The 71,545-nt window shown below is 53.6% G+C and overlaps 2 protein-coding genes across 2 annotated transcripts; both read left to right on the top strand.

Annotated features, from left to right (window-relative positions):
* The first annotated feature begins 1,778 nt into the window (after positions 1-1,778).
* LOC144950200 (keratin, type II cytoskeletal cochleal-like) lies at positions 1,779-10,117 on the top strand. Its single transcript, XM_078880276.1, has 8 exons — positions 1,779-2,390; positions 3,336-3,541; positions 4,126-4,186; positions 4,804-4,899; positions 5,654-5,818; positions 6,419-6,544; positions 8,824-9,044; positions 10,023-10,117. Exons 1-8 carry the CDS (start codon positions 1,779-1,781, stop codon positions 10,099-10,101), a joined length of 1,566 nt encoding a protein of 521 aa, XP_078736402.1. The 3' UTR covers positions 10,102-10,117.
* Positions 10,118-19,687: 9,570 nt separating this feature from the next.
* On the top strand, positions 19,688-69,990 carry LOC144950151 (uncharacterized). Its single transcript, XM_078880213.1, has 15 exons — positions 19,688-19,848; positions 25,569-25,660; positions 32,292-32,384; positions 33,055-33,254; positions 34,361-35,010; positions 38,990-47,496; positions 49,048-49,512; positions 51,591-51,695; positions 52,712-52,791; positions 54,210-54,270; positions 55,075-55,273; positions 55,663-56,053; positions 61,020-61,291; positions 62,918-63,145; positions 64,875-69,990. Exons 1-15 carry the CDS (start codon positions 19,719-19,721, stop codon positions 65,282-65,284), a joined length of 11,883 nt encoding a protein of 3,960 aa, XP_078736339.1. The 5' UTR covers positions 19,688-19,718; the 3' UTR covers positions 65,285-69,990.
* Positions 69,991-71,545: the final 1,555 nt, after the last annotated feature.

Below are 71,545 nucleotides of genomic sequence, written 5' to 3'. Positions count from 1 at the left end.
TGATGTCCACGCCGCGTCCCGTAGCGTTCCAAATGTCCCATTGCAATGGGATGTGGAACCGAAGGGGCGGTTATCGAAGGCGGTTCTGGATCGAAGCAATCGATCAGGGAGGGTTGGCGGAGATCGGAGGGTTTTTTCTTGAAATCGAAAACGTGACGAAGTAAAGACCAAGGTCCCCCGTGTAGCGCGCACGGCACGACGGGGCAAGTGGCTGATCTTCACTAAATCGTGTCCCTGTGGCACGGTGGGGGGAGCAGAGGTCGCAAACGGGTTTTGATTCCTTACCCGTACCCGTACCCGGCCGCACCAGAGTCGCAAACGGGTACCCGTACCCGGCCGTAAACGTACTCTATCCGTAGGCCGGGTACGGGTAGGGTACGGGTATCGGGTACCTGATTGCGACCTCTGGGATGAAGCCATGTTGCAGGCGCGGGTGGGTTGATTCTAGGAACTTGAATTGTGAGAAGAGACAAGACGTTGGGAAATGAGTGACAAACGGTGACTCACCAGTGACTCACGGCCTACCCGTAACCGGCCACACCAGGGTCGCAAACGGGTACCCGTACCCGGGTATCGGGTAGGGTACGGGTATCGGGTACCCGGTTGCGACCTCTGGTGAGGAGTGGGGTGGGGGTGGTTGCCAATCCTCCGTGACCTCTGGAGCGGCATGTGGTGGTTCTTCATGGACTGCGGTGGCGCGGCTCTGGGAATTATAGGCGGGATTTGAGGGGGGGGGTGGGGGTGGAAATTGTTCGATTTTGTTGTGTTAGTTGACGACCCCAGTTTACCATGAGAGTCCAGTTCACCATGGGAGTCCAGTTAATCATGGAAGTCTAATTTATCGTGGAGGTCCAGTTTACCATGGAAATCCAGTTTACCATGGAAGTCCAGTTTATCATGGAAGTCCAGTTCACCATAGAAGTCCAGTTTACTATGGAAGTCCAGTTCACCATGGGAGTCCAGTTCACCATGGGAGTCCAGTTTATCATGGAAATCCAGTTTACCATGGGAGTCCAGTTCACTATGGAAGTCCAGTTTATCATGGAAGTCCAGTTTACATGGTAGTCCAGTTTACCATGGTAGTCCAGTTTACCATGGGAGTCCAGTTTATCATGGAAGTCCAGTTTACCATGGAAGTCCAGTTTATCATGGAAGTCCAATTTATCATAGAAGTCCAGTTTACCATGGGAATCCAGTTCACCATGGCAGCCCAGTTTACCATGGGAGTCCAGTCCACCAAACATTGCCGCTGTATGGTGACGTGTCACCAAGGTCCCACCGTCTCCGTACTCACCGCGTCGGATCGTGGAAAATCATAAACGCAAAAAACAAAACTCGCCGACAAACCATTTCGCGTGTTTTTTTTCCCCCTTCTCGTTATTTTCGTAATTTTTTTTTATTGCCGACCACCGCGGGTGGTACAGCGCCGGCGTGCGTACGTGCCGTGGCGCTAGGCTAACCGATGCGCCACCGCTCCCGGTCCGAGGGCACGCGAAATTATCGCACGGGGCGCCCAAACAACACAGCAGTTGTCGGGTTACCGGGGGGGGGCAAATTGGGCCCCGCTAAATGTGCCGACGCGACCCCATTACTCGGCGTAATCGTCCATAATCCTCGGGCCTCCTCCCTCCCGCGTTCCGTATAAATAGTGTCGGAGCACCGTTCATTCGGCACATCAGCACCCGTCTCCTTCTCCTCCAGCTCTCCATCCGCTCTCCATCCGCCCGTCGCCAGCCACCCCGAATCTCTCACCTCAACCCGACTCAACGGACCCAGCCATGTCTTACAGCAAGCCCTGCGAGCCGTGCGTGCCCAACAAGTACGTCAGCAACTTCGCTCCCACGCCGAAACTGAACAAGCCGTGCGCGCCGTGCCACGCGCCTTGCCCCGCGCCCGCCCTCTGCCCGCGTCCGTGCCCGCCTCGCACCACCGTGCGTTGCTGCACCCCGGGACCCGAGCCGTGCCACGACTCTGGCCACGGATTTTCATCCCTGGCGCCCTTCATCCACGGCGGGGGCTTCTACACGGCGGGCGCCGCGCACGGCTCGAAGCCGTCGTGCTCCTCCTACGTGCCGTTCACGAGCGCGCCCTGCGGCCCCGCGCCCTGCGGCCCCGTCCACCACACGGACTTCCACGCGCCGTGCGGGCCGGCTCCCTGCGCGCCCAAGCCCAAGTGCACCAAGGCCGTGCCCGTGTGCCCGCGGCCCTGCCCGCCCCCCGTGTGCCCCACGCCATGCCCGCGCCCGTCCGCGTGCATCCCGCGCATCAGCATGGAGCCGCTGTGCCCCGCGCCCTGCGTGCAGATCGACCGCAGCGGGCAGAACGTGCGCTGCCAGGAGAAGAACGCCATCAGCCACCTGAACGACCGCTTCGCCAGCTTTATCGATAAGGTGTGGTGGCTGGGGTGGGTGGGTGCGTGGGTGGGTGGGTGGGGTGGGTGGGTGAGTTGGTGAGTAGGTGGGTGGGTGGTTGGGTGGGTGGGTGCGTGGGTGGGTTGTTGAGCGGGTGGGTGAATGGATTGGTGGGTACGTGGGTGGGTGGGTTGGTTGTTGAGCGGGTGGGTGGGTGGTGTGGGTGAGTTGGTGAGTAGGTGGGTGAGTTGTGTAGCGAGTGGGTGAAAACATTGGTGGGTGGGTAGTTTGGTGGGTGAGTGGGTTTGTAATAAATTCATAGTTTAGTTGGTGGGTGAGTGAGTTGGTGAATAGGTGGTTGAGTTGTATAGCGAGTGGATGAATGGGTTGGTGGGTGGGTAGTTTGGTGGGTGAGTGGGTTTGTAATAAATTCATAGTTTAGTTGGTGGGTGAGTGAGTTGGTGAGTAGGTGGGTGAGTTGTATAGCGAGTGGGTGAAAACATTGGTGGGTGGGTAGTTTGGTGGGTGAGTGGGTGTGTAATAAATTCATAGTTTAGTTGGTGGGTGAGTGAGTTGGTGAGTAGGTGGGTGAGTTGTATAGCGAGTGGATGAATGGGTTGGTGGGTGGGTAGATGCAAGGGCACGTTGGTAGTTTGGTTGGTGAGTGGGTGGGTAACAAATTAATAGTTTAATTGGTGGGTGGGTGAGCGAGTGGGCGGGTGAGCGAGCGAGCGGGTGGATGGATGGGTGATTAAATGGGTTGGTAACTAATCCGGTGTGCTTGTGAGAAAATGGATGTGTGGTTAGGTGGGTTGGCCGATAGATGGACGGACGCTTGCGTTGGTGAGCGAGCGAGCAGGCGGGTGCTGTAGGCTGCGAGTGGTTGCTAGTTGGATGGGACGCGTGGATTAGCGTCTGGAGCGAACGGAGCGAGCGATCTCCAACGCATTTCACCCCAACCACCACGGGGGGCATTTCTCACAGGTTCGCTACCTGGAGCAGGAGAACAAGGTCCTAGAGGCGCAGTGGGGCTGCCTGCAGGCGCGCGTCTGCACCTCCGACCTCGACTCGATGTTCGAGACGTACGCCCAAGCCATCAAGAGGCAGCTCGACTGCGTGCTGGCCGATCGCCCAAGGCTCGAGACGGAGCTCCACCAGACGCGAGCACTCGCCGACGAGCACAAGCTCAAGTGAGGCTCCCTTGCTGGTGGTGGTGATGGTGGTGGTGGGCCACGTGGGTGATGGTGGTGGTGGCCACGTGGGTGTGGTGGTGGTGGTGGGGGCCACGTGGGTGTGGTGGTGGGTGCCACGTGGGTGTGGTGGTGGTGGTGGGGGCCACGTGGGTGTGGTGGTGGTGGTGATGGGCCACGTGTGGTGTGGTGGTGGTGGGGGCCACGTGGGTGTGGTGGTGGTGGTGGTGATGGGCCACGTGTGTGTGGTGGTGGTGGTGGGGGCCACGTGGGTGTGGTGGTGGTGGTGGGGGCCACGTGGGTGTGGTGGTGGTGGTGGGGGCCACGTGGGTGTGGTGGTGGTGGTGATGGGCCACGTGTGGTGTGGTGGTGGTGGTGCGCACCTAGTGCTGTGTGTATGAAACGTCAGCAGCGGGAAGAGGAGGAGGGGGAATACAAAGGCGGCCGGGCGTGGTGGTCGTTTGGGCACAGGGGCTGCTCGCTGCTGCCCGCTCGCAGCCCCTTGCCCCGACGGCGCGTGCGGGCTATGCTGGTGGTGAACCTTTGCCTCTGTCTGTGTGTCACCTGCGCGATGTCGAATGCAGGTACGAGGCGGAGGTGACGGGGCGCGAGGCGGCGGAGGCGAACTTCGTGGCCATTAAGCGGGTGAGAGGGGGTGGGTGGTTGAGTGGGTGGGTGGGTGGGTTGAGTGGGTGGGTGGGTGGGTGGGTGAGCGGGTGGGTGGGTGAGCTGGTGGGTGAGTGGGTGGGTGGGTGAGTGGGTGGGTGAGCGGGTGGGTGAGTGGGTGGGTGAGTGAGTGGGTGGGTGGGTCGGTGGGTGAGTTGGTGGGTGGGTGAGGAGTTGGGTCGGTGGGTGGGTGCAGGGGGTGGGTGAGTGAGTGGGTGGGTGAGTGAGTGGGTCGGTGGATGAGTGGGTCGGTGGGTGAAGGGGTGGGTGCGTAAACGGCTGGGTGAGTAAGCAGGTGGGTGAGTGAGTGGGTGGGTGAGTGGTTGGGTGGGTGGTCGAGTGGGTGGGTTGGTGGGTGGGTGAGGCGTTAGGTGAGTGGGTGGGTGGGTGAGTGAGTGGGTGAGGGGTTGGGTGAGTGAGTGAGTGAGTGGGTGAGTGAGTGGGTGAGAGGGTGGGTGAGTGAGTAGGTGTGTGGGTGAGTTGATGAGTGGGATTGACACTCAGTGGCTAGGCGAAGTGCGCTGGTGACTGGGTGCTCCGATCCGTGGACCTTCGGGACTCGAACCCTCGCGCCTCCCCCTCCTCGTGTACCCCAGGAGGCTGACGACAACTACATGGGCAAGGTGCAGATGGAGACACGCGTGGGGCAGCTCAGCGATGAGCTCCACTTCATCAAGGAGCTCTTCGCCTGCGTGAGCATCCCTCCTGCGTCACCACACACACACACACAGAGAGTGTGTCACTTAAGACCCACAAGTTGTGGCGGTTGTGGTGGTTGTGGCAGTCAGCGTCCAAACCGCCCCCCCCCCCTCTCCCCCACCCCTCCCCCAACCCCACCGGTGACGATTATCTGGACCGGTCCTGGGCCGCCCCTAGGTCGACTCAGCCTCAAATGAGTACCTGGTGGTTGGTGTGTAGCAAACGTCGCCATTGGGGAGACAAAGGCGACCTGGCGTGGTGCTGGCCACCCCACCCCCTCGAGTGCCGTGCCGGCCTTCTGCTGCTCGCTAACAGCACTTGCCCCTGCAGTCTGTTACAGGCTACACGGGGGAGCTTTGTCTGCTGCTAGTGGTGATGGTGTCTGTGGTGTTTAAGATGGTGATGGTGGTGGTGGTGATGGGGGTCTTTGTGGTTGTGATGGTGGTGGTGGTAATGGGGGTCTTTGTGGTTGTGATGGTGGTGGTGGTAATGGGGGTCTTTGTGGTTGTGATGGTGGTGGTGGTGGTGGTGATGGGGTTCTTAGTGGTTGTGATGGTATCGTTGGTGGTGAAGATGGTGGTGGTGATGGGGGTCTTTGTGGTTGTGATGGTGGTGTTGGTGATGGTGTTGAAGCGGGTGATGGTGCCGGTTGATGATGATGACGACGATGGTGGCATTGTTGGTGATCACGGTGACCTACCGAGCCTGACCCACGTGACCCCCGTGACCCCCCCGTGACCCCCGCAGGAGATGCAGGAGATGGAGGAGAGGATCCGCGACATGAACGTGACCATCGACCTGGACACGGGCTGCAACTTCGACCTGAGCTCCCTCATCGCCGAGGTCCGCGCCAACTACGAGATGGTGGCCGCACGCAGCCGCGAGGAGGTCGAGTGTTGGTACAAGAGCAAGGTGACCTCCTCCTCCACCTCCTCCTCCTCCTCATCAAACACCTCCTCAGCAACAAACACCTCATCAACCATCATCATCAACCATCATCATCATCAATCACCTCATCATCATCATCAATCATCATCATAAACCATCTCATCAACATCATCATCATCAATCACCTCATCGATCGTCATCAATCACCTCATCAACATTATCATTATCATCATCAATCACCTCATCGACATCATCATCAACCTCATCAACATCCTCATAGTCATCAATCACCTCATGAACATAATCAACCACCTCATCAACCATCATCACCACACCCTCACCTCTCCTCACCACTTCACCTCTCACCCCCACACCCTCGCCTCTCCCCATCACACCTGCTCGCCTCCACCACCTCACCTGGCCCCCTCACCTAACCCCCTCACCTGACCCCCTCACGTGACCCCGCTCACCTAACCCCCTCACCTAACCCCCTCACCTGACCCCTTCACGTGACCGCCTCACCTGACCACTTCACCTGACCCCCTCACACAACCCCCTCACCTGACCCCCTCACCTGACCGCCCCACCTGACCACCCCACGTGACCGCCCCACGTGACCCCCAGATGGACGACATGGCCGAGGCGTCCGAGAGGCACTGCATTGAGCTGCGCTGCACCAAGAACGAGATCCTGGAGCTCTCCTCCATGGTGCAGAGGCTCGCGTGCGAGATCGACGGCCTCAAGACCCAGGTGAGCTGGGCAGCCAGGGACCACCTCCTCCTCGCCTGCTAACGCAGGAGGTCGTGGGTTCGATCCCGACCCCTGACGATGCCTGCTGCTGCTGTATAGTTGGAGTCTGTGTGTCTCCCTCTCTCACCATCATCACGGTGGCGAAGAGATGTTAACTACCTCGCCTGGTATACAGGAGGTCGTGGGGTCGATCCTGACCCTGACGCCCGCTCTATATTTCGAGTCTGTGTGTCTCTCTCTCATCATAATCGTCATCACGGTGGCTAGGAGATGTTAACTACCTCGCCTGGTGTACAGGAGGTCGTGGGTTCGACCCCGACCCTGGCGCCTGCTGCTGTATATTTGGAGTTTGTGTGTCTCTCTCTCATCATCATCATCAACATCACGGTGGCTAGGAGATGTTGACTACCTCGCCTGGTATACAGGAGGTCGTGGGTTCGATCCCGACCCTGACGATGCCTGCTGCTGTATATTTGGAGTTTGTGTGTCTCTCTCTCTCATCATCATCATCAAGGTGGCTAGGAGATGTTGACTACCTCGCCTGGTGTGCAGGAGATCGTGGGTTCTATCCCGACCCCTGACGATGCCTGCTGCTGTATATTCCGAGTCTGCGTCTCTCTCTCTCTGTCTCTGTCTCCGTGGTCGCGTGGATTTGTCTCCGGGTTCTCCGGGTTGTCCCCATCCACATTTAGAACCGACGTCACCACGGCGTTCAGAGTGTTTGGCGATTGCTATGAATGTTCACACGATGACGACGACGATGACGACGACGATGATGACGATAACGACGATGAGGCACACTTCGTTGAGTTGTCATTTGTGACCAGGTCGCTTAACAGCAGCTCAGCGGGCCTGACCTGATGAGATTAAAATAAAAAAAAAGAAGTTTAGTTTTTTTGGGGGATATTTCTTAAAGCGATTTGTTTACCTTTCACATTCTTTGCCCAGCTGCCGTGTTTTTGTGTTTTTGTTGTTGTTATTGTAAAGTTCTTATGCCGGGCCACTCACTGGACATCTGAGAAACTCAAGAGCTTCATAGCTCATCGGATTCTGACGAGAGCGCAACCCTCCCCTCCCTCCTCCCCTCCCTCCTCCCCTCCCTCCTCCCCGTGTATCTGCCCCCACCCACACCTCACCCCCCCCCCAACCCACAACTCACCCCCCCAACCCACACCTCACCACCCACACCTCAACCCGCACTCACCCCCCCCACCCACACCACCCCCACCTCACCCCCCCTACCTCAACCCCCACCCACACCTCACCCCCACCCCACCTCACCACCCCCACCACCACCACCCCTACCTCACCCCCACTCCCACCTCAACCCCCACCCACACCTCACCCCCACCCACACCTCACCCCCACCCCACCTCACCACCCCCACCACCACCACCCCTACCTCACCCCCACTCCCACCTCAACCCCCACCCCCACCTCACCCCCCCCCTACCTCAACCCACACCTCACACCCACCCCACCTCACCACCCCCACCACCACCACCACCACCCCTACCTCACCCCCACTCCCACCTCAACCCCCACCCTCACCTCACCCCCCCACCCCTACCTCAACCCACACCTCACACCCACCCCACCTCACCACCCCCACCACCACCACCCCTACCTCACCCCCACCTCAACCCCCACCCCCACCTCACCCCCCCCCTACCTCAACCCACACCTCACACCCACCTCACCTCACCACCCCCACCACCACCACCACCACCCCTACCTCACCCCCACTCCCACCTCAACCCCCACCCCCACCTCACCCCCCCCCCCCTACCTCAACCCACACCTCACACCCACCCCACCTCACCACCCCCACCACCACCACCCCTACCTCACCCCCACTCCCACCTCAACCCCCACCCCCACCTCACCCCCCCCCCCCTACCTCAACCCCCACCTCACCACCCCCACCACCACCACCACCCCTACCTCACTCCACCCCCACTCCCACCTCAACCCCCCCACCTCAACCCCCACCCCTACCTCAACCCCCACCCCTACCTCAACCCCCACCTCACCACCCCCACCACCACCACCACCCCTACCTCACTCCACCCCCACTCCCACCTCAACCCCCCCACCTCAACCCCCACCCCTACCTCAACCCCCACCCCTACCTCAACCCCCACCTCACCACCCCCACCACCACCCCTACCTCACTCCACCCCCACTCCCACCTCAACCCCCCCACCTCAACCCCCACCCCTACCTCAACCCCCACCCCTACCTCAACCCCCACCTCACCACCCCCACCACCACCACAGCGTTGCCAGCTGGAGAGCTCCATCCAGGAGGCGGAGTCCCACGGGGAGATGAACGCTCACGAGGCCCGGGACGCGACCGCGCGCGTCGAGACGGAACTGTCGCAGGCGAAGGCCGACATGGCGAGGCACGTGCGCGACTACCAGGAGCTCATGAACGTGAAGCTCGCCCTCGACATCGAGATCGCCACCTACCGCAAGCTGCTGGAGGGCGAGGAGAGCAGGTGGGGGAGGAGACAGGCTCGCACCTGTACACTCACCTGTTTGTACACTCGCCTGCCTGTACACTCACATGTACACTCATCTGTACACTCACCTGTACACTCACCTATACACTCACCTATACACTCACCTGCCTGTACACTAACCTGTACGCTCGCCTGTCTATTCATTCACTCACCTGAACACTCACTCACCTGTACACTCACTCACCTGTACACTCACCTGTACACTCACCTGTACACTCACCTATACACTCACTCGCCTGTCTGTACACTCACCTGTACACTCACCTGTACACTCACTCGCCTGTCTGTACACTCACCTGTACACTCATCTATACACTCACCTGCCTGTCTGTACACTCACCTGTACACTCATCTATACACTCACTCGCCTGTCTGTACACTCACCTGTACACTCACCTATACACTCACTCGCCTGTCTGTACACTCACCTGTACACTCACCTGTACACTCACTCGCCTGTATGTACACTCACCTGTACACTCACCTATACACTCACCTGCCTGTACACTCACCTGTACACTCACCTATACACTCACCTGTACACTCACCTATACACTCACTCGCCTGTCTGTACACTCACCTGTACACTCACCTGTACACTCACTCGCCTGTCTGTACACTCACCTGTACACTCACCTATACACTCACCTGCCTGTACACTCACCTGTACGCTCGCCTGTCTGTTCATTCACTCACCTGAACATTCACTTGTACACTCACCTGCCGTCCACTCACCTGCCCACGAACTCGCCTGTCCCACCTGTCCGCACGTGTCGGCGGCCTCTTCACCAATGCACTCACCTGTCTGACACCCCTCAACCAATCCACCCACCTGCTTGACCTCTCCACCTGTACACTCACCTGTCCACTCACCTGCCCGCTTGTCACACCTCTCGCCTCTCTCTCACACACCACCACGACTAACGCCCGCCCTCTCTGCCCCCCCCCTCCCAGACTGCACTGCGTGCCAGACCGCTGTGGGCAGCCCTGCATGCCCTGTGACCCATGCGGCCCCTCCCGCCGCTGCCTGTGAAGGGTGACCTCTCAACCCCCCGCCGTGTGGGATGGGGGTGCCAAGTGCCCCCACCTCCCCCACCCCCCGCTCACTCATCCCCCCGCCCCGCCCCTCCCCGCCTAGCCCCCGCCCTCGAGCGAAGAGTCAATCGGAAGAATGAGACCGAGAGGATGATGATCCTGGGTTCAGTCACAGGCCGTAGACGCTACCACCAACTACCACCAACTACTACCAACTACCACCAACCACAACCAACCACCACCAACCACCACCACCAATGCAAACGCCGCCGAACAATACAACAGCCACTAATACTACCACCACCAACAACACCACAACCACCAACACCACCACCGATACAACCGCCACGAACACAACCAAAGCAACAAACCAGCACCACCAATGCAACCACCACCGCCATCACTCGCACCACCACTAACACGACCACCAAGTCCTGACAACACTGGGGAGACAAAGGCGGCTGGTCACCCACCCTCATCTCGCGTGCCATGCCGGCCTTCATAGGCACTGCTGCAACTCCTCGTCAAACAGCACTTGCCCCGACAGTCTATTGAGGCTATACGGGAGGGATGGGGGGGTGTAGAGGCTTTGTCTTTGTACAAGGGAGAACATCGCTGCTGGTGCTGGTGGTGGTGGTCGTGGCTTCGGGCGCTTGAGGTCGATTGCAACCGAGAGAGACAATGTTGGCTGACTGTCGTTCGTCGGAGCTGCGGGCTTTGTGTGTAGAGTTTTAGAGAATTGAAAATAAACTTTGACCTCGTCAGCACATCCCCTTCTCTCTCCGTGATGTTGTTCACCCCCGAGTGGGTGAGCGAGTGGGTGAGTGGGTGGGTGGGTGGGTGAGGTGAGTGGGTGGGTGAGTGGGTGAGTGGGTGAGTGAATGAGTGGGTGAGTGAGTGAGTGGGTGAGTGAGTGGGTGATTGGGTGAGTGAGTAGGTTAGTGAATGAGTGGGTGAGTGAGCGGGTGAGTGAGTGGGCAGCTGAGTGAGTGAATGGGCAAGTGAGTGGGTGGGTGAGTGGGTGGGTGAGTTGGTGAGTGAGTGAGTGAGTGGGCAAGTGAGTGGGTGGGTGAGTGGGTGGGTGAGCGGGTGAGTGAGCGAGTGAGTGGGTGAGTGGGCGGGTGAGTGGGTGAGTGGGTGAGTGAGTGAGTGGGCAAGTGAGTGGGTGGGTGAGTGAGTGAGTGAGTGGGTGAGTGGGTGAGTGAGTGGGTGAGTGAGCGAGTGAGTGGGCGGGTGAGTGGTTGAGTGCTGTTGTGACCTGGAGTGTGATGATTGAACACAGTGTGGTGGTTGTTTGTAGCGCTGACTTTTATAGTGTAGTGTATAGTCGTGTAGTGTATAGTAGTGTAGTGTATAGTAGTGTAGTGTATAGTAGTGTAGTGTATAGTAGTGTAGTGTATGGTAGTGTAGTGTATGGTAGTGTAGTGTATAGTCGTGTAGTGTATAGTAGTGTAGTGTATAGTAGTGTAGTGTATAGTAGTGTAGTGTATAGTAGTGTAGTGTATGGTAGTGTAGTGTATGGTAGTGTAGTGTATAGTCGTGTAGTGTATAGTAGTGTAGTGTATAGTAGTGTAGTGTATAGTAGTGTAGTGTATGGTAGTGTAGTGTATAGTAGTGTAGTGTATGGTAGTGTAGTGTATAGTCGTGTAGTGTATAGTAGTGTAGTGTATAGTAGTGTAGTGTATAGTAGTGTAGTGTATAGTAGTGTAGTGTATAGTAGTGTAGTGTATAGTAGTGTAGTGTATGGTAGTGTAGTGTATGGTAGTGTAGTGTATAGTAGTGTAGTGTATAGTAGTGTAGTGTATAGTAGTGTAGTGTATGGTAGTGTAGTGTATAGTAGTGTAGTGTATAGTAGTGTAGTGTATAGTAGTGTAGTGTATAGTAGTGTAGTGTATGGTAGTGTAGTGTATAGTAGTGTAGTGTATGGTAGTGTAGTGTATAGTAGTGTAGTGTATAGTAGTGTAGTGTATGGTAGTGTAGTGTATGGTAGTGTAGTGTATGGTAGTGTAGTGTATGGTAGTGTAGTGTATAGTAGTGTAGTGTATAGTAGTGTAGTGTATAGTAGTGTAGTGTATGGTAGTGTAGTGTATAGTAGTGTAGTGTATAGTAGTGTAGTGTATAGTAGTGTAGTGTATGGTAGTGTAGTGTATAGTAGTGTATAGTGTATGGTAGTGTAGTGTATAGTAGTGTAGTGTATAGTAGTGTAGTGTATAGTGTAGTGTATAGTAGTGTAGTGTATAGTAGTGTAGAGTATAGTAGTGTAGTGTATAGTGTAGTGTATAGTAGTGTAGTGTATAGTAGTGTAGTGTATAGTAGTGTAGTGTATAGTAGTGTAGTGTTGTATAGTAGTGTAGTGTATAGTATTGTAGTGTATAGTATTGTAGTGTATTGTAGTGTAGTGTATAGTAGTGTAGTGTATAGTAGTGTAGTGGTATAGTGTAGTGTATAGTAGTGTAATGTATAGTAGTGTATAGTAGTGCATAGTGTAGTATACTAGTACAGCACACCGGTGTGTTGGAGAGCCAAGCCACAACATTTACAATCTGAGTACGACGTTTCGCCAGTAATTACAACCAGCTTCATCAGGCGACAGCCAGATTTGTGGAGAAGTCATCACCTGTTTCGTTCCTCATCTAGAGGCGTAGATGTGGTGACCACGCTTCTGCGCTCTTGCGCAAAGTGGGGGTGGGGGGGGATTCATGAGTCAACGTACATGATGCATGTGCATGATGCGAGCCCATTGATCTTGTCCTTCATGTCCATTGTGTGTATTAAAATAGCTGTACCAACGGTAATCCCTATTGAAGTATGGAGGCCTGTATACGCATGCATTTAAACAATGTGTTGTGTGTATAACTTCGCGGAGACAACGCGTATATTACAGTAACAACACTAACAGTCCCCGTAAGGGAGATACAGCCTCCCTTCTAGTGTGTCCTACACACCCCGAGCTACGCTACACACGGGTCCTCCGCTACGGGAGGCTACACTGACCCGACCTAGCCAGTCTCACCAACGGTCCGCTACAACCTGGCTCTGACAAGAGCCTCGGTTGAGGGTACAGGGTGCTGGCCTGGTCTTCAGGTCTTCCGACGTCTTCGGGTCTTGAGTTGGCGAAAACTGCCGGTCCCGTTGAGAGGGCCGGCTTTTATCCCCAGGTCGGGGCTTACCCCGCCCCTAACCACACCCTCTCCAGAACCTTCCAGAAGTGTCTGGAAGGGTCTGGAATCAGCCGTTGGCCCCTGTCCCCCAGCCCCCACCCGGTCACGGGGTCCCCAGGAGGTGGGGGGTTACCTTAGGCAAGTGGTTCTTAACCTTGTTGGAGGTACTGAACCCCACCAGTTTCATATGCGCATTCACCGAACCCTTCTTAATTGAAAAAATATAATATTATTTTTTCAAATTCAAAACGTAGGTATATGTTTTACTGGTGCACAAAATGAACCGTGCATCAACATCACTGTGTTCAAAGAACAAAACCAGCAAAACATGATTTTCACACAAAAACAAAAACATAATAATGAATACTTACTGCAAATCAGTGTGACTTCTGCAGCTGCCTTTCAGAGACCAGTTCAGAAATGCGCGGCTTCACCTTGGCAAGTGCCACTCTCATGTCATTTTCGCAACAAAGTCTGTTCCTTTTCTTCGTTTTTATGTCCAGCATCCTCGAAAAGGATTGCTCGCAAAGATATGTTGTAACAAACGGAATGAAAATCTCCAGGGCTTTCTTAGCAATAACAGGGTATGTTACCTTTCGATTTAAAGCTTTCGTGACTGCAGGGATTCATCTTCTTGGTTCTTTCGGTAAAGTCACGTAGAAGGGAAGTAATAAAATAATAAAAATAAAACATAATAAAATTTCGATTTAAAGCTTTCGTGACTGCAGGGATTCATCTTCTTGGTTCTTTCGGTAAAGTCACGTAGAAGGGAAATAATAAAATAATAAAAATAAAACATAATACAATTTCGATTTAAAGCTTTCGTGACTGCAGAGATTCATCTTCTTGGTTCTTTCGGTAAAATCACGTAGAAGGGAAGTAATAAAATAATAAAAATAAAACAAAATATTATTTTATTATGTTTTATATTATTGTATTGTTTTCTTTTAATTATTGTATTACTTCCCTTCTACGTGACTTTACCGAAAGAACCAAGAAGAGGGTACGTTACCATTTGTTGACACCAAAACGTCGAGAGCGTTGTTGTTCTGAAGAGTTGCTGTTGAGCCTGGCTCTGCTGAATTTCAATGATTTCGTCGAGGTATATTCATCATTGACATCTGCTGTCTCAACACTAAACGCGAACGGCTGTCTCACCCATGCTGGATATGACTCTCTTGTAGGGAAGTATCCGTCGAGAGACTTTGCAAGCTCATCTAAGTGCGTGCCAATTGCTTGCTTCAGTTCCGCGGGTACAGAAATGTCTCCGATTCCAGATACATCTTCGATCTTACTTACATAGTCGTCCAGCAGGGGAAAGTTTGCGAAGTTATCGTTCTCTGTTCATCGTTTCCATAACGGTAGCTTTTTTTGAAAAGCCTTCAGGTTTTCTTCCGCTTCAATGATGTTGACTCCACCGCCCTGCATCTGCTGATTGAGATGATTGAGAGCTGCGAAGACGTCAGCCATGTACGCTAAAATGAGAATGCATGTCAATGTCGGTGCTCTTGCAAAAACAGGGCTAATTCCACACGCATGGCTAAAACACGATTCAGCACCTGTCCCCGGGATAACCACCGAACGTTAGAATGGTACAGAAGTACCTCGAATTCAGAGCCCATTTCTTTACACAGCTCACTGAAGATGCGGTGCCTCAGAGCACTATTTCGCACATAGTTCACGCATTCCACTACAATTTTGAATACTTCTGTCAGTTTTGGAGGCAAGATTTTTGTTGCAAACGCATGCCTGTGCAAGAATACAATGCGTAACAATGATGTGTGGTGCATCGGCTTTCACTAGCACACCAAAACCAGACTTTCTTCCCAGCATGACTGGAGCTCCGTCCGAACAAACTGCAGAAACCATATCCCACGAAAGATTGTTGCCTTTGAAGAAGTCATCCACAAGTTTCTTCACATCGGCTGCCTTAGTTGTTGTTGTAAGAGGCTTACAAAATAAAACATCTTCCTTTATCACGTCGTCTTTCACATAGCGCACGAATACAGCAAGCTGGCTTAAATTGGAAACGTCTGTGGTCTCGTCGAGTTGGAGGCTGAATTTTGCCGGGCTTGAAATCAGATCTGCAACTACTTGAGCCAAGATGTCTTTGCTCATGCCCTCTATTCTGTCGCTGATGGTGTCATTTGAAAGAGGAATTTGGGATAACTTAACTTCAGCCGCTTTTCCCAGCATGATATTCGCCATCTTCAGCACAGCTGGTTTTATGAGTGTTTCACCAATGGTGTGTGGTTTGCCCTGCTTTGCGATCAGGTAAGCAACTTCGTACGATGCTGTGAGGATCGGTTTGTTGATGGGTACAAAGCCGAGAACAGGCAGAGTAGCCTTTTCATCGAATCTGGCTCTCTTCACCTTGAATTCAGCGAGCGTTATGTTCTTGTATTCCCCATCTCCATGCAGCTTAAGGAAGTGTTCTCTTAGTTTTGCCGGTGCTAAACAACTTGGCATTGCAAATCATGCAGTTAGGACGCTGACTCCCATCACGTTCCGTTATACATGTGAATCCATATTGTACATATTCGTCCGACCACTTTCTTGCTCGACATAGTTAGTATGAAGGAATTAAAATATTAAGAAAAAAATCACACGACGTACCATCACGACAGTCACAAGTCGACTACCGAGCGCACCAAATTCCCTGCAGCACAGATAGGCCAAGCGATGTAGCGTGATCACTTGCAGCCAATGATGGCCAAGCCGGACGTGTCATCACGAATCATATGAGTCGGGTGTGTGTCTTAACCTCCGCCGAACCCCTGAGACTGACTCACCGAACCCCTGGGGTTCGATCGAACCCAGGTTAAGAACCACTGCCTTAGGCTAACCCCTACACCCCCCCCCCCCCCCCCGTTCACTCTCTCGGCTGCCCCCTGTCGGCCTGTGAGCGTGGCGACAGGTAATGCCGCATACAGCGCCTTAGTATGGCACAACAAATGTGTTATTTGATGATTCGCTTGCACGCAGAACTAAGTCGGTAGCTATCTCGAACGGTTTAAATGATTTTTATCTATTTCAGTTTCAGTAGATTTTTAATTAGTCGTGGCCAGTAGTAGCTAGTTTTGCACAGAACTTCAACATTATCCAAATCAATTGAGTGTCCTTATTGGCACGCGTGTTATGCTGCTGCTGACAGTTGTATTTGGGAGTATTTAATATTTATTTGGTGTTCTTTTAGTCTCGTGCTGATCATTCGTCTTGTTTGCCCAACATAGCATTTGCCACAAGCGCAGTTAATCCTGTACAGACCGTCTGTTGTAGTATACTAGTACAGGACACAGGTTGTGTGTTGGAGAGTGAACCCATAACAACATTTACAATTCGAGTAGCGTGAAGTTTCGCCAGTAATTACAACAACAACAAGCAGCATCATTCTATCGACAGCCAGAGTTGTGAATAAATCCTCCTCCTGTTTCGGTCTTAAAAAGACAAACCTCACTGATTGGCTGTGTTGGGTGGTGTTGGGTTTAACGACACATTTATATTTACGCGATCCAACCCAAAAAACGTTTATTATGGATAATATTGGTCGAGAAAGCATGATGCTACATGTTAAACTAACTAAATTACAGATTTAAAATATAAAAAACAGGTCCCTGCGGGGTGGGCTGGTAGGAACGAACAAATGAATGGCTATAATAAAATGAAATGGCGGGGGTACGATACGAAGGGAGAATTTGAGGCCTAGTTCTAGGCTTTAGGCCTAGCTGTAGGCTTTAGGCCGCTGTGAGTTAATTTAGAATTTAAATGTTTTAATTAAAAACTATCTCAGGGAATTATAAGGGAATGTTACACTTGTTTAGCCAGGAAAGCCTCACTGAGTCTAAAGGTTTTTGTAGGGTCCTGCCAAGTGTTTGCAGTAGGGGGCAATGTTGCTACACCTAATCGGACATCGGACGGACGGACGATATAATCTATTGTAGGCTGGTTCACTTCGTTCCTACCAGTATAAATAAACCTTAACAGCAAGTACGTTGTAAAATTACAATGACACTTGAGTGATTTTAATACGAGTCACTTCCGATGAGGACTAAGACGGCAGAATGGACGTGCCCAGAGACGAAACGAGGTGCTTCCAATAACGAAACATTCTCATCGATTCCCGCTGAGACTCAGGAGACCCACAGACACCCACAGAGATGAATATGACAACTCGTGGTTAACGGCATCAACAAACCTTCATCTCGACATGCTTTCAGATTATTCAATTATATTGCTGCTATGAATTTCCAAATGAAAAGCCACTTCTTTTGAGCTATCGTCCGTGGCCAGGGCGTTTAAAAAAATATAATTGAATTTAATACGTCAGTGGGCTTCGCCTGCTAGGATGGGGATGGGTTAGTGTTGAATTTGTTTGTTGTTTGGGTGATTTGTTTACCTTTCTTGCACTACTGTCGTGTTTTTGTGACCGTTTCTTGTTGTAAAATTCTTACCCTGTGCCCTGACTGGACATCTGTGAGAAAAGAGATGTATAGCTCATCAGGTTCCTCCTGCAGGATAAATACAGATTCGGAGTGAAAAGGGGCACCCCCATGGGCAGCTGTCCGTGCGCATCAGTCGACCAGTAGAGGGGGGCGATGTTGCTGCTGCTGCTGTGTCGTCTAGCCTAGAGGCACTTGTGTTGCGCCCGAAACGTCGTGATTTAGTTTATTTTATACTCTACGTGACTTTACGGAAATAACCAAAGGGTATGGATTCCTGCAGTCACGAAAGCTTCAAATCAAGACTGCCCATAGACTCACCAATGCCCAATAGACTCAACACCGCCCAAAGACTCAACACTGCACCACAGACTCAACATTGCCCATAGACTCAACACTGCCCATAGAATCAACACTGCCCATAGACTAAACACTGCCCATAGATTCAACACTGCCCATAGACTCAACACTGCCCATAGAATCAACACTGCCCATAGACTCAACACTGCACCATAGACTAAACACTGCACCATTGACTCAACACTGCACCATAGACTCAACACTGCCCATAGACTCAACACTGCACCATAGACTCAACACTGCCCATAGACTCAACATTGCACCATAGACTCAACACTGCCCATAAACTCAACACTGCCCATAGACTCAACACTGCCCATAGACTAAACACTGCCCATAGATTCAACACTGCCCATAGACTCAACATTGCCCATAGCCTCAACACTGCCCATAGACTCAACACTGCCCATAGACTCAACACTGCCCATAGAATCAACACTGCCCATAGACTCAACACTGCACCATTGACTCAACACTACCCATAGACTCAACACTGCCCATAAACTCAACACTGCCCATAGACTCAACATTGCCCATAGCCTCAACACTGCCCATAGACTCAACACTGCCCATAGAATCAACACTGCCCATAGAATCAACACTGCCCATAGACTCAACACTGCCCATAGACTCAACACTGCCCATAGAATCAACACTGCCCATAGACTCAACACTGCACCATTGACTCAACACTGCACCATTGACTCAACACTGCCAATAAGAACAATATACCGTAACTTTATTTGTATATTTCTTCAAAGTGATTTGTTTACTTTTCCTCTACTTCGCACCTCCTTTCGTGGGTTTATTTTGTTGTTGTTGTTGCTGTTGCATCATCGTTTTGTTTGCTTCGATCCGTCGTAACGTCCTGCCCACGTGCGCCCCTTCCTGGAAGAATCCGTCAACGTAAAGAGCTTCTCAGCTCATCGGATTCCTTCGAGTTCCCCCCCACCACCCCCCCACCTCCCCCCCCACCACCTCCCCCCCCCACCTCCTCCCCCCCACATCCCCCCACCTTCTCCTCCCCACCTCATCACCCCAACCTCCCCCCCACCTCCTCCCCCCACCTCCCCCCCCACACCCCCCCCACCTCCTCCTCCCCACCACCTTCCCCCCACCACCTCCCCCCCACCTTCTCCCCCACCACCTCCCCCCCACCTCCTCCTCCCCACCTCATCACCCCACCTCCTCTCCCCAACCTCCCCCCAACAACCTCCCCCCCACCACCTCCCCCCCCCACCACCTCCCCCCACCACCTCCCCCCCCCCCACCACCTCCCCCCCCACCTCCCCCCACCACCTCCCCCCCACCTCCCCCCACCACCTCCCCCCACCACCTCCCCCCCCCCACCATCTCCCCCCCCCACCTCCCCCCACCACCTCCCCCCCCCCCACCTCCCCCCACCACCTCCCCCTTCCCACCTCCTCCCCCCCTCCACATCCCCTCCCCCCATACACAAACAACCGCGATCGATTCCACAGCAACAACAACATCACCACCACCAAAGCGGAATCGATTCCACCCTCACCCCCTACCCCTCCACAGCCGGAATCGAATCCCTCTCCGCGCGTACACGCATCGCAAACCGAATCGGAATCGAGTCGGGAGCTGTTGGGGGGGGGGGTCGTTGGAGAAAGGGGGGGGGGGAGAGAAAGATGGCGGCCGTGGCCGACGTTCCGGCCTTTGCCGTCGTCTGCTCCTTCCTGCGCCGCTACTCGTCGGCCCTCGACCTCCCCGCGCTCTCCTTCCCGCAGCTCGAGGAGGCGCTGCTCGAACGCGGCGCCGGTGAGTGGCGAGCGAGCGAGCGAGAGGCGCGGCGCCATCGAGAGCGAGCGAGCGAGCGCCTGGGCAGACAGCCCCGACGTCAGCTACTCGCGCCCGCCATTGATTAGTGAGGCGGTTTGAGGTGTTGGTGGTTGTGGTTGTGGTTGGTGGTGGGTTTAGTGGGTGGTTGTTGCTGCTGTTGTTGTTGGTGGTGGTGTATGGTGCTGGTCACCCAACCCTTGTACCACGACGGCCTTCGGAGGCGATCTCTGCCATTGATTAGTGAGGCGGTTTGAGGTGGTGGTGGTGGTTGTGGTTGGTGGTGGTGGGTTTAGTGGGTGGTTGTTGTTGTTGGTGGTGTTTGATGCTGGTCAACCACCCACCCCTTATACCGCGACGGCCTTCGGAGGCGCTCTCTGTCATTGATTAGTGAGGCGGTTTGAGATGTTGGTGGTGGTGGTTGGTGGTGGTTTTAGTGGTTGGTTGTTGTTGCTGTTGTTGTTGTTTTGTTGTTGTTTTGTTGGTGGTGGTGGCGGCGGCGTGGATCTTTCTCTTTGTTTACGGAACGGGGAGCGGTGGCGCAGCGGTTAGCGCGCTGCGCTCAGGATCCGGCTGCTGCCATCGCCACCACCACCACCGCAGTGGCGATGATCCGAGTCGGCCCTGGGCCTCCCCTAGGTCGACTCAGCCTCACAAAATGAGTACCTCGGTGCGGTGTGTAATGCACATCGCCACTGGGGAGACAGAGGCGGCCGGTCGTGGTGTTGTTCCACCCTCCCGCCCTCGTGTGCCACAGTGCCGGCCTTCGTAGGTGCTACTCGCTAACAGCACTTGCCCCCAACAGTCTTGTCACAGGCTATACGGGGGATCTTTGTCTTTGGAGTTTATGGAGGAGGCCCCTGAGGGACGCTGCTGCTGCTGCTGCTGGGCATTTGGAGGCAGTCGCCCTCCAGCAACAACGGAGGGCAGAGGAGCGACGCTCACAACAACGAGAGCCGGGCGAATAAAATGCAGCGAGTTGGCACAGCGGGAGGGACAGCTGGTGCATCTGCCGGTCGTCCCGTCAACCCCATGGCACCACCTGGGTCTGCCCCGTGACCTGCACCTAGCCTGGCACAGCAGTCAACCCGTGGCACCACCTGCGTCTGTCCCGTGACCTGCACCTAGCCTGGCACAGTCAGCTCATGGCACCACCTGGGTCTGTCCCGTGACCTCCTCCTGCACCTAGCCTGGCACAGCAGTCAACCCATGGCACCACCTGGGTCTGTCCCGTGACCTCCTCCTGCACCTAGCCTGGCACAGCAGTCAACCCATGGCACCACCTGGGTCTGTCCCGTGACCTCCTCCTGCACCTAGCCTGGCACAGCAGTCAACCCATGGCACTACCACCTGGGTCTGTCCCGTGACCTCCTCCTGCACCTAGCCTGGCACAGCAGTCAACCCATGGCACCACCTGGGTCTGTCCCGTGACCCTCCTGCACCTAACCTGGCACAAGCACCGTGGTGACGTAATCTCCACTTAGTAGCGAATGGCGTCTGTTGTTGTTGGTAGTGGGGTAGGTTTGGGGGACAGGGAGGGGGGTGCCATGGGGAACGAGGATGGAGCGGCGGGGGGCGAGCCCATGTACAAAGATTAAGATCCCCCCTATAGCCTTGACAGACTGTTGGGGCAAGTGCTGTTAGCGAGCAGCACCTGTGAAGGCCGGCACGGCACACGAGGCGGCTGGGTGGCCAGCACCACGCGCGGCCGCTTTTGTCTCCCCCGTGGCGATGTTTACTACACACTGCACCAGGTACTCATTTGAGGCTGGGTCGACCTCGGGGAGGCCCAGGACCGGTTCGGATGATTGTCACTAGTGTTGGCCGTGAGCGGGAATCGAACTTGGGTCGTCGGGTTTGAAAAGCAGCGTCGTGCTATACGCTACACCACCACTCCCCTACAGCTCTAGGGAAAGCCCTCGTTGTGGCCAGGAGATGTTGACTACCTCGCGAGGTATACAGGAGATCATGGGTTGGATCCCGACCCTGACGCCTACTGTATATTTGGAGTTTGCGTGTCTCTCTCTCATAATCACCACGGTAGCTAGGAGATGTTAACTACCTCGCCCGGTATACAGGAGGTCGTGGGTTCGATCCGACCCTGACGCCTGCTGCTGTATATTTGAAGTTTGCGTGTCTCTGTCTCATCATCACCACGGTAGCTCGGAGATGTTAACTACCTCGCCTGGTATACAGGAGGTTGTGGGTTCGATCCCGACCCTGACGCCTGCTGCTGTATATTTGGAGTTTGCGTGTCTCTCTCATCATCACCACGGTAGCTCGGAGATGTTAACTACCTCGCCTGGTATACAGGAGGTTGTGGGTTCGATCCCGACCCTGACGCCTGCTGCTGTATATTTGGAGTTTGTGTGTCTCTCTCATCACCACGGTAGCTCGGAGATGTTGACTACCTCGCCTGGTGTACAGGAGGCCGTGGATTCAATCCCGAACCTGACGCCTGCTGGAAATTTGGAGTTTGCGTGTCTCTCTCTCCCACCGTGGTCGCGTGGATTTTTATCCAGGTCCTCCGGTTTTTTCCCTCCACGTTTAGTATCAAACGTGCGTTCAAGTGTATTCGGCCGCTATACATTTCCACGTGATGAAAGGCCACTTTGTTGAGCCATCGTGCGTGATAGCCAGTGTCGCTTCTGATGAAAAAGATCTACGTAACTCAGTGGGCCTTACCTGGTAAAATAAAAAAAATTGTAAAAAAAAAATAAGTCTTAAACTCCCGAGGGGTATTACATTTTACTTTTCCGCTCTGGTCCACAACCATGATGTCGCGTGAGATGTGCTGCCTTCCCACACTTTGCCCCACCCGCACGCAGGCCCACTACGCGATAACAATAGCAGGCACCTTCTTGGTTCTTTCGGTAAAGTCACGTAGAAGGGAAGTAATAAAATCATAAAAATAAAACATAATAAATTATTATGTTTTATTTTTATGATTTTATTTTATTATTAAATAAAACATAATAAATTATTATGTTTTATTTTTATGATTTTATTACTTCCCTTCTACGTGACTTTACCGAAAGAACCAAGAAGATGGATCCCTGCAGTCACGAAAGCTTTAAATCGGAATAGTAGGCACGTCGACGTAGGACATGGAGCAATGAAATACGTTACATATGCAGCCGCCTGGGTTGATTTGTTACATGTGCTTGTGCCAGGCTAGGTGCACTGTGACGCTGCCGCATGAAGGGCTGGCGAGAGGAGGTCACGGGACAGACCCAGGTGCCATGGGGTTGACCAACTGAGATGGCTGGCAGATGCACCATCTGTGTTCCCCACTGTGCCACCTCGCTCCATTTTAGCCGCCCGGCGCTCCGCTCATTGTTGTGAGCTTCGCTCCACCTCCCTTGGTTGTTGCTGGAGGACGACCGCCTCCAACTCTCCAGTAGTCTCTAAGTGCACCTAGCCTGGCACTGCCTGGCCGCGTCCATCACGAGTCCGATCTGAATACCCAGGCAGGTGCTTCGTTTTGGTGAGGCTGATGATGAGGCCCCATCTTAGTGCCATGCTCAAGGTTCAGCAACAGAGTCTCCAACTCTTCGGATTGAGAAGCAATGAGCAGATCATCATCGTAATAGGTTTTTACCCTTTCAACTGGTACAAAAACTGACACCTTTATACAAGGCATCATGTTTGCAATAACTACTACACAAGCAGTCAAAATGCAAACAAAAAGAAACAACTCTGATGATGATAATGATATGCACTGTCCTTGAAGTTAATTGGTCCACACCCCAGACAGCTTTTCTTAGAGCCTAGTCTCCATTGGTGTTGGACCAGATGACGCCAAAAGGCGTACAACTCAAAGACAGCGCACTATCAGAGTATTGAGAGCTCGGGGTAGGCATTTACACTATGAGACCTCCTTTACCAGTGGCAAAATATAGTAATAGTATAAATGTGTCCGTTTTTGGACCAGTTGAAAGGGTAAAAACCTATTACTATATTTTGCCACTGGTAAAGGAGGTCTCATTGTGTAAATAAACAGATCATCATACGTAAGCGGGTTAACCTACATGGCTGTCTTCCCCGTCTTGCTGTCTGCCTCATCTCCCTGTCTCCCTCGCTGTCTGTGTATTCCTCCCTTGATGTCTCCCTGTCTCCCTCGCTGTCTGTGTATTCCTCCCTTGATGTCTCCCTGTCTCCCTCGCTGTCTGTGTATTCCTCCCTTGATGTCTCTCTATCTCCCTCGCTGTCTGTGTATTCCTCCCTTGATGTCTCCCTGTCTCCCTCGCTGTCTGTGTATTCCTCCCTTGATGTCTCCCTGTCTCCCTCGCTGTCTGTGTATTCCTCCCTTGATGTCTCCCTGTCTCCCTCGCTGTCTGTGTATTCCTCCCTTGATGTCTCCCTGTCTCCCTCGCTGTCTGTGTATTCCTCCCTTGATGTCTCCCTGTCTCCCTCACTGTCTGTGTATTCCTCCCTTGATGTCTCCCTGTCTCCCTCGCTGTCTGTGTATTCCTCCCTTGATGTCTTTCTGTCTCCCTCGCTGTCTGTGTATTCCTCCATTGATGTCTCCCTGTCTCCCTCGCTGTCTGTGTATTCCTCCTTTGATGTCTCCCTGTCTCCCTCGCTGTCTGTGTATTCCTCCCTTGATGTCTCCCTGTCTCCCTCGCTGTCTGTGTATTCCTCCCTTGATGTCTCCCTGTCTCCCTCGCTGTCTGTGTATTCCTCCCTTGATGTCTCCCTGTCTCCCTCGCTGTCTGTGTATTCCTCCTTTGATGTCTCCCTGTCTCCCTCGCTGTCTGTGTATTTCTCCCTTGATGTCTCCCTGTCTCTCTCGCTGTCTGTGTATTCCTCCCTTGATGTCTCCCTGTCTCCCTCGCTGTCTGTGTATTCCTCCCTTGATGTCTCCCTGTCTCCCTCGCTGTCTGTGTATTCCTCCTTTGATGTCTCCCTCGCTGTCTGTGTATTCCTCCCTTAATGTCTCCCTGTCTCCCTCACTGTCTGTGTATTCCTCCCTTAATGTCTCCCTGTCTCCCTCACTGTCTGTGTATTCCTCCCTTAATGTCTCCCTGTCTCCCTCGCTGTCTGTGTATTCCTCCCTTGATGTCTCCCTGTCTCCCTCGCTGTCTGTGTATTCCTCCCTTAATGTCTCCCTGTCTCCCTCGCTGTCTGTGTATTCCTCCCTTGATGTCTCCCTGTCTCCCTCGCTGTCTGTGTATTCCTCCCTTAATGTCTCCCTGTCTCCCTCACTGTCTGTGTATTCCTCCCTTAATGTCTCCCTGTCTCCCTCGCTGTCTGTGTATTCCTCCCTTAATGTCTCCCTGTCTCCCTCGCTGTCTGTGTATTCCTCCCTTGATGTCTCCCTGTCTCCCTCGCTGTCTGTGTATTCCTCCCTTAATGTCTCCCTGTCTCCCTCACTGTCTGTGTATTCCTCCCTTGATGTCTCCCTGTCTCCCTCGCTGTCTGTGTATTCCTCCCTTAATGTCTCCCTGTCTCCCTCGCTGTCTGTGTATTCCTCCCTTGATGTCTCCCTGTCTCCCTCGCTGTCTGTGTATTCCTCCCTTGATGTCTCCCTGTCTCGCTGTCTGTGTATTCCTCCCTTGATGTCTCCCTGTCTCCCTCGCTGTCTGTGTATTCCTCCCTTAATGTCTCCCTGTCTCCCTCGCTGTCTGTGTATTCCTCCCTTGATGTCTCCCTGTCTCCCTGTCTCCCTCGCTGTCTCTCCCCCTCCGCCCGCCGCACAGTCCCCCAGGTGCTGGTGGAGCTGCATGTGAAGCTGCTGCGGAAGTTGGGCCGCACCGTGAGCTACGAACGATGGGAGAAGCACCTCGTCCGCGTGAGTGAACCCACAGACACCGTCCATCCCCTATAGATGAGTCCCATATACAACAGCGACACTCCCCATCCCCTATAGAGGAGTCCCATATACAACAGCGACCCCCCCCATCCCCTATAGATGAGTCCCATATACAACAGCGACACTCCCCATCCCCTATAGATGAGTCCCATATACAACAGCGACCCCCCCCATCCCCTATAGATGAGTCCCATATACAACAGCGACACCCCCCATCCCCTATAGATGAGTCCCATATACAACAGCGACACTCCCCACCCCCTATAGATGAGTCCCATATACAACAGTGACACTCCCCATCCCCTATAGATGAGTCCCATATACAACAGCGACACCCCCCATCCCCTATAGATGAGTCCCATATACAACAGTGACACTCCCCGTCCCCTATAGATGAGTCCCATATACAACAGCGACACCCCCCATCCCCTATAGATGAGTCCCATATACAACAGCGACACTCCCCATCCCCTATAGATGAGTCCCATATACAACAGCGACACCCCCCATCCCCTATAGATGAGTCCCATATACAACAGCGACACCCCCCATCCCCTATAGATGAGTCTCATATACAACAGCGACACTCCCCATCCCCTATAGATGAGTCCCATATACAACAGCGACACCCCCCATCCCCTATAGATGAGTCCTATATACAACAGCGACACTCCCCATCCCCTATAGATGAGTCCCATATTCAACAGCGACACTCCCCATCCCCTATAGATGAGTCCCATATACAACAGCGACACTCCCCACCCCCTATAGATGAGTCCCATATACAACAGCGACACTCCCCATCCCCTATAGATGAGTCCCATATACAACAGCGACACTCCCCACCCCCTATAGATGAGTCCCATATACAACAGCGACACTCCACACCCCCTATAGATGAGTCCCATATACAACAGTGACACTCCCCACCCCCTATAGATGAGTCCCATATACAACAGTGACACTCCCCATCCCCTATAGATGAGTCCCATATACAACAGCGACACTTCCCACCCCCTATAGATGAGTCCCATATACAACAGCGACACTCCCCATCCCCTATAGATGACTCCCATATACAACAGCGACACTCCCCATCCCCTATAGATGACTCCCATATACAACAGCGACACTCCCCATCCCCTATAGATGAGTCCCATATACAACAGCGACACCCCCCATCCCCTATAGATGAGTCCCATATACAACAGCGACACTCCCCATCCCCCATAGATGAGTCCCATATACAACAGCGACACCCCCCATCCCCTATAGATGAGTCCCATATACAACAGGACACTCCCCATCCCCTATAGATGAGTCCCATATACAACAGCGACCCCCCCCATCCCCTATAGATGAGTCCCATATACAACAGCGACACCCCCCATCCCCTATAGATGAGTCCCATATACAACAGCGACACTCCCCACCCCCTATAGATGAGTCCCATATACAACAGTGACACTCCCCATCCCCTATAGATGAGTCCCATATACAACAGCGACACCCCCCATCCCCTATAGATGAGTCCCATATACAACAGTGACACTCCCCGTCCCCTATAGATGAGTCCCATATACAACAGCGACACCCCCCATCCCCTATAGATGAGTCCCATATACAACAGCGACACTCCCCATCCCCTATAGATGAGTCCCATATACAACAGCGACACCCCCCATCCCCTATAGATGAGTCCCATATACAACAGCGACACCCCCCATCCCCTATAGATGAGTCTCATATACAACAGCGACACTCCCCATCCCCTATAGATGAGTCCCATATACAACAGCGACACCCCCCATCCCCTATAGATGAGTCCTATATACAACAGCGACACTCCCCATCCCCTATAGATGAGTCCCATATTCAACAGCGACACTCCCCATCCCCTATAGATGAGTCCCATATACAACAGCGACACTCCCCACCCCCTATAGATGAGTCCCATATACAACAGCGACACTCCCCATCCCCTATAGATGAGTCCCATATACAACAGCGACACTCCCCACCCCCTATAGATGAGTCCCATATACAACAGCGACACTCCACACCCCCTATAGATGAGTCCCATATACAACAGTGACACTCCCCACCCCCTATAGATGAGTCCCATATACAACAGTGACACTCCCCATCCCCTATAGATGAGTCCCATATACAACAGCGACACTTCCCACCCCCTATAGATGAGTCCCATATACAACAGCGACACTCCCCATCCCCTATAGATGACTCCCATATACAACAGCGACACTCCCCATCCCCTATAGATGACTCCCATATACAACAGCGACACTCCCCATCCCCTATAGATGAGTCCCATATACAACAGCGACACCCCCCATCCCCTATAGATGAGTCCCATATACAACAGCGACACTCCCCATCCCCCATAGATGAGTCCCATATACAACAGCGACACCCCCCATCCCCTATAGATGAGTCCCATATACAACAGGACACTCCCCATTCCCTATAGATGAGTCCCATATACAACAGTGACACTCCCCATCCCCTATAGATGAGTCCCATATACAACAGTGACACTCCCCATCCCCTATAGATGACTCCCATATACAACAGCGACACTCCCCACCCCCTATAGATGACTCCCATATACAACAGTGACACTCCCCATCCCCTATAGATGACTCCCATATACAACAGTGACACTCCCCATCCCCTATAGATGACTCCCATATACAACAGTGACACTCCCCATCCCCTCTAGATGAGTCCCATATACAACAGCGACACTCCCCATCCCCTATAGATGAGTCCCATATACAACAGCGACACTCCCCACCCCCTATAGATGAGTCCCATATACAACAGCGACACTCCCCATCCCCTATAGATGAGTCCCATATACAACAGCGACACTCCCCACCCCCTATAGATGAGTCCCATATACAACAGCGACACTCCCCACCCCCTATAGATGAGTCCCATATACAACAGCGACACTCCCCACCCCCTATAGATGACTCCCATATACAACAGCGACACTCCCCACCCCCTATAGATGAGTCCCATATACAACAGCGACACTCCCCATCCCCTATAGATGAGTCCCATATACAACAGCGACACTCCCCATCCCCTATAGATGAGTCCCATATACAACAGCGACACTCCCCACCCCCTATAGATGAGTCCCATATACAACAGCGACACTCCCCATCCCCTATAGATGAGTCCCATATACAACAGTGACACTCCCCATCCCCTATAGATGACTCCCATATACAACAGCGACACTCCCCACCCCCTATAGATGACTCCCATATACAACAGCGACACTCCCCATCCCCTATAGATGACTCCCATATACAACAGTGACACTCCCCATCCCCTATAGATGACTCCCATATACAACAGTGACACTCCCCATCCGCTATAGATGACTCCCATATACAACAGTGACACTCCCCATCCCCTCTAGATGAGTCCCATATACAACAGCGACACTCCCCATCCCCTATAGATGACTCCCATATACAACAGTGACACTCCCCATCCCCTCTAGATGAGTCCCATATACAACAGCGACACTCCCCATCCCCTATAGATGAGTCCCATATACAACAGCGACACTCCCCACCCCCTATAGATGAGTCCCATATACAACAGCGACACTCCCCACCCCCTATAGATGAGTCCCATATACAACAGCGACACTCCCCACCCCCTATAGATGACTCCCATATACAACAGCGACACTCCCCATCCCCTATAGATGAGTCCCATATACAACAGCGACACTCCCCACCCCCTATAGATGACTCCCATATACAACAGCGACACTCCCCACCCCCTATAGATGACTCCCATATACAACAGTGACACTCCCCATCCCCTATAGATGACTCCCATATACAACAGTGACACTCCCCATCCGCTATAGATGACTCCCATATACAACAGTGACACTCCCCATCCCCTCTAGATGAGTCCCATATACAACAGCGACACTCCCCATCCCCTATAGATGACTCCCATATACAACAGTGACACTCCCCATCCCCTCTAGATGAGTCCCATATACAACAGCGACACTCCCCATCCCCTATAGATGAGTCCCATATACAACAGCGACACTCCCCACCCCCTATAGATGAGTCCCATATACAACAGCGACACTCCCCACCCCCTATAGATGAGTCCCATATACAACAGCGACACTCCCCACCCCCTATAGATGACTCCCATATACAACAGCGACACTCCCCATCCCCTATAGATGAGTCCCATATACAACAGCGACACTCCCCACCCCCTATAGATGACTCCCATATACAACAGCGACACTCCCCACCCCCTATAGATGACTCCCATATACAACAGTGACACTCCCCATCCCCTATAGATGACTCCCATATACAACAGTGACACTCCCCATCCGCTATAGATGACTCCCATATACAACAGTGACACTCCCCATCCCCTCTAGATGAGTCCCATATACAACAGCGACACTCCCCATCCCCTATAGATGAGTCCCATATACAACAGCGACACTCCCCACCTTCTATAGATGAGTCCCATATACAACAGCGACACTCCCCATCCCCTATAGATGAGTCCCATATACAACAGCGACACTCCCCACCCCCTATAGATGACTCCCATATACAACAGCGACACTCCCCATCCCCTATAGATGAGTCCCATATACAACAGTGACACTCCCCATCCCCTATAGATGACTCCCATATACAACAGCGACACTCCCCACCCCCTATAGATGACTCCCATATACAACAGCGACACTCCCCACCCCCTATAGATGACTCCCATATACAACAGTGACACTCCCCATCCCCTATAGATGACTCCCATATACAACAGTGACACTCCCCATCCCCTATAGATGACTCCCATATACAACAGTGACACTCCCCATCCCCTCTAGATGAGTCCCATATACAACAGCGACACTCCCCATCCCCTATAGATGAGTCCCATATACAACAGCGACACTCCCCACCCCCTATAGATGAGTCCCATATACAACAGCGACACTCCCCATCCCCTATAGATGAGTCCCATATACAACAGCGACACTCCCCACCCCCTATAGATGAGTCCCATATACAACAGCGACACTCCCCATCCCCTATAGATGAGTCCCATATACAACAGCGACACTCCCCATCCCCTATAGATGAGTCCCATATACAACAGCGACACTCCCCACCCCCTATAGATGAGTCCCATATACAACAGCGACACTCCCCATCCCCTATAGATGACTCCCATATACAACAGCGACACTCCCCATCCCCTATAGATGACTCCCATATACAACAGCGACACTCCCCACCCCCTATAGATGAGTCCCATATACAACAGCGACACTCCCCATCCCCTATAGATGAGTCCCATATACAACAGTGACACTCCCCATCCCCTATAGATGACTCCCATATACAACAGCGACACTCCCCACCCCCTATAGATGACTCCCATATACAACAGCGACACTCCCCACCCCCTATAGATGACTCCCATATACAACAGTGACACTCCCCATCCCCTATAGATGAGTCCCATATACAACAGTGACACCCCCCATCCCCTATAGATGAGCCCCATATACAACAGTGACACTCCCCACCCCCTATAGATGAGTCCCATATACAACAGTGACACTCCCCATCCCCTATAGATGAGTCCCATATACAACAGTGACACTCCCCACCCCCTATAGATGAGTCCCATATACAACAGCGACACTCCCCATCCCCTATAGATGAGTCCCATATACAACAGTGACACTCCCCATCCCCTATAGATGAGTCCCATGTACAACAGTGACACTCCCCGTCCCCTATAGATGAGTCTCATATACAATGGTGATACTCCCCATCCCCTATAGATGAGTCCCATATACAACAGCAACACTCCCCATCCCCTATAGATGAGTCCCATATACAACAGTGACACTCCCCACCCCTTTAGATGAGTCCCATATACAACAGGGACACTCCCCACCCCCTATAGATGAGTCCCATATACAACAGCGACACTCCCCACCCCTATAGATGAGTCCCATATACAACAGTGACACTCCCCATCCCGTATAGATGAGTCCCATATACAACAGCGACACCCCCCATCCCCTATAGATGAGTCCCATATACAACAACGACACTCCCCACCCCCTATAGATGAGTCCCATATACAACAGTGACACTCCCCATCCCCTATAGATGAGTCCCATATACAACAGCGACACTCTCATCCCCTATAGATGAGTCCCATATACAACAGCGGCACTCCCCATCCCCTATAGATGAGTCCCATATACAACAGCGACACCCCCCATCCCCTATAGATGAGTCCCATATACAACAGCGAGACTCCCCATCCCCTATAGATGAGTCCCATATACAACAGCGACACCCCCCATCCCCTATAGATGAGTCCCATATACAACAGCGAGACTCCCCATCCCCTATAGATGAGTCCCATATACAACAGTGACACTCCCCATCCCCTATAGATGAGTCTCATATACAACAGCGAGACTCCCCGCCTCACTATAGAGGACCAAACAAATCTCCACAGACGCTTCTTTTTTTGATCGTTACAGATTTGCCAAGATCACAACCTGACGTGGGCCTGGGAGCTGGAAACTCTGGGCTACCCCAAGCTCAACCCCAGCTACAAGCTCGTCATCCTCAAGGTGCCCGGATCCACTCCTCATCTGTCTTCCCATCACGTTGATCGCCCCGCTCACTCGCTCGCTCGCCCATTGGCGAGATGTTGACTACCACGCCTGGCGTGCAGGAGGTCGTGGGTTCCATCCCGAGCCTGACGCCTGCTGCTGTGTTTTCAGAGTTTTCTTTTCTCTCTCCCCGCGGTCGCGTGGATTTCACATCTCGCCACCGTGGTTGCCCACACAGCAGTGATTATCGCCCCTTGCCGGCAGACTAACGCACAGAGACAGCTGCCACCGGGGGAGCCCCTCGGCTAGGCCACACACATCAGCGATCATTGCCCCCTACCGGCAGACTAACGCACAGAGACAGCTGCCACTGGGGAGCCCCTAGGCTAGGCCTTACACAGCAGCGATCATCGCCCCCTCCCCCATACCAACAAACTAATGCACAGAGACAGCTGCCACTGGGGAGCCCCTAGGCTAGGCCTCACACAGCAGCTATCATCGCCCCCTGCCGACAGACTCAGGGCCCCAGGTCACTGCTTGCAAAATGAGACTCCTCTCCTGGTCCCCTTAATTTCTCACCAGGTCATACGGGATCATCCTGACGCTTGAGCTCACTCACTCACTCGCCACTCACCACTCCTCCTCTCCCCCCCCCCCCCCCGCTTGCCGCCCACCTCGTCCGAGGCAGCACCTGTGCGAGAGCCAGTTTGACGACAACGTCAAGTTCAAGAACGTGGTGAACGAGGAGGATGAGGACGCGATGAGGCTGCAGCCCATCGGGCGCGACCGCGACGGCCTCGCCTACTGGCTGCAGCTCGACGACGACTTCAACGTGCGCCTCTACACGGAGGAGCAGGATGACGAGGCCTCCTGGAGACTCGTCTCCCGGTGAGTGGGTGGGTTGGCGGGTGGGTGGGTGAGTGATTGGGTGAGTGAGTGGGTGGGCGACGACTTCAACGTGCGCCTCTACACGGAGGAGCAGGATGACGAGGCCTCCTGGAGACTTGTCTCCCGGTGAGTGGGTGGGTTGGCGTGTGGGTGGGTGAGTGAGTGGGTGAGTGAGTGGGTGGGTGAGTGGGTGGGTGAGTGGGTGGGCGACGACTTCAACGTGCGCCTCTACACGGAGGAGCAGGATGACGAGGCCTCCTGGAGACTCGTCTCCCGGTGAGTGGGTGGGTTGGCGGGTGGGTGGGTGAGTGAGTGGGTGAGTGAGTGGGTGGGCGACGACTTCAACGTGCGCCTCTACACGGAGGAGCAGGATGACGAGGCCTCCTGGAGACTCGTCTCCCGGTGAGTGGGTGGGTTGGCGGGTGGGTGGGTGAGTGAGTGGGTGAGTGAGTGGGTGGGTGGGCGACGACTTCAACGTGCGCCTCTACACGGAGGAGCAGGATGACGAGGCCTCCTGGAGACTTGTCTCCCGGTGAGTGGGTGGGTTGGCGGGTGGGTGGGTGAGTGAGTGGGTGAGTGAGTGGGTGGGTGAGTGGGTGGGTGGGTGAGTGGGTGGGCGACGACTTCAACGTGCGCCTCTACACGGAGGAGCAGGATGACGAGGCCTCTTGGAGACTCGTGGGTGGGTGAGCGGGTGGGTGAGCGGGTGGGTGAGCAGGTCGGTGGGTCAGTGGGTGAGTGCGTGGATCAGTGAGTCAGTGGGTGAGTAGGTGGGTCATTGGGTGAGTGGGTGGGTCAGTGGGTGAGTGGGTGGGTGGGTCAGTGGGAAGGGTTAGTGGGTGAGTGGGTGGGTGAGTGGATGAGCGACGACTTCAAAGTGCGCCTTTACACGGAGGAGCAGGATGACGAGGCCTCCTGGAGACTCATCTTCCGGTGAGTGAGTGGGTAAATGAGTTGTTGGGTGGGTGAGTGAATAACTCAGCGGGTGAGTCAGTGGATGAGTGAGTGGGTGAGTGAATGGATGAGTGAGTGAGTGAGTGCATGAGCGGGTGAGTGAGCGAACGAATAGGAGAGCAAGGTGAGTCTATCACTCCCACCCCTACCAGGGACCGCGGTCAACTGGCCGAGGTGGTGCAGCTGCTCAAGGCTCAGGTGGAGGTGGACGACAGAGGCTGCGGCGAATCCGGCGACAGCCCCCTCGCCGCGCCCGGCCAGGAGGCCTCGGCATCCTTGTCCGGCTCGGCCGGATCCGGATCGCCGTGCGCCGAGGATCCGGCGAGCGCGGAGACCGCCGACTCAGAGCGGCGGCGGCGGCAGCAATCGCAGACGGACGCAGAGACGCCCGTCACAGATGCGTGTGGACAGAAAGCCGAGGTTGATCGTTCGCACGAGCAACCCTGCTCCCCAGACGACGATCGCCTGGTGAAGGAGCAGCAGCAGCAGGAGGATCAGCAGCAACAGAGGCAAGAGAAGCAAGAGAATCGACAGCAGCAGCAAGAGAATCAAGAGAATCTGCAGCAGCAGCAACAGAAGCAAGAGAATCAGCAGCTGCACGATTCGTCTCAAGAGCAGAGGCAAGGGGCCATCGAGAGGCTTTGCGGAGTCCAGGGGGCCGCTGGCCGGGGGGTTGGAGGTGGCGAGGTGGTGAAGGCCGAGCCAGGGGACGAGCGGCACTGTGGAGAGTCCCCGCAGGAGCCAGCGGCTCTCTCCGGGAAGGCGGAAGAGGGCGCGGCGGCGGCGACGAAGAAGGAATCAGGTTCGAGTTGTGGGGGAGTTGTTCATGTTTTTCAATAGACGTGTACATGCGTGTACGGTTGACGAACTCGGGCCCAAAAGGCCCCAAACGTCTTGACGGCCATTGCCAAACCGCACTTGCATCTCGGGTTGTAATTTATTCGAGTGATCTTCTTGGTTCTTTCGGTAAAGTCACGTAGAAGGGAAATAATAAAATAGTAAAAATAAAACGTAATAAAATACAATTCTCACGACTTTTCGGCCACAACGCAAGCAGCCGTCCTCAGGTGAAGAACAGATCTGTCGGAAAGACAGCGTCTGAATGGGCACCACCAGGCTTGGCAGTGTATATTTAAGCTGGGTTGGAGGGGGGAAGGGGTGCCTTGACAAAGGAATTTGCATATCAAGCGGAATTTTGCATATTTATGGAAAATGCAGATATGGGATTAGTCACTACTTGTGGAATGCGTAGGAGGTGGGGGGGGTTTCAAAGTCATATTATGCCGGTGCATTATGCAGTATGCAGGATTAGCAGCATCAAAGGGAGGGAGTAGGGTTAGCAGTAATAGAGGGAAGGAATTTTAATAGTAAGGAGCTACAGCAGCTTGCGTTGTGGCCGAAACGTCGTGAGAATTATTTTATTATGTTTTATTTTTATTATTTTATTATTTCCCTTCTACGTGACTTTACCGAAAGAACCAAGAAGATGAATCCCTGCAGTCACGAAAGCTTCAAATCGAAATGTAATATTTTATGTTTTATTTTTATTATTTTATTATTTCCCTTCTACGTGACTTTACCGAAAGAACCAAGAAGATGAATCCCTGCAGTCACGGAAGCTTTAAATCGAAATTTATTCGAGTGACTTTGTGTATTTATTCGTTTATTTTGCCAGGTGAGACCTACTGAGCTATGCAGCTCTTTTTCAAAAGTGACCCGGCCACCACAAATGATTGCCTCTCTGAACCAGGTGGCTTTTCATCACGTGGATGCTTACAGCAGCCCAAATGCTGTAAACGTGTGGTGATGTTGATTCTAGATGTACAACAGGCTTCAGGGTCAGGATCTAACCCATGACCTGTATACCAGGCGAGGTAGTTAACAGCCCTTCGAGATAGCTGCATAGAGAACCACAGACTTGCCCAGAGACCCATTCATTCACCCTTTCCCGTTCCGAGATATCTTAAAGTTGCAGGGTGGGTGTCCCGTTCACCGCTGAATCTCGGAACTCGTAAGCATTAATTATACTTGGAGAGGTGTGGCGCTGTTGTTTTTAAAGACATTGTTACCGCAGATAACCATAGCGACAAGATCGCCGCCACTCTACGATAATTCTAGATTTGAAGCTTTCGCGACTGCAAGGATTCATACTCTTAGGTTTTTCCGGTAAAGTCACGTAGGTAAAAAAATGTAACAATAAAATAAAATAATAATAAATGAAAATAACTCAATTAAATCGCGACGTTTCGGAGGCAACATGGTTTTCTTTTCACTTGATACAGTAAATTTAGCTGTGACGGTCCCACCTGAAGACGGAGACTTGTGTTGCCTCCGAAACGTCGTGATTTAATTGAGTTATTTTCATTGATCATTTCTTTATTATTATTAAATATTTTTCACTCTACGATAGCCAGAGCCAAACTGTGCCACACGCCCTGCCGCATGGCCTTGTAGGAGCCTTGGTACCGATTAAGTTATTTTATTTTAGTTTTTCTTCCAGCTCTGTTCCGACGACGTACATCATCCGAATTGGAAAGGCTTAATAGAGATCCACAGACTCGCAGGGAGACCCATTGATTTACAGAGTTGTAATTAAACGGCTTCACAGGTGTAGCCAGTTAATTACATCAGCCCTCTCGCCAAAGACTACACGAAACAAACTTGACATTTACATTTGGTTCTGCACCCAATTTGGCTAAAATCCATCTCTGAGAATAACAAATAAAATGCGGTTTGACTGTCATGCAACAAACATTACTCTCACGTGGCAGAGCGAGTGGGATTGTGCCGCCCTCTACTGTGTGTGTGGACCAGTGACAATGTGTGGACCAGAGTGTCACTTGCAGAAGAAGGGATCTCAGATGTAGATCTGTGATATCCACTTATGTGGGCCATTTTGTTTGGACCAGAGTGTCACTCGAAGAAGAAGTGGATCTCAGAGGTAGATCTGTGATATCCGCTTCTGTGGGCCATTCTGTCTGGACCAGTGCAACTTGTAGAAGAAGTGGATCTCAGAGGTAACTCTTTGATATCCGTTTCTATGGGCCATTCTGTCTGGACCAGAGTGTCACTCGAAGAAAAAGGAATCTCAGTGGTAGATCTGTGATATCCACTTCCGTGGGTTCCATTTTCTAACACAGAGGAGTTTCGTGCAGGTCCTGTGAGATTTCGTGTCACTGGTCCATAAAATGGGGATAACTATTTATTAAAACCTCAGTTCATGACATAACGGGGGAGCAGCAACAACAGTTAATATTTGGTAGCGATGACATTTTTAAAGATTATTATAATTATTATGCTTGTTTACCCAGGGTGGCGGGAATGTAATTTTTGCTACAGCTGTCGTATAACACAGGGTGATCCGAAAAATAAGAATAGGTTTTACCCTTATTGGCAATATAACAGGAGGTGTTAAAATGTTCACACACCAAATAGATACCTTTTGAAAGGAATCAAGTCTGCATTAATCACGCGTACTTGTGGTGAACATGCAAACAAACATTTTAACACGTAAGCTCTGATAATATATTCATTGACTTTAAAACTGATTGGTCTACATCGGAGACAGCCTTCTTTATGGCCTAGTCTCATCACCAGTGTCACATTAGAGAGCGCCAAAAGGCGACCAGTACAAAGACAATGCACGTATCAGAGCATTTATAGCTCGGGATGAGCAACTATATCATGAGATACCTTTTCACTAGCGGGAAGTACCCGGCGTTGCCCAGTTAAAAAACATATTTCAAAACCTACTCTTACAAATCTAACAGCAGTGCATACTGTGATGGTATCTGCTATGATTACAGCAGTGCATACCGACTGTGGTGGTACCTGCTATCACTACAGTAGTACATGCTGACTATAGCAGCATTTATCGACACAAAGTACTCACCTGACAGAGTGACGTGGTGAGGCCTAGTCCCGTGCAGAGTCTCCGGCCTCGCCTAGATTGTCCAGCCGGCCGAGGTGGCACCTTGGCAGGCTGGGGCTGGGCTGCTACCCCCCCCCCCCCCAGCCACGATCTCCCCTGCCGCTCTGCAGTAATATCTACGGCCTATAGTGGTAGCATCTAGCGACTGTTTCGTAGTAATAACTGCACGCATCGGGGTGTAGGGGACATCACACAGTGAAGAATTAACGTCAGCGTTTAGTGTATATTTATAGCATTTTTAACGTGAAAGAAAATGTCCCCCTCACTCCCACCGAAGGCGTACGACTTGGCATGGGCCGTCCCCCCCACTAAAGGCGCGTGAGTTGGTATGGTCGTGCGCCTGTCAGAAATAAATAAAAGTAAAGCGCACAAAAAACGCACTAAATAGCTAATTAAACAAATTTATAGTTGACAGATGTGAAAAAGGAATTGCACTTGCTCACCGCGGGGCTTATGGCTTGGTTTACTAGGTTTGTTTTTTTCATTCGTTCGTACCTGCTGATGATTGCTTGTGTTGCAATCGAAACGTCATATTCTATTATTTAATTTATTTATTTTCTTCGTGACTTTACCGAAAGAACCAAAAAGTAATTCATGCAGTCACGAAAGCTCCAAATCAAGTTTAAAAAAGATAGTTTATTTCCATGTTCACTACAAGTACTGTGTGTGGTTAATGCATACTTGATTCCTTGCAAAAGGTCTCGTCTATTTGGTGTATTAACATCTTACAGGGTGATACAACGCTCACATCGGGATGCCCCATAGCACAGTTGGATTGAGTTTAAACAGCGGCAGCAACGACAGAAACTATTAATTCTCTCCTCCCTTTGCTAACGATGAAACGTTTCAGGTGACGACCGAGCGCATCTCCCCGACCTCGTGGAGGCGAGCAAGGCCGCTCCGGTCGCCGTCAAACTCGAAGCTGCCGTCGCCGAAAGTGACGAACACGACGAGAAATTCCACGCCGACGTCACTGGCGCGACGAGGCCGGAGAACGACGACAGCGGCGTCGGCGTCAAAAGCGAGCGGCAGCAGCGCGAGGAGAAGCAGGCGAAGTTGCCAATGAAGAAACGCGAGCTGAAGATGTCTCAACGGTACTCGGCGGTGGCGTCGGCGGCGGAGGCGGAGACAACGGCGGGTCCGGCCCGGCCCTGGGAGGCCGGGGCCAAGTGCCAGGATCGTCCCGGCACCCACCGCCACCACCACCGCCACCAGAAATGGGAGTCGAACTCAGAACGCCCGACGTGTAAAGCTGAGAGTGAGGGGGACGCCACCGTGAAGCCGGAAGTCACGTTAAGTTCGCCGGTCCGCGAGGCCGGGCCGAGGCTGGGCTTTAAGCGGGAGGCGCCGTCAGACGCAGGCGCGGTTGTTAAGGAGGAAACCGGCGCGGAGGAGTCTCCTGCAAAGGATTGTGGGGAAACGGCGGCTCGGCATTGTGAGAATGCGGAGCGCGGCGACGCAACGGCGCCGAGAGAGTCGGAGCCTCGTGGAGGCGGCCGGGTGGAGTGGATCGGCGCGGACAGGAAGGGCGGCGAGAGGATTGGCCTGTTGCCCACTCCTAAAAGCGGCGGTGAGCGGGAGGAGGAGGGCGATCGCAGTGGTGGACGGAGCGGACGAGGAGAAGCCGGTAATAATGACGCAGCGACTGAGGCAGCCCCGCTCGGTAATCTGCACACCGAGCCGATCTCCTCGCGCCACGGCGTTGATGATGACGACGATGACGACGTCGATGGCGGCGACGACGGCGATGACGACGATGAGGGATACGCTAGGGGGTTGGCCGATGCCGTCTCGGACGAGCGCAAGCAAGATACTGCGATGGAGGCGGACCGTGTGAAGTCGCGGGACGCGGACCTGGCCCGCTGCGCCGATGAGACGCAGGCGGTGGCCGCCAGAGCTGGGGCCCCGTATCCACTCCTCCCTCACCACCATCACCACCACCACCGTCACTCTCACCAGCGTCACCACCACTCTCACCAGCAGCAGCATCAGCAGCAGCGCCAGGGCGTCATCGTAGCCAATGTGTACATGAGGGAGGCCGCCCCTCCTCCAACGGAGGCAGGGGGCGGCGCTGATGCGGGCGAGCATCCCTCTGGAACCTCGGAGGACACGGCCGTTCTCACGTCGTCACGGCAGGAGGTGGTGGACTGTGGCGGCACCGCCGCTTCCGCTGTTGCCGCCATCGCCACGAGCAAGGAGGCGAGCAGAGCGCAGGCGAATGGCGCGGCGGTATCGACGAGGGCGGAGAAACCGAGGGGCGAGGGGCACCAGGGCAATAAGGAAAGGGGAGAGGCGCCAAGAAGGGAGCGGGAGAGAGGGACGGGCACCTCCTCGCTGGCGGCTCGAGACGGCGGTGGAGAACCGGACGCGGGTGCCGCGGGCGTCGTCGCGGGCGCTGTCGGAGCCGTAGAAGAGGAGCGGCAGGAGCCGAAAGCTAAGAAGCACCGGCCGATGCCGCAAACGACAACGAAAACACCAAAAGAGGAAACTCGGCCGAGCGCCGCCAACGCAGCCCGCAAGGGTTCCGTGAAGCCAGCGGAAGCGACGTCTGGCGCGGCACGACTGGAGGAGCACGCGAGCGACCGCGGCAACACGGAGGGCGAACCGGCGAGAGGATCAACGGCAGCTGCTGCTGCTGCTGGCGACACCGATCATGTGGTTGGGGCTCGTCACTGTCCGGATTTAGGTCCTGGGTCTGGCCCAGATGTAAGACCAGGGTCCGGTCCGGATTCACGTCCCGAGTCTGGCCTGGATTTGGGTCCTAAGTCTGGTCCAGACGTAAGACCTGGGTCTGGTCCAGATTCGGCTTCTGGTCCTGGTCCACATTCAGGCGCCGGGTCCAGTCCAGGTGGCGAGGCTGGTCCGTTAACGTGCCGTGAACCGGTTTGGGATGACGGCATCGGGGGCGCAGCGGAAGATGGTGGGGAGCGCACGGAAGTGAACTCTGCAGACCGCAGGGCGGTTGGCATGAGTGGCGCCGACGGTGGACGAGACGGGCACGGCAGTGTTGATAATTCTGCCGGAGTTGATGATGCTCATCCAGTCGGCGGTGGAGATGTCGCCATCGGCGATCCAGCAGCTGCGGGCGCGAGCAGTGCAACTATTGACCAAACCGACAGCGTCGCCAGTACCGGTGGCCGTCGGGCGAGGGGTGGAGCAGACGATCGTGCCGGAGACTGCGATGAACCCACCGGCGACCAGGTCGGAGCTCGAGGTAAAGCGTCGGGCCGCACGGGCGGTGACGCGGTTGGGACTGGGCGACCTCTGGCTGGAGCCCAAACCCCCCCCGTTGCTCAACGTGTCCATCCCGTTGCTGGAGGTGGACACGCTGCTGATGGTGATGGTGGCGGCATCAGTGGTGGTGGTGTTGCCCGTGGAACCTCTACCGCTGCCGACGACGGAGGCGATCGTCGAGCCGTAGCTGGAGCCGGGGCTGACGATGGTTGGAAGGCGTCCGGTGGTCAGGGGAGGAGTGGGATTGGCGGCGGCGTTGTTTCTGCTGGCGCTGAGAAATATGGGAATGAAGCCGAGGAAGCCCTTGGCGTTGATCCAGATAGAGGAGGAAAAGGAGGTGGTGATGGTGGTGGTGAACGGGCTGGAGATAGAGATGGTGCTGCTGCTGACGATGGTCAGACTGATAATGGAAATGATGCCGATCAAAGCAGTGGTGGAGATGTTGGTGATGTTGATGTAGTCGAGGGTGGAGATGGTGAAGTCAAGAGTGGAGATGGTGGTGCTGATAAACTGGAGGGTGGAGATGTTGCCGGTGCGCATGAAGTCAAGGGTGGAGATGTTGGCGGAGCTCATGAACTCAAGAGGGGAGATGTTGCTGGTGTTGATGAAGTCAAGCGTGGAGATGATGAAATCATGAGTGGAGATGATGAAGGCAAGGGTGGAGAAGTTACTGGTGTTAATCGAGTCAAGGGTGGATATGTCGCTGGTGTTGATCATCTCAAGAAGGGAGATGTGACTGGCATTGATCAACTCAAGAAGGGAGACGTGGCTGGTGTTGATCAACTCAAGAAGGGAGATGTTGGTGTTGATCATCTCAAGAAGGGAGATGTGGCTGGTGTTGATCATCTCAAGAAGAGAGATGTTGGTGTTGATCATCTCAAGAAGGGAGACGTTGGTATTGATCATCTCAAGAAGAGAGATGTTGCTGGTGTTGATCAACTGAAGAAGGGAGATGTTGGTGTTGATCAACTCAAGAAGGGAGATGTGGCCGGTGTTGATCATCTCAAGAAGGGAGATGTGGCTGGTGTTGATCAACTCAAGAAGGGAGACGTTGGTGTTGATCAACTCAAGAAGGGAGACGTGGCTGGTGTTGGTCAACTCAAGAAGGGAGATGTTGGTGTTGATCAACTCAAGAAGAGAGACACGGCTAATGTTGATCAACTCAAGAAGGGAGACGTTGGTGTTGATCAACTCAAGAAGGGAGATGTGGCTGGTGTTGATCATCTCAAGAAGGGAGACGTTGGTGTTGATCATCTCAAGAAGGGAGATGTGACTGGCGTTGATCAACTCAAGAAAGGAGACGTGGCTGGTGTTGATCAACTCAAGAAGGGAGATGTGGCTGGTGTTGATCATCTCAAGAAGGGAGACGTTGGTGTTGATCATCTCAAGAAGGGAGATGTGGCTGGTGTTGATCATCTCAAGAAGAGAGATGTTGGTGTTGATCAGCTCAAGAAGGGAGATGTGGCTGGTGTTGATTATCTCAATAAGGGAGACGTTGGTGTTGATCATCTCAAGAAGAGAGATGTTGCTGGTGTCGAACAACTGAAGAAGGGAGATGTTGGTGTTGATCATCTCAAGAAGGGAGATGTTGGTGTTGATCAACTCAAGAAGGGAGATGTGTCTGGTGTTGATCATCTCAAGAAAGGAGACGTTGGTGTTGATCAACTCAAGAAGGGAGATGTGGCTGGTGTTGATCAACTCAAGAAAGGAGATGTTGGTGTTGATCATCTCAAGAAGGGAGACGTTGGTGTTGATCAACTCAAGAAGGGAGATGTGGCTGGTGTTGATCAACTGAAGAAGGGAGACGTTGGTGTTGATCATCTCAAGAAGAGAGACACGGCTGATGTTGATCACCTGAAAAAGGGAGATGTGTCTGGTGTTGATCAACTCAAAAAGAGAGATGTAGCTGGTGTTGATCAACTCAAGAAGGGAGATGTGGCTCATGTTGATCATCTCAAGAAGGGAGATGTGGCTGGTGTTGATCATCTCAAGAAGGGAGACGTTGGTGTTGATCATCTCAAGAAGGGAGGTGTGGCTGGTGTTGATCATCTCAAGAAGAGAGATGTTGGTGTTGATCAGCTCAAGAAGGGAGATGTTGATGTTGATCATCTCAAGAAGAAAGAGGTGTCTGGTGTTGATCAGCTCAGAAAGGGAGACGTTGGTGTTGATCATCTCAAGAAGAAAGAGGTGTCTGGTGTTGATCAGCTCAAGAAGGGAGACGTTGGTGTTGATCATCTCAAGAAGAGAGACACGGCTAATGTTGATCAACTCAAAAAGGGAGATGTGGCTGGTGTTGATCATCTCAAGAAGGGAGATGTTGGTGTTGATCAACTCAAGAAGGGAGATGTGGCTGATGTTGATCAACTCAAGAAGGGAGATGGGGCTGGTGTTGGTCATCTCAAGAAGGGAGATGTTGGTGTTGATCAACTCAAGAAGAGAGATGTGGCTGGTGTTGATCAACTAAAGAAGGGAGATGGGGCTGGTGTTGATAATCTCAAGAAGGAAGACGCGGCTGGTGATGATCAACTCGAGAAGGGAGATGTGACTGGTGGTGATCATCTCAAGAAGGGAGATGTTGGTGTTGATCAACTCAAGAAGGGAGACGTTGGTGTTGATCAACTCAAGAAGGGAGATGTTGGTGTTGATCAACTAAAAAAGGGAGATGTGACTGGTGGTGATCATCTCAAGAAGGGAGATGTGGCTGTTGTTGATCAACTCAAGAAGGGAGATGTGGCCGGTGTTGATCAACTCAAGAAGGGAGATGTTGGTGTTGATCATCTCAAGAAGGGAGATGTGACTGGTGGTGATCAACTCAAGAAGGGAGATGTGGCGGGTGTTGATCAACTCAAGGGATGTGTTGCTCATGTTGATCATCTCAAGAAGGGAAGTGTGGCTCATGTTGATCAACTCAAGAAGGGAGATGTTGGTGTTGATCAACTCAAGAAGGGAGATGTGGCTGGTGTTGATCAACTCAAGAAGGGAGATGTGGCTGGTGTTGATCAACTCAAGAAGGGAGATGTGGCTGGTGTTGATCAACTCAAGAAGGGAGACGTTGGTGTTGATCAACTCAAGAAGGGAGATGTGGCTGGTGTTGATCAACTCAAGAAGGGAGATGTGGCTAGCGTTGATCAACTCAAGAAGGGAGATGTTGCTGGTGTTGATCATCTCAAGAAGGGAGACGCGGCTGGTGTTGATCATCTCAAGAAGGGAGATGTTGGTGGTCATTTCAAGAAGGGAGATGTTGGTGTTGATCAGCTCAAGAAGGGAGATGTGGCTGGTGTTGATCAACTCAAGAAGGGAGATGTTGGTGTTGATCAACTCAAGAAGGGAGATGTTGGTGTTGATCATCTCAAGAAGAGAGATGCGGCTGGTGTTGATCAACTCAAGAAGGGAGATGTTGGTGTTGATCAACTCAAGAAGGGAGATGTTGGTGTTGATCAATTCCAGAAGGGAGACTCGACTGGTGTTGATCATCTCAAGAAGGGAGATGTGGCGGGTGTTGATCAACTCAAGAAGAGAGACGCGGCTGGTGTTGATCAACTCAAGAAGGGAGACGTTGGTGTTGATCATCTCAAGAAGGGAGATGTGGCTGGTGTTGATCAACTGAAGAAGGGAGATGTTGGTGTTGATCATCTCAAGAAGGGAGATGTGGCTGATGTTGATCAACTGAAGAAGGGAGATGTTGGTGTTGATCATCTCAAGAAGGGAGATGTTGCTGGTGTGGATCATCTCAAGAAGGGAGATGTTGCTGGTGTGGATCATCTCAAGAAGGGAGATGTTGCTGGCGTTGATCAACTCAAGAAGGGAGATGGGGCTGGTGTTGATAATCTCGAGAAGGGAGATGTTGGCGTTGATCAACTCAAGAAGGGAGATGTGACTGGTGTTGATCATCTCAAGAAGGGAGATGTGGCTGGTGTTGATCATCTCAAGAAGGGAGATGGGGCTGGTGTTGATAATCTCAAGAAGGGAGATGTTGGTGTTGATCAACTCAAGAAGGGAGATGTGGCGGGTGTTGATCAACTCAAGAAGGGAGATGTGGCGGGTGTTGGTCAACTCAAGAAGGGAGACGCGGCTGGTGTTGATCAACTCAAGAAGGGAGACATTGGTGTTGATCATCTCAAGAAGGGAGATGTGGCTGATGTTGATCAACTGAAGAAGGGAGATGTTGGTGTTGATCATCTCAAGAAGGGAGATGTGTCTGGTGGTGATCAACTCAAGAAGGGAGACGTTGGTGTTGATCATCTCAAGAAGGGAGATGTGGCCGATGTTGATCAACTGAAGAAGGGAGATGTTGGTGTTGATCATCTCAAGAAGGGAGATGTGTCTGGTGGTGATCAACTCAAGAAGGGAGACGTTGGTGTTGATCATCTCAAGAAGGGAGATGTGGCTGGTGTTGATCAACTGAAGAAGGGAGATGTTGGTGTTGATCATCTCAAGAAGGGAGATGTTGCTGGTGTGGATCATCTCAAGAAGGGACTTGTGACTGGCGTTGATCAACTCAAGAAGGGAGATGTGGCTGGTGTTGATCATCTCAAGAAGGGAGATGGGGCTGGTGTTGATAATCTCAAGAAGAGAGACGTTGCTGGTGTTGATCAACTCAAGAAGGGAGATGTTGCTGGTGATAATCAATGCAAGAAGGGAGATGTGGCTAGTGTGGAGCAACTCAAAGGTGGAGATTATGGTGGCATTCGTAAAGTCAAGGGTCGTGTTGACGAAATGAAAGGTGTTGACGAAGTTAAAGAACTAAAAAAGGGAATTGTTGCCACAGTTGATGAAGTCGAGGGTGGAGAAGACGATGTAATTATTGGTGGAGCCAAGAAGACAGCCGATTCCGTTGATGCTCAAACCGAGGGTGGAGATGGGGGCGGCGTCGTTGGAGACCAGGCTAACGGGAGAGATGGCAGAGGAGACGCCACCTCTTCTGTCAGCTCAGCACCCAACGTCGGCGGGGACGACGACGAAGATGATTCCCTCAACGTCGACGAGTCTTGCGATCACGAAGGAGACCGCGCTGGTGATGCTGCTGTTGCAGCCGCTCGTCGTGATGAGCTCGGTGTCGGTGGAGCTGGAGGTGAAGTTGTTGGTGGAGCCGATGGTGGCGATGGTGGTCGCGTTGACAGGATCCTTGCTGCTGATGGCACAGCTGACGGCAATGCTGCCGCTGATATTGGTGAGCACAATGCTGACGGAGCCCGCGGCCTACAAGGTGACAAATCTTCTGGCGCAGACGACAAACTGGACGAAGGGGCTTCGGAGGGCGAGGGGCACCCGGTCAAAATAGCCGATGGAGAAGGAGTAGAGCCAGCAGGACCGGGGGTTACGGGTCGGGAGTCACACCTGGACACAAACTTCCGAGTGCACGGCCAGGACGAGTCCTCGAAGGAACCCGCGAGCGAGAAGAAGAAGATTGTGAAGGAACGGTCAGAGGAGGACAAGGAGGAGAACCAGGAGGAGGAGCGGGAGGACTGCGGGAAATCAGCGGAGAGAGGAGGCCACTCCTCAAAGAACGACGGCAAAGACCCCGACGTCCGCCTCCCCCCGGAGGACCCCGAGGCCCAGCAGCGGACTGCCAACGAGCCGGCGCAGCCCGAGGCCGCCGAAGCGGCAGGAGATTCGGCTAAACCAGAATCGTCGGCAACGCCCGCGGACGCCGGCCGGCTCGAAACGGCGACGGAGACGACGCCGGGAGTCGGCGGCGAGGAGGAGGACACGGCGTCCGCGGGTCGCCAAATGGACGCCGGCGATTTGAGGCCTCCAGACTGCGACGCCGGCCGGGCGGCCGCCCCTGGCAGGGGCGGCGGAAAGAGGCGCGGCGGCCGCGGGAAGGCGAGGGTGGTGGAGAGGAGCAAGCTGCCGTCGGCCGGGCAGGAGAGCGAGCAGCGGGAGGGAGGAGAGGGCGGAGAAGAGGGGGAGGGAGGAGGGGAGCCGAGGTGGACTCTGCGGAGGTCGACGCGGATCTCGCGCCTGCCCCCGCCGAGCTACGACGAAGCGGGGGCGGCCGCAACATCGGCGGCATCGGAGGCGGCGGCGGCGAAAGAGATGAAGGGGAAACGCGGCCGGAGCGACGTGGCCGGGGACGTGGGGAGGTCGCAGGGGTCGAGGCAGGAGGCCGTCAAGCGCAAGGTGAGTGGGACTGGTGGCGGCGCCGGGCCACTTTTTTCTTTTTTCATTTGGATATTGTTGTTACGGTGCATGAGAGATTGGTGCCAGAAGCATGTGGCACTACTTGAGTCATATTGGCTGGCACAAGACAGAGGAAAGTGGAAACAACAAATGACGAAATGTGCATTGGACACCCATGGGTCGTGGTGATGGTGATATACTGCACTATACACTACTATGCACTACACTATACACTACACTACTATGATGTGCACTACTTGAGTCATATTGGCTGGCACAAGACAGAGAGGAACGCGGAAACAACAAATGGCAAAATATGCATTAAAAGGCTATCTGCCCATGGGTCGTGATGATGATATACTGCACTATACACTACGCTATACACTATAATATACATGACTATACACTACACGACTGATGTGCACTACTTGAGCATATTGGCACAAGACAGAGACTATAGTGGAAACAACAAAAGGAAAAATATGCATTGGACACCTACGAAGGGCTATCTGCCCATGGATCGTGATGATGATCACGTATCTATGTACGTGGTGAACTCGGCAACAACGAGCGGAGCGCCGGGCGGCTGGAACGCGGCGAGTTGGCACAGTCGAAGGCGCCCGTCGTGTATCGGCCAGTCATCTCATTCAGTCTACCCCATGGCACCTGGGTCTGTCCCGTTACCTCCACTCACACACCCTGCAGAACAGGGGGAAAACAAGCAAACGCCACACACCATACGAGGCAAGTGCTGTTAGCGAGTAGCACCCATTGAGACCGGCACAGCACACGAGGGGGGTGGGTGGCCAGCAGCACGCCCGGACGCCTTTGTCTCCCTCGTGGTGATGTTTCCACACAGCACCAGGTACCAGGACTCGTTCAGATAATTGTCACTGGCCGTGAGCGGGAATTGAACTCGGGTCACGAGGCTTGTAGCGCAGCACGCGAACCACTGCGCCGCCGCTCCCCATACACCACGAAACGAAGATCCCCCTGTAGCCTTACCGGACTGTAGGGGCAAGTGCTGTTAGCGAGTAGCACGTATGAAGGCCGCCATGTCACACAAAAGGCACAGCGATTGTCGTGATGTTGCTGCTTTGTATGCGCTTGATGACGACGGAGTTATTGCCTCTGATGTTAACGATGTTGACTTTGTCATCACCTTCATCTCACGTGCTCTCTACCGTTACCACCGCCACTACCCACCACCATCACCGCCATTACCACCATCATCACCACCGTCAAAACCACTTCCACCGCCACTGTTACAACCGCCACCACCATATCTACCACCGCCACTTCTTCCGCCACTACCACCATCATCACCCTTACCACCACTGTTACCACCACCATATCCACTACCATCACCACCATTACCACCATCATCACCCTTACCACCACCACCATATCCACTACCACCACCACCATATCCACTACCACCACCATCACCGCCACTACCACCATCATCACCCTTACCACCACTGTTACCACCACCACCATATCCACTACCTCTACCATCACCGCCACTGCCGTCACCACCACGGTCACCAGCGCACGCCGGGCCGACGGCAAGGCGCCAACAAGCGCCCGCGTGGCGCCGGCGGCCGGAGCAAGCGCAAGCGTTGGTCGCGGTGGTGCAACGCGGACACGGAGAGCGAGGACGAGGATGACGAGCAGGAGCAGGAGGAGGAGGAGTTCCTGATGGACGGCCTGCAGCGCGACGACGACGACGACGAGGGGGACGGCATCGTCTACGGCGGGGCGCGGTGGCCCCGGCTGGCGCCCGCCGAGCGGCGCGCCGACGAGGCCAAGGCGACGGAGGGCGGCGGCGAGGCGGAGGGCGGGGATGTGGATGGCGAAGAGGAGGATGAGGAGGAGGAGGAGGAGGACGAGGAGGAGGAGGGAGGGGAGGCGGAGGAGGAAGGGAAGGAGGGGCGGGACAGCGGGCAGGAGCACGTGGAGGTGGTTGAGGAGGATCCCTGTAAGAAGTGTGGACTCTCCAACCATCCTGAGCTGGTACGGGCCCCACGAGAGTGACGATCCCACCACCACCACCACCCCTCCGCACAGCCACTATCGACCACGCAGACTGATGGAGCCAAGTTAACTATAATACTAAATCCACCGTGTCCCCTATAAACAAGCGATCCCAATCCCCCATTTCCCCTATAAACGAGCGATCCTAATCTCCCCATGTCCCCTATAGATGAGCGATCCCAATCCCCCCGTGTGCCTTATAAACGAGCAATCCCAATCCCCCGTGCCCTCTATAGAAAAGCGATCCCAATCCCCCGTGTCCCCTATAAACGAGCGATCCCAATCCCCCGTGTCCCCTATAAACGAGCGATTCCAATCCCCCAGTGTCCCCTATAGACGAGCGATCCCAATCCCCCGTGTCCCCTATAGACGAGCGATTCCAATCACAGATGTGACGTCACCGCTCACTTGCCGTGCAAAATATTATATCCATTATTGCCCCCCCCCCCCCAAATACAAAAGTCTATTTTAATACTTTTTGCATTGTGTACAGTCTGGAAGCTACCCACATGCCAAATTTAAAGTTTGTTGCATGTTGGGAAGTATGCTAAACATTTCGAACAGACGCACATATTCACAAATTTCCCTTTTATATCTATCGATAAATGTTTCTGGGTTTGATCGCGTAAGTATTGATGTGTCGTAACCCTCCACCACCCGACACAGCCAATTGGTAAGAGATTTGTCACGTAAAACAAAACACCAATTTAGCTATTACTTCAGCCCGCCGGTGTGTTGGAGAGTAAATCCACAACATTTACAATTTGAGTTGTACGACGTTTCGCTGGTTATTACATGAACCGGCATCATCGAGCGATTTGACAGAATATTCTGGCAAATCGCCCAATGTGTGTGCTGCTGCTGATATTGCTGGTGGTGGTGATGGTGATGCAAATGGTGCAAATGATGCCGCTGCTGATGATAATGCTGTTGCTATTTCTGCTGTTGCTATTGCTGCTGGTGGCAATGCTGGTGATGGTAATGATGGCGATGGTGCTACTTCTGCTGATGCTAACGATGATCCTGCTGCTGACGATCTACTGACTGATGCTTTTACTGCTGCTGCTTCTACTACTACTGATGATGCTGCTGCTGCTGCCGCTTCCATCGCCGCCACTGCTTCTCTTCCCACTGATGATGATCTTCTTGGTTCTTTTGGTAAAGTCACGTAGAATGGAAATAATAAAATAATAAAAATAAACATAAAATCATTCTAACGACGTTTCGGCCACAACGCAAGCAGCCGTCCTCAGGTGAAGAATAGGTCTGTCGAGAAGACAGAGTCTGAATGAAATAACCCCAGGCTTGGAGCGTTTATTTAAGCTCGGTTGGAGGGGGAAGAGCGCCTTGACAAAATAATTTGCATATCAAGAGGAATTTAGCATATTTATGGGAAATGCAGATATGGGATTAGATTCCAAGAACACAGGATGAGATGTTACTATCCTTTGTGCAAGCACTTCCAAGAGTTCATGAACAGTGAGCCTGGTGAAATTTGGGGAGCGCATCGTCAGTAGTGAACCTTTGGTTCCTAGGGTGTTTCGGCCTTTCACACTATACACCCTCCCCAAAGGTGGCCAGCGACAGGGTGATCAATCCTACGCTTGCGTCCCATTCCCAATTAGTCATAGGAGTTGCCTTGTTGTTGATAGCCAACATCCCATGGGACTATGCATGGCAGGGGCGTCCTCCTCCCTGAGTCAAGCATTGTTGACCGCATACCTCCCGGCCCTATCACTAGGAGGTGGGCGGGGGGTTTTGTCAAGGCGCTCTTCCCCCTCCAACCCAGCTTAAATAGACGCTCCAAGCCTGGGGTTGTTTCATTCAGACTCTGTCTTCTCGACAGACCTATTCTTCACCTGTGGACGGCTGCTTGCGTTGTGGCCGAAACGTCGTGATAATTATTTTATCATGTTTATTTTATTATTTCCATTCTACGTGACTTTACCGAAAGAACCAAGAAGATGAATCCCTGCAGTCACGAAAGCTTCAAATCGAAACTGATGATGATGTTGACGATTCTGCCCGTGCGCGCGTCTCTCTGTGTGTGTGTGCAGATCCTGCTGTGTGACTCGTGCGACAGCGGCTACCACACGGCATGCCTGCGCCCCCCGCTCATGCTCATCCCCGACGGGGAGTGGTACTGCCCGCCCTGTGAGCACGTACGTCCCACGCGAACCCGTCCAACCGCCCACCATGTGCCGCTAGCGAGGGTGGGGGGCGGGGTTTAGGGTTGAGTGCTCCAGCAAGTGGGCGGCAGTGGCATCGCCTCGTGCCCGCACAGTCAACAAGCGTCAGCCGAGTTTCGATTCTCGACTCGGGCGCCCTGCCGCTTGGAGTTAGTCAGTGATCCCCCTGTTCTGCAGAGTGTGTGAGTGAATGAGTGTGAGTGAGAGTAATGTGTGTGGGTAGAGTTTGTGTGTTCTCCCCCTGTTGAGTGAATGAGTGTGAGTGAGAGTAATGTGTGTGGGTAGAGTTTGTGTGTTCTCCCCCTGTTGAGTGAATGAGTGTGAGTGAGAGTAATGTGTGTGTGTAGAGTTTGTATGTTCTTCCCCTGTTCTGCAGAGTGTGCGAGTGAGTGAGTGTGAGTGAGAGTGTGTGTGTGTAGAGTTTGTGTGTTCTACCCGTTCTGCAGAGTGTGTGAGTGAGTGAGTGATTACGTGAGTAAGAGTGTGTGAGTGAGTAAGTGATTACGTGAGTGTGTGAGTGAGTGAGTGATTACGTGAGTAAGAGTGTGTGAGTGAGTGAGTGATTGCGTGAGTAAGAGTGTGTGAATGAGTGAGTGATTGCGTGAGTAAGAGTGTGTGAGTAAGAGTGTGAGTGAGTGTGTGAGTGAGCGAGTGATTACGTGAGTGAGTGATTACGTGAGTGTGTGAGTGAGTGAGTGAGTGATTACGTGAGTAAGAGTGTGTGAATGAGTGAGTGATTGCGTGAGTGAGTGTGTGAGTAAGTGATTACGTGAGTGAGTGTGAGTGAGTGATTGCGTGAGTAAGTGATTGCTTGAGCATGAGTGTGTGCGAGTGAGTGTGTGCGTGCGCGTGAGCTCGCGTGCCCAGCCCACCGCATGCCCCAAGCAGCTTCCGTTTGGCCGGATAGAGGGGGCGCAGGAATGAACACGACCTCCTGCATACCAGGCGAGGTAATTAACATCGTTCCTCTCCCCGTCCCCCACCGGCAGAAGAAGCTGTGCGTGAAGCTTCAAGAGGCGTTGACGGACCTCGACGCGATGCTCAAGAAGAAGGAGCGGGCGGAGAGAAGGTGGGGCGGTGGGAGGGGGCATGTGGGGAGGCTGAATGACGGTTGTTGTTGATGGTGACGATGGTGACGATGGCGGTGACGATACGCGAGTAATCGGATTGCTTGAGTATTTTTTATCACCCGAGTAATGAGATTTCTTTAGTAATCAAATTAGCAGAGTAATCCGATTACATGGGCAATCGGATCGGTTGAACATTCCGATTACTTGAGCATTCCGATTACCGGAGTAATCCGATTACTTGAGCAATCGGATCAGTTGACCATTCCGATTACTTGAGCATTACGATTACCGGAGTAATCCGACTACTTGAGCATTCGGATCAGTTGACCATTCCGATTACTTGAGCATTCCTATTACCGGAGTAATCCGATTACTTGAGCAATCGGATCAGTTGACCATTCCGATTACTTGAGCATTCCGATTACCGGAGTAATCCGATTACTTGAGCAATCGGATCAGTTGACCATTCTGATTACTTGAGCATTCCTATTACCGGAGTAATCCGATTACTTGAGCATTTGGATCAGTTGACCATTCCGATTACTTGAGCATTCATATTACCGGAGTAATCCGATTACTTTAGTAATCCGATTTTTTTAGCTTTTCGATTACAGCCCCGCTCTAGTAGCCCCAGTTGAGTCGAACCACCGGCTGAACTTTTTTTTGTATCTTTGCGGAGAGAGCGGTGGCCCAGCGGTTAGCGCGCTGCGCTAGAAACACGGCGACCCGAGTTTCGATTCCCATCCGCTGCCAACGTCGGCGACGAAACACGCGAACCGTTCCGGCACCCTCCCCTAGGTCGACTCGGCCTCAAATGATTACATTGGTCAACAAAAAAAGAGAACATTTTTCTGGCCTGGACTTTTGCAGCTGTTAAAGACTATTTTCAGGGTGCTGATTCCAAATGTGATCTCAGATTTGCTCTATCACATCTCATGTTTATGCTATCGGCATACCCCATTTTCATTGATTTTACCCGAAATTAACTCTGTCACTTATGATTGCAAGTTGTTGCGAGTCAGTGACTGCTTTAGTGTTAAAATATGGTGCTGTATTTTGAGGATAGTGTGTTTACAATATCATTTTATGTAGATATCCACATTTATTTAATATTTTTCTTCCGCAGTCTCAAAAACCTGATGTGATGGACAAAAACTGATGCCAGATTTGGAATCGGCACCCCAAAATCACCTTACAACCGTTGGAATACCCTATGCCAGAAAAAGTGAGCTGACCAGTGTTATCCGTTGCGATGTGTGACGGTGCCGGCACCCTCCCCTAGGTCGACTCGGCCTCAAATGATTATCTGTTGCGATGTGTGACGTCCCGTTCTGGCGCTGACGGCACTTGCCTCTCCTGCAGCGCGTGAAAGGCTACACGGGGGATCTTTGTCTTTGTGTTTTTTCCCGCGGCGCAGGAAGGAACGGAGCATCTACCTGGGAGTCAACACTGAGAACATCATCACTCCGGCCGTCAAGGTGCGTCGATGGGCCCTCTTGGGTTTCTGTCCCATGCCCCAGGAGCTTCCGTTAACTCTGAACAGGCTGCTGCTGCTGCTGCTGCAGCTGCTGCTGCTGCAGCTGCTGCAGCTGCTGCTGCTGGACAGAGCACTGTCGCGGCCACCGCTGGAATCCTACTGCTGATGATGCTAACAATGACGATGCTACTGCAGCTGACGATGACTATGCTACTGCAGCTGACGATGATGCTATTGCTGCTGTTGCTGACAATGATGTTGATGCTATTGCTAATGCTGGCAATAATGTTGCTAATGCTTCTGCTGCTGACAATAATGATACTGCTGCAGCTGATAACGAAGATTTGATTGCTGCTCCTGTTGATGCTCCTGATGCTCCTCATGATCATGACAACGACGATGACGATAATGACGGTGTCGTCGCGGGCAGAGAGCGACGCTGCATGCTGCTTCTCCGGCAGGGCATTGCACGTCGCCCCTGCCGGCGGAGGAGCGTGCGGAGCTGCACGCTCTGCTGCTGCTGATGACGACGATGATGATGACGATGATGGTATTGCTGTTGATGCTGCTGATGATGATGACGATGATGGTATTGCTGTTGATGCTGCTGATGATGATGACGATGATGGTATTGCTGTTGATGCTGCTGCCGCTGATGATGATGACGATGATGATGATGACGATGATATTGCTGCTGCTGTTGATGTTCCTGATGCTCCACATGATGCTTCCGATAATGACAAAGACAACGCTATGTCTGCCGCTGCTGCCAATGACGACGACGACGGTGGTGCTATCATCGCAGGCGGAGAGCGAAACAGCTGCTGCTGCTGCTCCATCCCGCTGCACGTCCCCGCCGGAGGTGCAGCGAGCGGAGCTGCACGCCCTGCTGCTGCTGGAGCGGCGCTCGGCACGCGCGAGGCGAGCGCCGGTCAGCTACCGCTTCGAGGCCTTCGACGAGGCCATCGACGAGGCCATCCAGTACGACATGAGGGAGGTCGAGGGTGAGTGGGGGCAAGGGTCACACGGATGACACGGGGACACATGGGGGACACACGGGGACACGGGTGACATGGGTCACACGGGGACACGGGTCACACGGGTGACACGGGGACACGGGTCACACGGGGACACGGGTCACACGGGGACAGAGACACGGGGCCCAGGACCGGTTCAGATAATCGTCCGCTGCACTACCGCTCTCCACACATACACAACAAAGATCCCCCTCATAGGCCTTGAAATACTTTTTGGGGCAAGCGCTGTTAGAAAGCACCTACGCACACACACGCTGACACGCACACGCGCGCGCTCAACCCCTGCACCAGTATCGCCGGACAACCGATTCGCTAATTTTTCCCATTTTTCCCTCTGCCGGAATCGCGGCACGCAGGAGCCGGCCTCGGCAAGGACATCGAGAACCTGAAAGCGTCGCGGCCCCGCCCGCCCGCCCCGGTGCATCGTGGGAAGGACATGTCGGCCATCCTGGGGGCGGCCGTGGAAGACGGCGACGATGGGGGCGATGCAGAGGAGGAGGAGGATGAGGAGGAGGAGGAGGAGGAGGCGTGGGGAGCCGGGGGCAAAGGAGGGGCGCAGCCCAAGGAGGAGGAGGAGGAGGCGGAGTTGGTCTCCGGGGAAGGCGAGGTTACCGGGCGCGACGAGGTTGCCGCGGCGACGGGCCGAGGGAGGAAGCGGAGGTACAGGAAGAGGAGGAGGCTAAACGCGCTGGACAGCGAGAGCAGCCGTGACGACTCGCAGGACGAGGAGTACCGCTGCGAGCAGAGGTGAGCGCTCGCCGATGTTTGTTGGGGAGGGGTGAGCGGGTGGGTGGGTGAGTGGGTGGGTGGGTGAGTGGGTGTGTGAGCGGGTGGGTGGGTGAGTGAGTGTGTGAGCGGGTGGGTGGGTGAGTGAGTGTGTGAGCGGGTGGGTGGGTGAGTGAGTGGGTGTGTGATCGGGTGGGTGAGTGAATGAGGGTGTGAGCGGGAGGGCGGGTAGGTGGGTGAGTGAGTGTGTGAGCAGGTGGGTGGGTGAGTGAGTGGGTGTGTGAGCGGGTGGGTGGTGAGTGAGTGGGTGTGTGATCGGGTGGGTGAGTGAGTGAGTGTGTGATCGGGTGGGTGAGTGAGTGAGTGTGTGAGCGAGCGGGTGGGTGCATAAGTGAGTGTGTGAGTGGGTGGGTGAGTGAGTGTGTGAGCGGGTGGGTGGGTGCGTGAGTGAGTGGGTGGGTGAGTGAGTGAGTGAGTGCGTGAGCGGGTGGGTGAGTGAGTGAGTGAGTGCGTGAGCGGGTGGGTGAGTGAGTGAGTGTGTGAGCGGGTGGGTGCGTGAGTGAGTGTGTGAGCGCTTGGGTGGGTGAGTGAGTGTGTGAGCGGGTGGGTGCGTGAGTGAGTGTGTGAGCGCTTGGGTGGGTGAGTGAGTGGGTGTGCGAGCGCGTGGGTGGGTGAGTGAATGAGTGTGAGCGGGTGGGTGAATGAGTGAGTGTGTGAGCGGGTGGGTGCGTGAGTGAGTGTGTGAGCGGGTGGGTGAGTGTGTGGGTGGGTGAGTGTGTGGGTGGGTGAGTGTGTGGGTGGGTGAGTGTGTGGGTGGGTGAGTGTGTGGGTGGGTGAGTGAGTGTGTGAGCGAGCGGGTGGGTGTGTGAGTGGGTGGGTGAGTGAGTGTGTGAGCGGGTGGGTGGGTGCGTGAGTGAGTGGGTGGGTGAGTGAGTGAGTGCGTGAGCGGGTGGGTGAGTGAGTGAGTGCGTGAGCGGGTGGGTGAGTGAGTGAGTGTGTGAGCGGGTGGGTGCGTGAGTGAGTGTGTGAGCGCTTGGGTGGGTGAGTGAGTGTGTGAGCGGGTGGGTGCGTGAGTGAGTGTGTGAGCGCTTGGGTGGGTGAGTGAGTGGGTGTGCGAGCGCGTGGGTGAGTGAATGAGTGTGAGCGGGTGGGTGAATGAGTGAGTGTGTGAGCGGGTGGGTGCGTGAGTGAGTGTGTGAGCGGGTGGGTGAGTGTGTGGGTGGGTGAGTGTGTGGGTGGGTGAGTGTGTGGGTGGGTGAGTGAGTGTGAGCGGGTGGGTGAGTGAGTGAGTGTGTGAGCGGGTGGGTGAGTGAGTGAGTGTGTGAGCGGGTGGGTGAGTGAGTGAGTGTGTGAGCGGGTGGGTGAGTGAGTGAGTGTGTGAGCGGGTGGGTGGGTGAGTGTGTGGGTGGGTGAGTGTGTGGGTGGGTGGGTGAGTGTGTGGGTGGGTGGGTGAGTGTGTGGGTGGGTGGGTGGGTGAGTGTGTGGGTGGGTGAGTGTGTGGGTGGGTGAGTGTGTGGGTGGGTGAGTGTGTGGGTGGGTGAGTGTGTGAGCGGGTGGGTAGTTGAGTGAGTGAATGAGTGAGTTTCCCGATGAACAGTAGTTCTCATCATCAGGCACAGTAAACATTTGCAGCCTCCAATCTCCTATCATCTACTGCATCCTCTCGTCCTGGCCTCCTCCTTTTCACGTGTCATGAAATAGCCCTATTGCCTGAAACGTCGGTCTAGGCTGTTACGGTCTATTTAAGACCGTTTTAGGAGGAATTCTCCACAATTCTGGCTGTCGCCTGATGATGCCGGTTGTGGTTGTAATCAACGGCGAAGCTTCGTGGCACTCGAATTGAAAAAGTTGTGGTCGTGGGTTTTACTCTGCAACACACAACAGGTCAGTGCTGACATTTACGCGATCTAACCCAACAACAAAAATAATCACCTTTCCTGCGGACAATATCGGTCGCGGAATCCTTGCTGCTAACACAGGCGGCTAACGAATGAACACCTCTTCCGCGCGTCAACGTTGCGGATTTGAGTGAGAGGGGGGAGGGGGGGAATTAATCCGTTCAGTGCGGTCCCCCCCCCCCTCTCCCAAATGATAGCCGCCACAAACCGCCCCAAGTGGTTGGCGGTGTCATCTTCTTGGTTCTTTCGGTGAAGTCACGTAGAAGGGAAGTAATAAAATAATAAAAATAAAACATAATAAAATAATTCTCACGACGTTTCGGCCACAACGCAAGCAGCCGTCCTCAGGTGAAACCAGGTCTGTCGAGGCGACAGCGTCTGAATGAAACAGCACACGTGCTTGGAGCATATATATAAGCTGGGTTGCTCCAAGCACGTGTGCTGTTTCATTCAGACGCTGTCGCCTCGACAGACCTGGTTTCACCTGAGGACGGCTGCTTGCGTTGTGGCCGAAACGTCGTGAGAATTATTTTATTATGTTTTATTTTTATTATTTTATTACTTCCCTTCTACGTGACTTTACCGAAAGAACCAAGAAGATGAATCCCTGCAGTCACGAAAGCTTTAAATCGAAATTTGGTTGGCGGCGGTTTGTTGTGCCGGGCGGTTAAAGTCAAGCAGTATTAGTTAAACAATCAAACAGAGAGTCAAATGTGAACATGCCGTCGCACGACGGCTGCGGGCTATCATTTGCGATAGCCAGGGTCGCTTCTGTAGCAGAGCTTACACAGCTTGGGGTGGGGCCTTACACAGCTGGTGAAATGAAAATAGTTCTTCCATAATAGAGTTGTTTTTTTGGGTTAGATCGCGTAAAACATAAACGTGTCGTTAAACCCGCCACCACCCGACACGGCCCGTTAGTAAGGTTTGTCACGTAAACGGAACGTGCCAATTTGTGTAGCGGGTCAATAACTATAGGAGATATGATAATTGGTTTTTTACCCTTTTTTCTGGCAACAAAGCTGACACCTTTTTTTTACAAGGAGTCATGTTTGCATAGACCACAATACCTGCAGTCATAATGCAAACAAAATCAGAGTTGTGTTTTTTGTTTGCATTATGACTGCAGGTATTGTGGTCTATGCAAACATGACTCCTTGTAAAAAAAGGTGTCAGTTTTGTTGCCAGATAGAAGGGTAACAAAACAATTATCAACTAGAGGAGAGTCGCTCTGTGGGGCAACACGTATTCTATTTAACAATTAAACCTTAACGTAAAGGGGTCACCACGGCCCCTTACACCCGACACTCCTCTCACTGGCTATTCTACCCCTTCTTGAGTGAAGCCTGGTCTTCGCTGGTCTATAAGCTGGAGTCAACCCTTGCCAGGGGTACGGCTCTGCCTGTGGGCTCTTCTCTGCCCGTGGGCTCTTCTCTTCAGGAGGCTATTGGTCTTCGGGTGGACGACGATTGCCCCGGACCGTTCAGAGGCCCGGCTTTTATACAAGTCCGTGGCTTGCTCCGCCCCAGCCACACCTTCCTTCCAGAACCTTCTCCCAGTTCCTGGAAGGGTGACGTCATCCCCCAGCTCCCCCCCCCCCCCTCCCGGGGTCTGGGGTCTGCGTCCCAGGATCCGTTATCCCATCGGGGATTTCTTTGCACACAGCGTTGGTGTACACGGTGTTTTTTCTGCAATATTTTGCTGTCTTTTCTTGGATTTTCTGTTTGCACTTAGTCACATATTCACTTTAAGATGTTTTCTTGTTCATGTTTTTGTTTTTTGTTTGTTGCGGTTGCACCCGATTCAATAGCCGAATGGCTCACAGGGCTATACCTAATCAATGAACTTGAAAACTTGAACTTGAAACTTGAAACCGTTGGGCCCCCTGGCCCATAGTTTGTTGACACTGGGGTTACTCACACTACCGCCCCCCTATTGACACGTGTGGGATACTACCGGCTGACAGCATGGAGAGTGCATCATAACACCTCCACACCGGTTGTGTGTTAGAGAGCAAAGCCACAACTTTTACAATCTGAGTGCAACGTTTCGCAAGTAATTGCAACCGGCTGGTGGACAGCCATATTTGTGGAGAAACCCTGTTTTGTCTTTTTTAATCGAGGGGCTGATGTGATGATGTTACCTGGGAGCTCTTCATGTGCGAAGGGGCGGGGGGGATTATAATGCATATACATTACAATGGGTATCCATTGCCAGTTGGGTTATTCACATTCATATTTACGCGATCTAACCCAAAGCAACCTATGTTATGGATGACATTGGTCGCGAAAGCCTACGCGTTAAAAAAATAGTTTAGGTTAAGTTGAAGAATGATTATTATTATTAACTGTTTATTAATTTTCTTGGTTCTTTCGGTAAAGTTACGTAGAAGGGAAATAATAAAATAATAAAAATAAAACAATAAAATAATCACGTAGAAGGGAAATAATAAAATAATTAAAATTAAACGTTATGGAATAATCACGTAGAAGGGAAATAATAAAATAATAAAAATACAACATTGTAAAATAATACAAATACAACATTGTTATTATGCTTTATTTTTATTATTTTATTATTTCCCTTCTACGTGATTTTTTTTATTTCATTATTCCCCTTATACGTGATTTTTTTATTTTATTATTTCCCTTCTACATGATTATTTTATTGTTTTATTTTTATTATTTTATTATTTCCCTTCTACGTGATTTTTTTATTATTATTTTTTTCCCCTTCTACGCGATTATTTTATTATGTTTTATTTTAATTATTTTATTATTTCCCTTCTACGTGATTATTTTATTATGTTTTATTTCTATTATTGTATTATTTCCCTTCTACGTGATTATTTTATTATGTTTTATTTCTATTATTTTATTACTTCCCTTCTACGTGACTTTACCGAAAGAACCAAGAAGACGAATGCCTGCAGTCACGAATAATAAAATAATAAAAATAAAACATACTAAAGTTAAATAATATAATAAAATAATAAAATAATATTATTATATAATAGAATATTACAATAAAATTAAATAATATAATCACCACTGCCTCCTCCCTCGTGTCTCCCCCCTTACCCCCCCCAGCGACAGCGAGGTCGAGGAGCAGCTGTCGGAGGCGGACTACGAGGAGGAGGAGGGCCTCAGCAGCGGGGGCTCGTCCGTCGGTTCGGCCCACGGGCCTCGCGGGGCCCTGAGGCGGGCGCGGGGCGGCCGGGGTGGGCGGGGGGGCCGGACCTCGTCGGCGAGGAAGGGCCGCAGGCTGAGGGGACGCCCCGGGCCCAAGAGGAAGAGGAGGAGGAGAGGAGGATTCTCGGATGACGAGGAGGAGGAGGAGGAGGAAGAGGAGGAGGAGGAGGGTGAGTCGCGCGTCGCGTTTAGTTGGGTGCCGCGCGGACGGCAACGAGCAGCGCTGTCAGAAAATTTTAGTGTGTGAGTGAGCGAGTGAGTGAGCGAGTGGGCGAGTCGGCGAGTGGGCGAGTGAGTGGGTGAGTTGATGAGTGAGCGAGTGAGTGGGTGAATGGGTGAGTGAGCGTTTGAGTGTGTGAGCATTTGAGTGTGTGAGTGAGCGAGTGAGTGGGTGAATGGGTGAGTGAGCATTTTAGTGTGTGAGTGAGCGAGTGGGCGAGTGAGTGGGCGAGTGAGTGGACGGTGTTGGGAGAGACGATGGGAGGGGGTTGGTGGGGGGAGGGGGAGATTCACAGTGGGGAAGGAACGGGGAACGTGGGGTGACCCGCGGTGTGGTGAGTGGGTCGGTGCATGAGTGGGCGAGTGAGTGGGTGAGTGAGCGTTTGAGTGTGTGAATGGGTGAGTGAGCATTTTAGTGTGTGAGTGAGCGAGTGGATGAGTGAGCGAGTGAGTGGGTGAATGGGTGAATTAGCGTTTGAGTGTATGAGTGAGTGAGCGAGTGAGCAGGCGAGTGAGTGAGTGGGTGAATGGATGAGTGAGCGTTTTAGTGTGTGAGTGAGTGAGCGAGTGAGTGAGTGAATGAGTGAGCGAGCGAGTGAGTGGGTGAATGGGTGAGTGAGCGTTTTAGTGTGTGTGTGAGTGAGCGAGTGAGTGGGTGGGTGGGCGAGTGAACGAGTAGGCGATTGAGTGACGAGTGAGTGGGTGAGTGAGCGTTTGAGTGTGTCAGTGAGCATGTCGGTGGGTGCGTGAGTGGGTGAGCGGGTGTGTGAATGTGAGCGGTAAATGTTGCAGTTCGCATGCTGAACAACGAACCTTCGTGACCCGAGTTCGATTCCCGCTCACGGCCAACACGAGTATCGATTATCTGAACCGGTGCTGGGCACACGAGGGGATGGGTGGCCAGCACCACGGCCGGCCACTTTTGTCTCCTAAGTGGCGACACTCAAAGTCGAACACACACACACACCCACTCACGTACACAATAGACACAAGCAGTCATAATCCCCGTGTCCCCAATAGAAGAACGATCCCCATCCCCCATGTCCCCTATACACAAGCAATCCCAATCCCCCCCTGTCCCCGATAAACGAGTGATCCCAATCCCCCGTGTCCCCTATATACAAGCAATCCCAATCTCCCCCTGTCCCCTATAGTCAACATCTCCTAGCCACCGTGATGATCATGATGAGAGAGAGAGAAAGACGCAAACTCCAAATATACAGCAGCAGGTGTCAGGGTCGGGATCGAACCCACGACCTCCTGCACACCAGGCGAGGTAGTCAACATCTCCTAGCCACCGTGATGATGAGAGAGAGAGAGAGACACGCAAACTCCAAATATACAGCAGCAGGCATCAGGGTTTAGATCGATCCCACGACCTCCTGCACACCAGACGAGGTAGTTAACATCTAACCACCGTGATGATGATGATGAGAGAGACACGCAGACTCCCCCCTAACCCCACCCCCATCACCCCACTCACCCCCCCACCCCCCCCACCCCCATCACCCCCCCCCCTCACCCCCCCCTCACCCCACCCCCCTCACCCCCCCCCCCCTCTTCCTCCTCCGCCGCAGGCAGCGAGCTGGGGAGCGACGTGACGGACGAGGACCTGGTGGACTTCCGGTGCCGCCGGTCCCGTCGAGCGACCGCGGCCCGCTCGGTCAACTACCGCGAGGACTCGGAGAGCGCCGGGGAGGATGGCGCCGGGGGCCGGCGGGCCGGGGGCGGGCCCCAGGGGCGCACCGCCACCATGCTGGCCGCCTTCCGCAAGCGGAAACGTGGACGCAGCTCCGACAGCGAAGGTAACGGGGGTCGAGGTTCGGGTGACGCTGGGGTCCGGTGTACGGGCTCGGCAAGGGTCCGAGTGTAATGTGAGGATATATCCGGCTCACTGACGTATCGCAACTCGTCACGGTGATTGGCTCTGCCAGTCCTGGTTTACAGCCAATGGGGGGGAGCCTAGGGGCGTGGCCCTGACGTGATGGAAAGGTGACAGCTGTAAGGATTGGTTCTGCTGGCTTTGGCCTCAGCCAATGGGGAGACGAGTCAGGGGCGTGGTCCCGGGAGCTGACGAGGGGGCCTGGAACATTCCATGCAGGCTAACGAGGATTGGCGGGAACGTACCACGTGACCCGGGTGTTAAATAGGGGTGGAGACGAACGACACGTGGTCAGAACGGGAACGAACAGAGGAAGGGGGCCACGCGGGAGCGGGGCTCCGGGTTGCCACGTGGTCCAGGCTGCCACGTGGTCCAGGCTGCCACGTGGTCCAGGCTACCACGTGGTCCAGGCTGCCACGTGGTCCAGGCTGCCACGTGGTCCAGGCTGCCACGTGGTCCAGGCTGCCACGTGGTCCAGGCTGCCACGTGGTCCAGGCTGCCACGTGGCAGTGTGTCTCTCTCTCTATCTGTCCCTCTCACGTGTCTGTCAGCAGCGTGAAGGAAAGCTGTAATACAAGTTGAATAAAAGACGGATTCCAGAAGTCGCCTCAACGAGATTTATTACACGAGTATGGGTGAGGTATTGGTTCAGGAGGGGTCCGGCAGGGGCATGGTACAGACGCGGGACCGGGTTCTGTACCATTCCAGTCCGGATGTGGTATGGGCACAGTATGGTTACGGGCGAGGTAGGGGGTTATACAGTGTGGGTATTGTACGAGTCCGACACGGGTTCGGTTTGGGCACAATACGGGCTCGGTACGGCTTGAGGAGGGGGCACGGTGCGGGTTTGTTGGGGCTTCTGGAGGGGTTCGGTACGGGCTTGGTGGGAGTACGGCTTTGCAACAGGTTCAGTTTGGTAGGTGCTCAGTACGGGTTTATTATGGGTTCGGTACAGACGCCCGTTTGACTCTTGTCTCTGTGTCTGTCTTTCTCACACTGTCTCTGGGTCTCTGTCTCACTCTGTCTCTGGGTCTCTGTCTCACTCTGTCTTTCTCTCTTGGTCTCACTTTGTCTCTGGGTCTCTGTCTCACTCTGTCTCTCTCTCTTGGTCTCACTCTGTCTCTGGGTCTCTGTCTCACTCTGTCTCTCTCTCTTGGTCTCACTCTGTCTCTGGGTCTCTGTCTCACTCTGTCTCTCTCTCTTGGTCTCACTCTGTCTCTGGGTCTCTGTCTCACTCTGTCTCTCTCTCTTGGTCTCACTCTGTCTCTGGGTCTCTGTCTCACTCTGTCTCTGGGTCTCTGTCTCACTCTGTCTCTGGGTCTCTGTCTCACTCTGTCTCTCTCTCTTGGTCTCACTCTGTCTCTCTCTCTTGGTCTCACTGTCTCTGGGTCTCTGTCTCACTCTGTCTCTGTGTCTCTGTCTCACTCTGTCTCTCTCTCTTGGTCACACTCTGTCTCTGGGTCTCATCTCAGGCTCACTGTCCCCCGTGTGTCTCTGTCTCTCGGTATCTCTCCGTCTCCCTCTCTCCGTGTCTCTGTGCCTCTGGTTATCGACAACAATTCTACGCTAACAACAACAACGCACGCCGCCACGGTCCACGCTGCCGCGGTCCCTGTCGCGTTAACCGCTGCGTTTATCCCCCCGGATGCCAGAGAGCGAGGCCTCGCGCAGCGACGCCTCCGACGACGACGGCCGCCCCCCCGTCAAGCGCCACCGCAACCGCCTCGACTCCTCGTCCTCGTCCTCCTCACCCTCCTCCTCCGCGTCGCCCGCACGGCGCGACGACGACCGGACGAACGGCCGGGAGGGAGCCGCCTCGTCGGAACGGGCGCCGGCCAACGGAGGAAGGACGACGACCGACGGCGCCGGCCACGACGGGGGTCACCCGCCGCCGCCACGGGCCACCCCCGTCCCGCCGGGCCTGTCGGCGACGAGGAGGAGGGTGGACGATGACGACGGCGGCGACGACGACGACGCGGTGGAGGACGACGTCGACGACGTGGATCTCCTGGACGTCGCCGATCTGGTGGAGTACGTGTGCAACAGCGGCAGCGTGCTCTAACCGCGGCGTGCTCTAACCGCGACCGGCGGTCGTTGGTTCGTGGTTGGTCGCCGCGGTTGTTTGCCGGTGGCTCTCGCGAAGACGGAACTGTGCAGACGGACGCCGCAGCCGTCGTGCGACGGTGTGTTCATAGTTGACTCGCTCCTTTCTTTTTTTTACACCACTTGACTTTAACCGCCCAGCTGTCGTTCGGGAGAGGGGGGGGGGGCCACCGCACTGAACGGAACGATTCCCCGCTCACCCTCCCGCTCCGCTCGCTCAGATCCGCAACGTTGTCGCGCGGAAGAGGTGTTCATTCGTAAGCCGCCTGTGAGCAATATGGCGGCGGCGGCGGTTGTTGTTGTTGTTGTTGCGGCTGCTCGAAAAGGAACTAATGACGGAGCAATCGCCAAGAAGGTGTTAACTTTTAAGACTTTAATTTTTTTGTACTGTTATCCAATAATGATGCCACGTTAAACGCCCGCCCCACCCCCCTCCTCTTCCTGCGGTGGTGGTGGCGGTGGTGGCCGTGGTGGTCGTCGTGGCGGTGGTGGTGGCGGTGGCGGTCGTGGTGGTGGTGGTGGCGGTTGTTTTGATTTAATGAGTGGGGGAGCTGGAATGAACGGAGCGATCCCGTGCCCGCCGTGCTGCTCCAACGAACCACGCCCCCCCTCCCCGACACAAAGCGCCGTCCAAATATTTCTCAAGACGCGTTTGTAATTGAATCGCTCGCGCCGCTCGTGATGTTTACCACTAACGGTGTGCGACGGACGGGTTCCCGCGTCGGAAATTCCACATTACCGTGGCAAGATGGAGCCTTGTACACCCCTCTCACCACCCCCACCGCCCCCCCCCCCCACCTCCAATACCTGCATAGCACGGCCTCCACGTCCGACATCATCTGCACAAAGTGGTACTCGTTTTATCGGCCGTGAAGAACCGATGAAGATGATGGGCGGGGATTTGAACTTGCGACCTTCAGTTTGCTGAGAAGTCGATCTCCACTCCGCGGCCGGGATGAACTGAGAGTAGTCGTAGTGTCATTGTTGTTGTTGTTATCGTCATCATCATACTTGTTATTATTGCCGTCGCATAATTATCCTTTGTGTACATTCGTTCGTTGACGCTTTTCTCCAACAAGTGGGTCCGTCGCTGTGGGCGTGAAGCCGGCTCCACTACCCCTCCCCCCCGCCCCCCCCCCCCGCCCTCCGAGCAATAGGCCGAGCAACTCTGGTTGCTCAGGTTGTTGCATGCAACTGTGTACCGGGTTGAGCGCCGCCGCGACCTTTGACCTTCACCGCAAAACTATTCCGGCGTCTGGTCAGTAGTTATGGACCTCGCCCCCCCCCACTTCCCACTCGACTAACTTGGCGTGCGGGTGAAAGTCTGCAAACCTGAAACGGGCAACATCTTCCTTACTTGCTGCCCCCCCTCCCCACATCCAAAATAAACCGCGCATGGCTCAGGCTGGTTGTGCCAGGCTGGTTGTGCCAGGCTGGTTGTGCCAGGCTGGTTGTGCCAGGCTGGTTGTGCCAGGCTGGTTGTGCCAGGCTGGTTGTGCCAGGCTGGTTGTGCCAGGCTGGTTGTGCCAGGCTGGTTGTGCCAGGTTGGGCGTGCCAGGCTGGTTGTGCCAGGCTGGTTGTGCCAGGCTGGTTGTGCCAGGCCGGGTGTTCCGCGCCAACTCCAAACGGGGATCACGGTTCGCGTTTTTGGCGAGACGGGAAAGTCCAAGGCAGTGGCAATTTCCGCCTGAAATAATCCGCCGATAGGGCAAGAGACTTGCTGAATGGTTTGACCCCATTAATGACCAAAAGACCTAATCCTCGGCTACCCGTACCCGGTCGGGTATCGGGTAGGGTACGGGTACCCGTTTGCTACCCTGGTGCGGCCGGGTACGGGTACGGGTACGGGTAGGCCGTGAGTCACTGGTGAGTCACCGTTTGTCACTCATTTCCCAACGTCTTGTCTCTTCTCACAATTCAAGTTCCTAGAATCAACCCACCCGCGCCTGCAACATGGCTTCATCCCAGAGGTCGCAATCGGGTACCCGTACCCTACCCGGCCGGGTACGGGTAGCCGGGTATCGGGTAGGGTACGGGTACCCGTTTGCGACCCTGGTGCGGCCGGGTACGGGTAAGGAATGAAAACCCGTTTGCGACCTCTGCTTTCTGGAGATCAACACGGCGGGCGAAGACGGTGTGGTTGGTGTGGCCAGAAAACCACGGCCCCCCCCCGCCCCCCCCCCACCCGCTCACACAAACCGCGACCGTTGGAACTCGCTAAACTAATAGTGTTTTTCCCCTTTTTTCTGGCAACAAAACTGACACCTTTTGCAAGGAATCATGCTTACATTAACCACAATACTTGCAGTCAAATGCAAACAAAAAACACAGTACTCTGATAATGTATGCATTGTCTTTGAAACTGATTGGTCCACACCAGAGAGCTTTCTTTAGAGCCTCGTCTCATACGGTGTTCGACCAGATGACGCCAAAAGGCGCACAGCTCAAAGACAACGCACTACCAGAGTAGTCGAACACCATATGAGACTAGGCTCTAAAGAAAGCTGTCTCTGGTGTGGACCAATCAGTTTCAAAGACAATGCATAAATTATCAGAGTTGTGTTTTTTGTTTGCATTTGACTGCAAGTATTGTGGTTAATGTAAACATGATTCCTTGCAAAAGGTGTCAGTTTTGTTGCCAGAAAAAAAGTGGTAAAACCCCTTTTAGTATATTTTGGTACTGGCAAAGGAGGTCCCATGATGTTGGAACTCGTTTGAGGCTGAGTTGACACTAAGCGTGGAGAGCCCAGGGACAGTTCGGGTGTTTGTTTGTTTGTTCCCGATGTTGGGGGCTGTGAGCAGGAGTTTAATCGTAACTCGGGCGACTGGGTTCGTAGTAGCAGCGCGCGCTAACCGCTGCACCACCCCCCCACCCCACCATCACCTACCCCCACCGCTGTAGGTATGCGCACGCACGTAACGTGCGCAGTCGACCCGCGCGCGTGTGGACGCATTGTTGCGAATTCCTCGATTTGATCGAAAAATAAATTCATGAATACGTCGCAAAATTGCTCCCTCCTGGCAGGCGAATAATATCCACTTTGCGGGCAATGTGCTGACTTCACCTAGTGCCACGCAGGGACAGCTGCCACCAGGGGGGGCGGGGAGGGTCCCCTAGGCGAAATATTCCATCTTGGGCGATGCAGTGGGCGAGATGATGAGAGACGCGAGGTTAACGGGGCGGTGGGGGGGGGGGGGCCTCTCTCCGAGACGCTGCGGCGTTGAAGCGAGCGCCGGTTAAATGTGAACCCCCCCCCCCCACAATCCCTCTGTGCAAATCGAGCAAAGTTGCCGTGTGCGAGTCCTCGTCACCGCGTCTGGGGAGCAGCGCGTCTTGGATCGCTTCCCGGAGTTCCGTCGGCTCGAATCGATCGATCGATCGACCCCCGTTGTGGCGATGATCATCAACTGCCCTGGAACGTCAAACCACGGAGCCGTAATGACCCCCCCCCCCCCTCGATCTCATGAACACATTGTGACGTCATCTCTCCTCGCGGGCTGTCGATCAGAAAAAGCCACGTGGTTATTTTTGGTAATCTTACCCCCTCCACCCCCACCCCCCCTTGGATGCCTTGTTGTTTTACCTGTGTCCGTGTGCACGTTTGTCGGCAGTCTTGTCGACTTGTGTGTGTGTGTGTACGTACGTGTGTGTACGTACGTGTGTGTACGTACGTGTGTGTGTGTACGTGTGTGCGTGCACGTGTGTGCGTGCACGTGTGTGCGTGCACGTGTGTGCGTGTACGTGTGAGTGTATGTGTGAGTGTACGTGTGTGCGTGTACGTGTGTGCGTGCACGTGTGTGCGTGTACGTGCGTGTGTACGTGCGTGTGTGTGTGTACATGTGTGTACGTACGTGTGTGTACGTACGTGTGTGTGTGTACGTGTGTGTACGTGTGTGTGTGTGTGTGCGTGCGTGTGTGTCTGCGTGCGTGTGTGTGCGTGCGTGCGTGTACGTGTGTGTGCGTGCACGTGTGTGTGTGTGCGTGCGTGCACGTGTGTGTGTGTGCGTGCACGTGTGTGTGTGTGCGTGCACGTGTGTGTGTGTGCGTGCACGTGTGTGTGTGTGCGTGCGTGTGTGTGTGTGTGTGCACGTGTGTGTGTGCGTGTGTGTGTGCACGTGTGTGTGTGTGTACGCGTGTGCGTGTACGCGGTGCGTGTGTGTGTGTACGTGTGTGCGTGTGTGTGTGTGGGGAGCGGCAGCACTGTGGTCAAGGTGCTACGCTGCGCCACGAAGCCGCCCGACCCGAGTTTGATTACCCGCTCGCGACCAGTGCCGGCCCTCCCCTAGGTTGACTCAGCCTCAAACGAGTACCCAGTGCGATTGCGTCGTCAACATCGCCACTGGGAGAGACAAAGGCGGCCGGGCGTGGTGCAGGCCACCCACCCCCCCCCTCGTGTGCCGTTCCGGCCTGCATAGGCGCTCGCTAGCAGCACTTGCCCCAAAAGTCTGTGAAGGCTATACCGGGGAGATGGGGGGGGGGGATCTTTGTCTTTGTGGTGTGTGTGTGTGTGTACGTACGCGCGTTTCAAATAGAGGCGGCTTATTCGCCCAAAGCCAAAATGCCAGTCGCGGCTGAATTTAGTCCCCCCCCACCCCCACCCCCTCCCTCCCTCCCCCCGGTTCTTTTAATCAAAAGAAATAAACTCTAGAGATTTTGTATTGTAAGTCCCCGCTGCGAGAGTGTGTGTCATTTTGTTCACCCCCCCCCCCGCCCGCCCCATCGCCAACGCAGACCCCTGGTGTCTGACGTTCAAAACGAACGCCTCGTACAGGAACCCTGCCTCCGACGGTCCCCCGTCAACCGAATCGGGCCGCACCGGGCATGGCCGATGCGGCCAAATGATAGCCCCACAAAGTGTGGCCCCGTCATGTGGATACATCTCTCGCACCAAAATAATCTCGATGCGTGTTTCAAAATGTGGAGGGGAAAACCGGGAGGACCGGGAGGAAAAAAAAATCCACGCGACCACGGGGAGAGAGAGAGAGAGACGCAAACTCCAAATATACAGCAGCAGGCGTCATGGGTCCGGATCGAACCCACGACCTCCTGTATACCAGGCGAGGTAGTTAACATCTCCTAGCCACCGTGATGATGATGAGCGAGAGACACGCAAACTCCAAATATACAGCAGGCGTCGGGGTCAGGATTGAACCTGCAATCGAACCCACGACCTCCTGTATACCAGGCGAGGTAGTCAACATCTCCTAGCCACCGTGATGATGATGAGAGAGAGACACGCAAACTCCAAATATACAGCAGGCGTCGGGGTTGGGATCGACCCCACAACCTCCTGTATACGGGGCGAGGTAGTCACACGAAGGGACATGGGGTAGTTGTTGTGGTTGATGTTATCAGCTGCCTCTTAAGTTTAAAGAGGATATTCGTTGGTAAACCCTTGCAGTTGCATTAACACACTCGCACACCCATAATCTAGATCAGCACATCGTGCATATTCCAATACCGATACCCGTCATTCACCACGGCGCCTGTGCCAGGCTAGGTGCACGTTGAGGCCACGTGAAGTGTCGAAGGCTCGCTGACAGGAGGAGGTCTCGGGACAGACCCAGGTGGTGCCATGAGTTGGCTGACAGATCACCGGTAGATGCACCATCACCAACCCCCCCCCCCCACTGCCAACTTGCTGGATTTTATCCACCCGGCGCTCCGTTGCTGTGAGCGTCGCTCCTCCGTTGATGCTGGAGGGCGACTGCCTCCAACTGCCCAGCAGCAGCGTCCTTCACGAGCCTCCTCCACCAGAGGCCGATCTTGACACCGATGGTACCAGTCGTCAGCAAGTCCACTCAGCTCCACAATCCTCCCGTACCACATCAGCTCCATCTCTGCTCCAGCCCGTGCCGTGCCTGTTCAGCAACCCTCTCTATGCGGCCAAACAGAAGCTGCTTAGGCATGCGGTGGCTGGGCATGCGGGCTACGTGACCCAGCCAACGCAGCCTTGCCTGCCGGATGAGCTTAGATACACACACACACAGATACAATGATCCCACGCAAAGTCTATCACACGCTGTTGGGGCAAGTGCTGTTAGAAAGCAGCGCCTATGAAGGCCGGCACCGTGGCACACGAGGGGATGGGGTGGCCAGCACCACGCCCGGCCGCCTTTGTCTCCCCAGTTGGTCGGTTTTTTTTAAATCCTTTATATTAAGTTCACTTGCTTGCTTGCTTACGACCGTGCAAATCTTTCGGTCGTTTTTTAACCCACT

Source organism: Lampetra fluviatilis, chromosome 56 (genome assembly GCF_964198595.1).
Source record: "Lampetra fluviatilis chromosome 56, kcLamFluv1.1, whole genome shotgun sequence".
NCBI classification, from domain to species: Eukaryota; Metazoa; Chordata; class Hyperoartia; order Petromyzontiformes; family Petromyzontidae; genus Lampetra; species Lampetra fluviatilis.
This window is presented reverse-complemented; position numbering and strand designations above follow the sequence as displayed.

Coding starts and splice junctions, on each gene's coding strand:
- LOC144950200 (XM_078880276.1), top strand. CDS start 1,779: ATGTCTTACAGCAAGCCCTGCGAGCCGTGCGTGCCCAACAAGTACGTC. Junction 2,391..3,335: donor TCGCCAGCTTTATCGATAAG/GTGTGGTGGCTG, acceptor CATTTCTCACAG/GTTCGCTACCTGGAGCAGGA. Junction 6,545..8,823: donor TCGACGGCCTCAAGACCCAG/GTGAGCTGGGCA, acceptor CCACCACCACAG/CGTTGCCAGCTGGAGAGCTC.
- LOC144950151 (XM_078880213.1), top strand. CDS start 19,719: ATGGCGGCCGTGGCCGACGTTCCGGCCTTTGCCGTCGTCTGCTCCTTC. Junction 35,011..38,989: donor GGCGACGAAGAAGGAATCAG/GTTCGAGTTGTG, acceptor GAAACGTTTCAG/GTGACGACCGAGCGCATCTC. Junction 55,274..55,662: donor CGACATGAGGGAGGTCGAGG/GTGAGTGGGGGC, acceptor CGCGGCACGCAG/GAGCCGGCCTCGGCAAGGAC.